The following is a 70722-nucleotide window of genomic DNA, read 5'->3' on the forward strand; positions in this document are numbered from 1 at the left end:
GACACGGGGAGAACATGCAAACTCCGCACAGAAAGGCCCTCGCCGGCCCCGGGGCTCGAACCCAGGACCTTCTTGCTGTGAGGCGACAGCGCTAACCACTACACCACCGTGCCGCCCACACAATAGTAAAATTCATGAGGTAAAGCATCAAATAATGTGCTGTTGTATTTCTTTGAGTGAAACATAGGTCAAAGATGATTTACAAATCATTGTTTTCAGTTTAAATTTCAATTTCAATATTTTCAAATTTTGTAAATAAAATTATCAAAATAATGCAAGAGTCAAAATAATTGTTTGTTCAATACTTTCAAGGAATATATCACATGACATTACAATCTTTGGACTGTACTCTTGGGACATAAAAAGTCAGTCATAAATCAGTGTGGAGCAAGGGTCTATTGTTGGGTCAATCATAAACTAGGAAATTGGGAGCCAAAAGCTAATTATTTTCATGGGTTCAGTGTGAAGCACATCAAGAAAGCTATTGAGACAATAAAATGACACAATGGTTTCAATCTCATTCCAGCCCAGAAATATGTTATGAATAAAAAAGCCAGCAATTTATTTAAAAATAAATACATTTGATATCGAAGCCTAGCCACGTACTTTAATTGTCAATCTTAACTGCAGGCCTGTCATTAGCAGCCGGTATAGTATCTGATCTACAGATGATCTTTCAGCACTGCATATGCTTAATCATAAAGCAACAATAACCATAATACATTACCCAGATAACCTTGATGTTTATAATTGTAAAGTTACTGAATAATCTGTACCAGGATTGGCTAATGTGCAACCAAAACAACAACACAAGCAGGTTTCCAGCATGCAGCTTTTCCAGCATGGAAGAGCACAAGAAATGTTTTACCAGTGTTTCATTTATACGCTCATAATCATTTCAGCATAAAAGTTTGAAAAGCAAACACTGTTGGTTAAAGTGTTTCATGGAAGCCTATTTCTTCTTTTGGCTTAATTTAGCTATAATTTAGGTTGATTACATAGAGTATAAAAGACTGTGGTATACTACAGTTTTATAGAAACCTAGCTTGACTCAATGATCTTGACCTATTGAGCTAGCAGGCCACTTGATGCTACATGCTACCTCCGGTAAGAGCAGAGGCGGTGGTCTAGCTGCCCACTGCTCTGGGTATGTGTGTGTGTGCGCTCATTGCTCACCTGTATGTACGTGTGTTCACTGCTTCAGATGGCTTAAATGCAGAGGAGACATTTCACTGCGTTTGTCTCTGCTTGAGTGTACGTGTGATAAATAAAGGCTTCTTGTCTTGTCTATATAAGAAGTTACTATTCTGGATGACGGAGCGTGATGAACATCTCATCTCATCTCTCATCCCATTATCTGTAGCCGCTTTATCCTGTTCTACAGGGTCGCAGGCAAGCTGGAGCCTATCCCAGCTGACTACGGGCGAAAGGCGGGGTACACCCTGGACAAGTCGCCAGGTCATCACAGGGCTGACACATAGACACAGACAACCATTCACACTCGCATTCACACCTACGGTCAATTTAGAGTCACCAGTTAACCTAACCTGCATGTCTTTGGACTGTGGAGGAAACCGGAGCACCCGGAGGAAACCCACGCGGACACGGGGAGAACATGCAAACTCCGCACAGAAAGGCCCTCGCCGGCCATGGGGCTCAAACCTGGACCTTCTTGCTGTGAGGCGACAGCGCTAACCACTACACCACCGTGCCGCCCCGTGATGAACATGTTTAAATATTTATTTCACCTCACATAATATGTGGTATTTTACAAGGAATAGATTACCATATTATACAGTCTGGGGCGGCACGGTGGTGTAGTGGTTAGCACTGTTGCCTCACAGCAAGAAGGTCCTGGGTTCGACCCCCAGCGGCTGGCAGGGGCCTTTCTGTGTGGAGTTTGCATGTTCTCCCTGTGTCTGCGTGGGTTTCCTCCGGGTGCTCCGGTTTCCCCCACAGTCCAAAGACATGCAGGTTAGGTGAACTGGTGGCTCTAAATTGACTGTAGGTGTGAATGTGAGTGTGAATGGTTGTTTGTTTCTGTGTCAGCCCTGTGATGACCTGGCGACTTGTCCAGGGTGTACCCCGCCTCTCGCCCATAGTCAGCTGGGATAGGCTCCAGCTTGCCTGCGACCCTGTAGAACAGGATAAAGCGGCTACAGATAATGGATGGATTATGCAGTCTGTTATTGTTTGAGAGCTTCAAATTAACACACCACATCATTACACTTCTGATCAATAATCCACAGAGCTGTTAGACTGTTAAACTTTTCTTTGTTAATTGCTCAACTTTTCTCTGGTAAACTGTTAAACTTTTCTTTTTTTTCCTACATTGGTATTCACTACTCAATGTGCTATATTTTTCCTATCCTTATCCCTATAATAACATTTTCAGAATGTGTAGATATTGCATTAACATCATGTTTCATGTTGTTTTGGTCAGCCTCTTGTTTCTAATATCAAAGAACGCTGGTAATGAGGTACATGCTGACTCACAGCTCTAGATCCTGAGCTTGAGTTACTGTCTGTGTGGAGTTTTCCTCGTTCTCCACATGTTTGTATGGAATTCTTGGTTTCCTCCTACCTCCCATTAGCAGGTGGGTTGGTGAATCTAAATTGTCCTAGGGATGGGAACTGAAAAGAGTTTATTGATACCGATGCCATTATCGATTCTGCTTACTGGTCAGATTCTTTTTCTATTCCCTGGTCAACTTTCTGTGTGGAAAATAGTAATCCTACACAGGTTTTCAACATCCATGCAGTTATTTTGTTATCACTGTGTAGAATGTCTGCCTACGCTCTCAGAAAATAAAGTACATCATTGTACCTTCAGGAATACAATGGCTTGTCACTGTGACAGTACCCTCTAAGGTACTTATTTGTACCATTTATATACTGCTTGGGAATGTATATGTACCTTTTTGGCCCTAAAAAGGTAAACATAGTTACCTTGAAGTCCAATAATGAGCTCTAGGGGGTACATTAGTGTAGATTGTACCTTGGGGTACAGAAATGGACTCCTACTCTACCCCTATTTCTGACAGTATAATAACATTTGAACATGTTAAATTATAATGCTCCTTTTCAAATATGAATAAGCTTGAACCAAATATAAAACTGGCACATAAACTGAACAATTCTTCTGCAGAAAAAGAGCATGTCTGCTTTCTCTGGGAGGATCTGCTAAATCTGCTAAGTAAGCCTGTCTGTATGACGCTAATGTTATTATACCTTAGGATATTTACCCTCTGTAATGGCTGTGCTGCTCACTTGGGAAGCAGTGGCACTCATGTGTAGTATGTCAAAAGATATTTCAAAAAAAAAATTGCTGGCGTTTCCATCCTTACTTGAAATGATCATTTTGCAGACATTGTAAGTAATACAGTTGTCATCTTTCTTCATGAAATGAAGCAACTCTTTGGACTGCTTTTTCTTCTCTGGCAATTACCAGCAGCATAGATACAGAATTTGACGTCAGACGCAGAGTTTGATAAAAAGAATCAATAACCTCAGATGCATACAGTTCTGATGGATTGGACAATTTGGAACTGGTTCTCAACTGGAACCGGTTCTCGATTCCTATCCCTAGGTGGGAGTACATGGTGTGTGTACATGGTTCCCTGTGATGGACTTGAATCCCATCCAAGGTGTATTCCCACCTTGTGTACAGTGCTCCCAGGAGAGATTGTGATGTAGACCCCCATATACTTGACCAGGATAAATTGGTTACTGAAGATGAATGAATGAAAAAAGATATATTGCACAGTCTCTGTATCGTATGACCTTCAGAACAGCACAGCAAAGACAATGGCTCTCACTGCTACAGCCTACTGGAAAATGTCGAATCATTTTCTGCTTACGCTGAAAGATCTAATCCCCCTCAAAATGTGACATTTCCAATGACGTCTTCAGTTCTGCTGGTTTCACTACTGGTACAAACAAATGCTAACGTACATGTTTTATTTTTTGTTTACTTTAAAACTGCAGATGACCACACAATTTCACTCAAAGGTAAAGAAAAAATTGCATTTCGCAGCACATTCGTCCAGGTCACGTTACTTTCACATCGTTATATTATACCAAAGCAATGCTGCAGTGCATGAACAATAAGAGTACATTTGCTGAAGTGGTTTGTAAAGATAATTCTTAAATTACGCTTTTGAATACTTTCTTTCTCACTAGATCTTGTGTATAAGGAGGGAACTCACTCTGCACATTCCACCTTCTCAAAGACATTTGGTTACAATAAATTTGGAAAAATATAAATAATGTTAAAAAAACTGAAAAATATTAACTATGGCGGTACGGTGGCGTAGTGGTTAGCACTGTCGCCTCACAGCAAGAAGGTTCTGGGTTCGAGCCCAGTGGCCGATGGGGGCCTTTCTGTGTGGAGTTTGCATGTTCTCCCCATGTCTGCGTGGGTTTCCTCCAGGTGCTCCGGTTTCCCCCACAGTCCAAAGACATGCAGGTTAGGTTAACTGGTGACTCTAAATTGACCGTAGGTGTGAATGGTTGTTTGTCTCTGTCTGTCAGCCCTGCAATGATTTGGCGACTTGTCCAGGGTGTGCCCTGCCTCTCGCCCATAGTCAGCTGGGATAGGCTCCAGTTTGCCCGCGACCCTGCACAGGATAAGCGGTTATGGATGATGGATGGATGGAATATTAAATATGTAAATAGTGGGCAAATATTGCTTGCAAACACAGCGCCATCATCATCTGCAGAAGCAAGCACATCTCACCATGGAACAACATGGGATCTCTTATTTAAATGACAACAAGGGTTTTATTTGGTGCCAAATAAAAGGCTTGTTGTCAAATAAATCCGGAGATTCCATGCGTGTAACAGTTTTAGTGAACTGAATCGGAAAAACAAACAAAGGTATTTCAAAAGTGAAATTTAATTTCATCACATTTTGGCATTATTTTAAAGAAAGAAAGAAAAGATCTGTTTCTGCTGTCTGACCTGTAAGTAGGATTACATTTTTGTTGTTGGGAAGGGATTTCTTTAGATAAGACACTGCCAATTAAAGGGGTGAAAAATATCCAGAATCTGGCTGAACCTGTTTTTGTTTTTCATGAAAAATAACAGTGACCAAAAATAACAGATTGAAACCAATGGAAAGTTGTGCAGTGTGTAGAAATACATTTTAAAATGTGCACACGCAAAAATAATAAACAAAAATACTTTGCAAATGAATGCATTGTTGCCTTATATTGCACATTCATGTTGTATTCACTGTGTGCCTCTGATCTAATAATCAGTGAAGCATCTAACACTGTTTATCAAGAATAATTAACACATTCATGCTCTATTAAAGTGCACTAATCATCCTCCAAGCATAAGACCACAGTGATGCAGCACTCGAATGTCAGCCACACAGGAAGAACATTTCAACATTTCTCAGAAAACAAGCTCAAATGTAAACATCCAATTTCAGCTTCCACAGCTTTAAATACACACAAAACGTGACAGCAGGCCCTGGACTGGAGTCAATCCTCAAGGTCTATAGCAGTTAAACCTTTAGAAAAATAATGAAATCTGTGGAACATTGACAAGTGTTATGAGTGTTCAAGGAGGCAATAGTGGTAGTTTGGGGGTGCTGGGATTTGAACAAACGTCTCATCAGCAGCCAAAAGACTTAACCACTTGTCCTCCACCAATACGATCTATGTATAACCATGTGTTCCTTATCAAAGAGGGTTCCAAGAGAAACCTTATTAAGAAGCAAAGAATCTTTCAAGAACCTTTTTTTTTGTATGAGTGTAGCCTACTTTTACAAGCAGTCATTACATCTGAGCACACAACATTCTTACAAAAGAAGCCCTGGCTGAATGTAAATAAAGACAAGTAAAGACATGCCTCAATGTGTGTGTTTTCATTATAAATCTAAGACAGACTTTGGTCATGATTCCTCAATCAGCGTGTCAGGGAATGCCTCATTCTCATCTCATCTCATCTCATTATCTCTAGCCACTTTATCCTGTTCCACAGGGTCGCAGGCAAGCTGGAGCCTATCCCAGCTGACTACGGGCGAAAGGCGGGGTACACCCTGGACAAGTCGCCAGGTCATCACAGGGCTGACACATAGGCTACATCCACACGACAACGGCAACGAGATGTTATTTAAAAATATATCGCGTCCAAATGGGCAACGATCAGTAAAATATCAGGTCCATATGGCAATGCAACGCTTGCTGAAAACGATGCAATACACATGCCACACCTCTAGGGGCACTGTAAGACAGTCCCTTCGGAGACACCAGAACAGTAGAAGAAGTAAGGACGCATGCGCATAAACTATTATGCGCGAGACTTCATATTAGCCACAAAGTCAGGAAAATCTGTTTGTAAAATTACATTATAATGACCAAATACAATGAAAAGTATTTTTCCAGTCTCACCTGTGAAAGGTAATCCCATGTGATCTTGTTTGGACGGTAAACCTGTTGGTACAGTTAAACGCAGCACATGAATCTTTATTCTCCGCTTTGACCTATCCAATATGGCGGCGAGGATGACGTATGATTCTACGCGGAAGGCGGCGTCTTTAATGGTCCGGAATAAATTGAATGCTACACGTTGATGGATTAATTTGTTGTTTCTCACCTGTGAAAGGTAATCCCATGTGATCTCGTTTGGACGGTAAACCTGTTGGTACAGTTAAACGCAGCACATGAATCTTTATTCTCCGCTTTGACCTATCCAATATGGCGGCGAGGACGACGTATGATTCTACGCGGAAGGCGGCGTCTTTAATGGTCCGGAATAAATTGAATGCTACACATTGATGGATTAATTTGCTCTTCTACGCCCTTTTTGAGGATTGTATTGTAGGAGTTAAATCAACATCTGAAGAGGTGAGATCGCTCCTTTTTTTCCCTATTTTTGCTGGCGGGATTGACTCTGCCCTAAGGGCAGAGTCTCTCTCTCTCTCTCTCTCTCTCTCTCTCACTTTGCACCATTACACAATAAATATTCATAGTGAAAATATTTTGTAAGCGCGTTTCATGAACCAAGTTATAGGATTTGTTGACAACTCGCATCGAGTTCGTTACACTTCTACCCGGCGTGAAGCACTCACAGTCATGTGGTTGTGACGTCATCGTAAACAAATCCGTTCTACTCATCCAGACGACTTCACAACGGCAACGTTGCCAGATCTTTCCACTCTGGAACCCGTTCTCAAAAAGATTGCATTTTGGGCACCCAAAACACCGGTGCTGTGTGGACGCCAGGCCTAAACGATAAGCAATTGTATCGGAGTCACCTGAATCCGTTGCCATGTGGACAGGGCCATAGACACAGACAACCATTCACACTCACACCTACAGTCAATTTAGAGTCACCAGTTAACCTAACCTGCATGTCTTTGGACTGTGGGGGAAACCGGAGCACCCGGAGGAAACCCACACGGACAACATGCAAACTCCGCACAGAAAGGCCCTCGCCAGCTACGGGGCTCGAACCTGGATCTTCTTGCTGTGAGGCGACAGTGCTAACCACTACACCACCGTGCCGCTCAGGGAATGCCTGTTAATCATTTTGCAGTCTCACTGTCCTTCAAATTATGAGACACGTGATCGCCTTTCAAGTTCAAAACAAGGTCATGCAAATGAAGCAATGGCAAGGGTTCTCAAACTTTTTGCACGTAGGGGCTGTTTTAACTATAAAATAAATTCAAATTTAAAATAAAAACAGACCCCTCAGGATAAACTGATTTTGTTAATTTTATCTAAAAGTGCAGAATATTTTTTCTTTTTGTTCATTTTATTTTATGCTCTTAATCATTGCTGAATTATTAAATATAATTATTAACTGGAGCTAGAAAAATAACCATGTTATAATTCAGGTCAGACCACACAAAATTTGTAAATCAGTGTTAAAACCATGTTAAAACGCTGTTAGTTTCTCATAAAATAAAGTAGATTAAATAAACCCTTTTCCACATCTAATCACTTATGACCGAGATGATCTCATCAGCTGTGTTTCGACTCTCATTACGTGAGAAACGTAGTAGTAGTAGCAGTAACAACAATAATAATAATACTCCGCCATAGTACACTCAGAGTCATGCAACGCACACCTTTACCAGCAACCTATCAGAAGCGAGTGCGGCAGTGACGTAATTAAGCCGGATGTGTAATAGTGCACGTCCCCAGGAAGACGTGCACGACGTGACTCGCCAGTGTGAGTGGGCGGGGCGTGCAGGGATTATTCAATTTACACACTAGCTCTCCGAGTTCATCGGAGCGATTTTAAAGGCCTGCTTAGCCTTAGTAATCTGTCTTTTATGCTTTGTGCTTTTATCTACAATAAAACACAGAATAATAATTAGTAGTAGTAGTATTGTTGTTGTCATATTTGACATTTTGGGAGTTTTACGAGGAGGAGGAAGAAGAATATAACTACATTATTTTATATAGAATTTATAAAGTAATTATAATATTATTAAATATATTACAACATAATGTTAAATTATATTTTATTATATTAAATCTGTAATTTACTTCTTGACCTACTTTACTAAGTTTACTTATTTTTACCTTTATAGTAATAAAAATAATGATTATTATTATTATTATTAGTAGTAGTAGTAGTAGTAGTATTGTTGTTGTTGTCATATTTGACATTTTGGGAGTTTTACGAGGAGAAGGAAGACTATAACTACATTATTTTATATAGAATTTATAAAGTAATTATAATATTATTAAATATATTACAACATAATGTTAAATTATATTTCAATACATTAAATCTGTAATTTACTTCTTTACCTACTTTACTAAGTTTAGTTATTTTTACCTTTGTAGTAATAAAAATAATAATGATGATCTCATCTCATTATCTCTAGCCGCTTTATCCTGTTCTACACGGTCGCAGGCAAGCTGGAGCCTATCCCAGCTGACTACGGGCGAAAGGCGGGGTACACCCTGGACAAGTCGCCAGGTCATCACAGGGCTGACACATAGACACAGACAACCATTCACACTCACATTCACACCTACGCTCAATTTAGAGTCACCAGTTAACCTAACCTGCATGTCTTTGGACTGTGGGGGAAACCAGAGCACCCGGAGGAAACCCACGCGGACAACATGCAAACTCCACACAGAAAGGCCCTCGCCGGCCACGGGGCTCAAACCCGGGCCTTCTTGCTGTGAGTCAACAGCACTAACTACTACACCACCATGCCGCCTGATGATGATTATTATTACTAGTAGTATTGTTGTTTTTGTCATATTTGACATTTTGGGAGTTTTACGAGGAGGAGAAGGAAGAATATAACTACATTATTTTATGTAGAATTTATAAAGTAATTATGAGTAAATATATTACAACATAATGCTAAATTACATTTCAATACATTAAATCTGTAATTTACTTCTTTACCTACTTTACTAAGTTTACTTATGTTTAGTAATAATAATAATAGTTTTTTTTCTATCCAGTACTTAACAGAAACAAAATTAACTTAAAATATTTATTTACAAAGTTAATTTAACAAAACAACTATGTCTTCAGAGCCCTGTGTCCTTTCATGTGTCTTAGATAAACACAAAATAAACTCACCAACCTAGACAATGAAATCAAACTCATATGCCTGAACTTGTCTGAAACAAGCCGGGAGTTTTCACAACACTGTAAGAGATGGCCAGCTTCCCAGTGTGCTGCTGATTGCTTGCAAGTTTGCTGAGACACAATACAGCTGTGTTAACATCAGCCTGAGACATTTCCCTCAGAGAAGACGTGCAGAACTGAACAAGCTCAGTGAGCTCATTCTTTATGTGCAGTTTGAAAATCTGAGTCACATAGCTTCAATTTTTTTTGAAGGCTTTATATGAGTAATAAGGGGAAAAAATCTGATTGCATGTGATTTTATCACTGTACATGTTAGTGTGGGCCTGATCACTGTGGATGTTAGCTTTGACTACAAGAAACAAATGTAAGAAACGTCTTTCTTCTGGTCATTGACACTGAATTCTTACTGTTACAGTCACATGAACTGTTAGCTAGTCACATAACTGAAGCCATGCCAGGTTGACTCCTACTGGGAGTGAGTGGATGTCTCACAATCTAGTTTGACCATCAGTAATCCTACAAAGCACAGGAATGTTGTAGGCTGTAGTTGTGAATGCTGATGTTGGCCAGTTTAGTGCTGACACACATATCCTGATCAAAACTGCAATAGCAGTAACTGCTGCATGTCAAGGATTTACTTTCCTGACTCTTTGAACAGTACAAACGTTTCACCTGTTACCACTGAAATACTATCCAGTGTGCACTGCCTGTGTTTACGGACACCTACCAAGCTTTGCTACAATCTTTAATAATAGTTAAATCCAAAATGAAAAGAGCCTGGAAATTTCCATACAGATTATATATTTCTGATATTGTAATTACACCCACAATAAATCAAAAGAACAGTAAACAATATCCCATAAACATGAAACAGTATATCGATCAAATGCTTCATAGAGAACATCATGGAGTCATTTATCATGTCTAATCCATCTACAAATAATACTGTATTACCTATTTATCCCTACATATTACTCAAATATGAGGACAATTGAGTCGTACTAAAATAATACAACTGAGTAAATGTCTTAATTGTTATTATAAAAGCTGTTCTATTCTTGTAAAATGCATGTGCATCAATGGGAATGGGGATGAGAGTGTAGTGAAGATGCAAGGAGTCGACGTAAAGAAAGTTGGTGAATTCAAGTACCTGGAGTCAACTGTGCAGGAAAATGAGGGCTGCGATAGTGAGGTGAGAAAGAGCAGTCATTTGTAATAGGAAAGTCCCAACAAAAGTGAAAGGTAAGATGTATAAGACAGTAGCGAGACCAGCTGTGATGTATGGATTGGAGACGGTACTCTTAACGAAGAGACAGGAGGCAAAGTTGGAGGTGGCGGAGTTGAGGTTTGCGATGGGAGTGACGAGGTTGGACAGGATAAGGAACGAGCACATCAGAGGGACAGCACATGTGGAGAGCTTGGGAATGAAGCTAAGAGAGATGAGACTGAGATGGTATGGGCACATCCTGAGAAGAGATGCAGAGCATGTGGGAAGGAGAATGTTGAGGATGGAGCTGCCAGGCGCACAAAAACGAGGAAGGCCAAAGAGGAGATACATGGATGTGGTGAGAGAGGACATGAAAGTGGCAGGTGTGGTAGGGAAGGATGTGGAAGACAGGGAGTAATGGAGACGAAAGAACCGCTGTGGCGTCCCCTAATCGGGAGCAGCCAAAAGAAGAAGAAGAAGGTTCTATTCTTGTAAAATGTTAATGTTCTATTTTTAGATTGTGATTGTACTATATATAGGTGTATTATTAATCATTGTGGTAGTATTAGTAATGTTAGTAGTAGTGGATTAACTCTGGAGAACAGTATACAACAGGCCAAAATAATGTACAAGTACATGAATACACAATACACGTTTCTACATGTTAGAATATAAATTCTCACACTTTTCTTGTTGCATTATTTATTGCTAGTTGTGTATTATCATACTTATGCTAGTTGTATCGACTACTTTACTGGCGCCACATTTAAATCTTAATTGTGATTATTCAAATATGAAGCCTTGTGCTTCTTTACCGATTACTGCCATCTAGCGGCCAAATAAAATAAAGCAGGTTATTGTTAAAGATGAGACTCATTTGAAGGCTTTTCGCAGCTTTTCGCGCTCAATGAGTCTTCATCGCTGTGTTAATGGCCTATTAACATACAATCTACACTTGTTTGTCCTACAAAACTTTGAAATATATAGGCCTATAGAGACAGATAGACCCGTCACGCAAGCAGTTTTAGGGTTCTAAAAGTATCCTCTCAAAGAGGGAGAAAAATCTTTTAAATTCACCTCACAGTTACAGCACAAAACACTCCGCTGTGTTGAAAACAAACAACCATCAGTTGCTGATTAATCCTGGTGATATATGGTGAGCTGTTTTCATGGACCTTATCAAAGACATGAGATGGCTATCCAAAAATATTCAAGTAACACACACAAAAAATAAAAAATAACTGTGGTAATCCAAAATCAAAAATATTCTCAGAAAGAAAGAAATAAATTCTAAACTAAAGTTAACCAAGCAAATTAAGCTAAATTAAAGGCTTAATCAAAGTTTAAAAAGGGGGAAAATATGAACTAGTAATGTTTTTCGTATTTCGAAAGGCATATATATATATTGTCTTTCGAAATACGAAAAACTGTGTGTGTGTGTGTGTGTGTGTCTTTCGAAATACGAATACACGGTATGTATTACAAAACACACACACGGCAAGAAAAAAATACACACTTTTTTTCGTATTTCAAAAAAAAAAAAAAATATATATATATATATATATATATATATATATATATATACACACACACACACACATTATATATATTTTTTTCGTATTTCGAAAGACACACACACACACACACACGTGTTCATATATATATATATATATATATATATATATATATATATATATATATATATATATATATTCGTATTTCAAAACACACACACACACACGTGTGTGTTTTGAAATACTATATATATATATATATATATGTGTGTGTGTGTGTGTGTGTGTGTGTGTGTGTGTGTGTGTGTGTGTGTATTTTTTTTGAAATACGAAAAAAGTGTGTATTTTTTTCTTGCTTATATTTTATATAGGATAGCTATTCAGCCATGTATTATATATATATATATATATATATATATATATATATATATATATATATATATATATATATATGGCTGAATAGCTATCCTCATTCAATCAAAGTGCAACAAGTTTCATTGTGAGAATTGAGCACTTCCTGTATGAGAGCTCGAGCCTGCAGTGAGTTCAGGCTGATCATAAGGAAAGTGTGCTGGTGCATACAGCAGTGTAGGATGCAGCTCGGGAGGGAAATAATCCATCCTCTGTACAGGCTTCCTCCAGCCGGCCTCCTCTGATCTGTACATGGAACACAAGCCATGCTGTCGGTTCTGTTGCTCTAAACATGCAAGTGAACCTGCGGTCGCTGTTTTGTTGTAAAACTGATCTGAGAAGCAGAGGTTAGTGTTGAGGGCAGTCTGAGTCGGAGCTGCGACCCTCACCTGAGGGACGTGAGCCTTCTTTAACAGCGACTCTATTGAGAAAGGGCCGGTAAATTTGATCGGACGATCCTCCATCTTGACGGGACAGACTGGTGCAGAGGGCACAGGAGCAGGTGAAGGAGGAGGAGGAGGAGGTGGAGCTGGTGGAGTTATTGGTTTTCTGGCCAGTGCAGGAGGCAATCCGGGGAAAAGCTCAGCCATATCACTGAAATGACGCCGCAGCATCTTGGGAGTGATGCTGCTTTCATCCACTTTCCAAAAGTTCCTCTTGGCATTTGGGTATTCAGGGTCAATGGGAATCTGTGATTACATCAGGGAATCAGTGTTGATAATATTTACAAAACCTAAAAGTTAAAAAAAAAAGGTCATGCCAAAACACCAACTCACCTTTACAAAGCACTTGTTGGATGACAGACAGACTCTGATATTGTTTTCGAGACCTTTCTTATCCCCAGTGATAAACACGGCCAATTTGATCATAATCTTTAAATAGATCAATCAATCAATCAATCAATCAATCAATCAATCAATCAATCAATCAATCAATCAATCAATAACCCACAATGTTGATTATAATGCTTGCACTTAAAAATGTATAACAGCATTTCTCTGTTATACTAATTGTATTTATATTAATTGTAGCCATTATCCTACCTGTTTGAAGGTCAGCATCTTGTTGGGAGAATCTTGGATGATATATGCAATAAGTCCAATGTATGTTCCCTTCGTATGTCTTTTATATCTTCGGCTCTTTCTCGGTTCAGGCCCAAAACCTCCATCCACAGTTTTAGCCATGGCTAAAAAGTCAAAGGCTGACTTGCAAGGTCGGACTGGATTCAGAAAATGATTGCCCCCAAGTTTATAAGCCTCCCAGCATACAGGGGAACAATATGTGTGCAATCCATCCTGATAGCAGCTATTACTGCATCTAACGAGGTGTTAATATGTGGGCGGCACCTAAAACACTCAGCCCAGACACCTGGTTGTCTATTTGCAGCTGAACCGACAAGGAGCCGAAATTCATTTCAAACATTTTCTTAATATCATTTGGTACTTTGTTACTTTTCAACAAACAAGCAAACAAATAATAAAACTCAGGGGAAAAGTCACTTAAGTTTGATTTAAGGTACACAATTGGACCTTTAAGGCCACTCTTGTGAAGCTTTTATATGTTAAAGTTATACATTATACACCTTTCCACGTAAAATATACATTAAAGATATAGTGGATGTACTCATAATGTACCACCCAAGTATATATTTTTTCTCAGCGTGTAAATAAATAGCTATATATACACACACATGGAATCAATACGCAGTGCTATGAAAATGTATTTGTCCCCTTTTGAATTCCACAGTTTTTGAATGATTATTTCATTTATTTAAAGAAAAGTTTTTCTAACACCTATATCACCCATGTGTAGTTACTGCCCCCACTCAAAATTAATAGCCCCCTTTAGCAGCATCAGCTGTAACCAAATGCTTCCAATAACTGTACACCTTTTACATCACATTGTAGAAATTTTGGCCCACTCTTTGCAGAATAGTTATGGTTATAAATTTAATGATGATATCAGAAAAAGTTAGAACAGACAGACAGACAGACAGACAGACAGACTTTTTTTAAGAGAGAGAGAGACCCCAAAAGCTGGTCAGAGGAGATTGGAGATAGTTCCTGTTACAAGTTATTACTCTAATACAAGTTATTAGAGAATATTTATATCTCATTCAGGATGAGCTCATATTTTCCCCACAATTACTATATTAGCATAGGCTACTATATTTAATTAAAATTAAATGTGTATGATCTGGACACCACTCTCCCCTTGAGTGTATTCAAGGGAAGAATTTCGATCTGATGAGCTGCTACTATATTTAATCAAAAATGTATTTGTTTTCTTCATTTTGTCCTAAGTAGGCTAATTATAGATTCTAATAACAAATAGACCTAGGCATACATTCTGCTGCTCTCAGTGGGATGACGACCACAGTTTTCATTTTTCATATTTAGTATACAACTACAGTATATATTGATAATAAGTATATAATAGGTCTTGTTCATTTTTATCTCACACACACACACACACACACACACACACAATAATAATAATAATAATAATAATAATAATAATAATAATAATAATAATTATTATTATTATTATTATTATTATTATTATTAAGACAATAACATTCAGTAATAGGGGGCCGACCTATAGTTTTTAGCTGTCAGGTGGTTTTTAGTAAATTATAAATTTGGATTTCATTCCAAAGACAAGCAACCAATAAACATTTATAAATAGGCAGCTGACCGATGAATGGCCTTAGTATTCTTTTTGGTACATTTTTTTGTAAAATAATTTTTAAAAAGTTGTAAATAAATCTGGCAAACATAGTTTAAAAATATTGAGCCCACCAGAAGGATTTATTACTGATACTGTCTTGTACATCTCATGTTGTACAAATCCTTCCTGGCTGAAGATAATTCAACCTCAATTTACATGAAGTGCTTCTCTTTTGCGCTGTGTGGTGTATATGTATGTGACCATTTATCCAGATGCTACAGTTGTCACCTTTCCAAGGCGATTATCGCAGCTTTGTTCATTTAACATGCAGATGAAGCCTGAGATGTGGCAGCTATTACACCCCGGTACTCAAAGATCATTCTGTGTTTCCTTACGGACTTGTAAAATGTAACACGCTACTAAACTTCAGTAAAGGAAGAGAGAGAGAAAAGATTAACAATTTCAGCGCTTTAAAATTATGGCATGATAACTGGTTATGGAAGAAATAATTAGATTTTAAGTGAATTTATTTTATCTATACATAGATATGTATGAACCCGGTGTTTTTTCAGAATACACAGCTATCACTCCGCCAAGATCGGACTGTGTTTACACGAGCTGTTATTGGTAGGACCGGATGTTTATTCATTTGTTTTAATTACGCAGTTGGTAGTTTAGAGGAATGTATTAGTAAATTATTTTGTGTGTGTTTTATTATAATTATACAAAGAATGAGTTTAACTTTCAGGCAGAGGGTTGAAATAGACATGGCATATGTTTAGAAAATCAGCAATTTAACCACCATAACCCTTTGAAAAACTCTCTAAATATCAGCTAAAACTATCAAAGTTCTTAAATAATATTTAGGATGGCTATTGTTTTGCTGTTTTGTGGATTTTAGCATACATTTCTGTGGCTTGTGGCAATAATATAGAATTGTACATGATCAAAGTTGATTTTAGCTTGGGTTTTACATTATAAGAAAGAAAGACTGACAGTGACATATTAGGTTGGTTACAAATTGGTTCAACTTATTCACATCTGTAAAATACAGGCCTAGGTGATATCTCTGGGAGTGGTTTTGATGTATTACATGTTGCTTTATTTTTGCATGGTGAGGTTGACATTTACATGGAATTGCCCATAATATTGGTGAATAAGGTCTTTAAAAAAAACAATAGATATAACAGTCTTTGTGAGTTGATTTGCACATTGCTGCCCTTTTTGCTGCTACGTCCAATCATTGCTTTAATTTTGTATTACACTACCTATTTTGCACTACATTTACCTTTATTTTGTACTATACTGGGTGGTTTTTGTTTTTATTTTGCACTATATCCTCCTGGGAACCAATAAAAAAATGTCTCTCTCAATTTCTCTTTTGTTGTGATTTCCTTACTAGGAATTTCCCAGCAACCCTCCTAGCCACATGATATATCATTGGAAAGCCCAGGGTGTGCTCTTTACAACACACCAGGATTCAAGTGAAGAGCTTGAAAGAGTAAGAGGGTGTGCACGTAAAACAAATGTCAACTACAAAGGACACAAGTCTATGGGTTGGTTCTCAGGAGGATATTGCCTTTATTTTGTATTATTTCTTCCGCCTATTTATTTATTTGTAATTGGCATTCATGGTGGACAGCAAACTAAGAATTTCAGAATCTCTTTATTAATCCCCGGAGGGAAATTCAAATTTGCAACCAAGCTCCTGAATTAAAGAAATAAACGTGTAAAAATAGAAGATAAAATAGTCTTTTAAAAATAGAATAAATTTAAATAAGTTCAATAACTTAAGTAAAAGCAAAATGGAGTGATTTTGTATACAATGATTCCTATATACATATATTGCACCTGAGGTAAGGATACAGCATACATGGTAAGACAGTGTATTGTACAGCTTGACAGCAACAGTTGTGGAGCGTAGAAGAATCAGCCGTTTACTGAACGTGCTCCTGTGGCTGATCAGCTCCTCATGTAGAGGGTGGGAAGGACAGTCTAAGATTGTTTTTATTTTGGACAGTGTCCTCTTCTCCAACACCACTGTCAGAGAGTCCAGTTCCACGCCTGCATCATGGCCGGCCTTCCTGATGATCTTATTGAGTCTGTTAGTGTCCTTCACCCTCAAGCCGCTTTCATTGTGCAAGAGGCCATGTCCTTACTGTGCATATAACGACAAACACTTTGAATCTTGATAAGTGTATTTGTTTATATGAGGCTTTATCTAATTCAGTACTTGCATACCTAATTAAACCAAATATCTGGTCTTTAGGTGATGTTAGAATTAATATATTAATTTCACTATCTCACACTTTTTAGAAAAACTTTTACAGAACAGTTTGTTGGAATGACATTTATATATTGTTGAATCACTATTGCCCTTCTTTAAAGCTTCCAGGTAGATTATACAAATCTCAAAGACTGCAAAATTCTAACATTTATTGTCTTTCTAGAAATAAAAGCAAGAAATGTGGTACTCGTCAAGGTTCCAGGAAATACATGATACTTTAAGGAAGATAAGTTTGCGTCTGCATGTGTTTTGTCCTTTTAAAATGAACTTTCTTCTGCAGTGAAGAGAATGTGTGGACATTATGCGAGTATGTCCAGGCTCAGGAGATGTGTCCACTGGATGAAGTGTATGCAGTCTTCATATCAAATGAAAATAAAATGGTGGGTCAAGTTTAATGAAAAAGTAGAAATTAGCACAATGTATTAATCATGGTGTGTTAATCATCCTGTGTCATGCAGGTCCCTATTTGGAAACAGAAATCTGGCAGAGGGAGTGATCCTGTGATATGGGTACGCAGATCTCATCACAACAATAAAGGAGGAAAAAGCACACAAATTTAGCTTCATCGTGTTGTCTGATGTGTTTTAGGATTACCATGTTGTGTTACTGCACTTCAATCCCCAAGCACAGAGTTTTGTGTACGATCTGGACACCACTCTGCCCTTCCCATGTCCTTCTCACGTGTATTCAAGGGAAGCATTTCGATCTGATTACCTGCTAAAAGCAGAATTTCAAAGGCAAGTTAAAGCTGAAGTTGTTTTTGGAGAAACTTTCATCTTTTTATATTTTGGTTAAAATGTCAAGTTTAAAAAATGTTGGATCAAATTGATATGCACTATTTTCAGGAAAATGCGAGTCATACCAGCTGTCGCCTACTTAAAGAAGTTTGCTTCAGATCGATCTCACATGAAGCACTCTAACGGGACATGGCGTATGCCACCACCACCATATCCTTGTATAGAAACAACAGGTAAATCCTTTTTCCTCTCGCATTCTTTCTTTTCTCTCTGCTGTCTCTTCTCTCTAACAGCTTGTGAATCTGATTTTTAGAGTCCAAAATGAACCTGGATGACTTTATCAGCATGGATCCGAATGTGGGTGTAGGAACAGTTTATAAGCTTCCTGAATTTGTGCAACATTTTGGAGCTAAATGATGACTTTTGGAAGCAGTAAGTGAACTGTCTGAAAGTCCTGCTGAAATGTAGAAGACGAGTTGGGCTTGTCTGGATACAGGATAGCAACTAACCAAACAAATCAATGGACAATACATGAACTTTTCTACTGTGTCTCAATCCCCGATGTTCACAATCTGAATCAGTTGTTTGTTATGCAAATTGTTTCATTAGAAAAGAAAAAAAAACAACAACCTGAAGCCACTGGAGACTGCTGGGTTGGTTTTTTTTTTTCATATCTTAGGAATTGTTTAGTGTTTTCCTGTATTCATCAATACTGATTTATAATTTTGAGTAAAATTGCTCTTTATTTTTAAATTTTGTGGTTGTTGCATTGAAAAAGCACTCTGACGTGAAACCATCTGCTGTGATGTGGCTATTGGTGAGTAAACTGCTGCATACAGGTGTTTGTTATTATTAGGCCATTACAGAGCCGTTCATCATCACAACTGCGGTCATTGTTTTGCGAATGTGCCGTTGCTTGCTGTAGTTTTTTTTTTTTCTCAAGCAAATCAGCAATTTAGAGTGAGTCGTAACATTTATTGATGGTCTCTGTTCTTGTACAAAGGAGAGGAGTAGATATACAAATAAAAGATCCTGTTATTCAGAATTATCTTGAGGGGTTTTTTTAACAATGGAAAAAACAAGCACATAAAACATTATCGCTGCAGGTTTTTATGCAATTGCTGCCAGATAATCCTTCACTTCAGCAGGTGAAAGTCTACGAAATCCAGCTTCATTACAGATGCCCACTTCAATGTTATCTTCTGTCATTTGTCCCTCAAAACTTTCCTGTTGAAACATTACACACATGTGAGAATGAATGCTTTAAGTAATTCTTAATAGCCTACATTACTACGTTTGCTACTAGAAGGGTCTCCTAGTTGAGCTTTCCGTCTTTCAAGATCTTGAAACTAACCCTGAATCATAAACTGCTCTTGAATGTTACATTCACTGATGTTAGATAAAGGTCACGTTTTTCTGAATGGTCTAACTAGCCAAATGTTACATAAACCTACAGTACGTTTGGTCAGTGATTTATCACAACAGCAAATCAGTTTGTGAAGCTGTAACACACCTTCAAGGTCAAGATAGCTGTGTGTATGGCATCTTCAAGTTCCAGGTCTTCATTGTATCTGGAATTAAGGAAACAGGAACAGTTATTCATGTGGCATTTTTGGACAAGATTTTTCTATTTTAAGTTGTTTTCAGCACCAACTGAAGGTTTGAGTGACCGTTTTGATTTGGCTCATAAATGTAGCATGTAGACTATTATAAGTACAATCATTTGCAGTCTTGCTTTTTTACTCTGAAGCGTCTTGAGGATGACCATTTTTAAGAAACGTCGGATTCTACAGAACTAACAAAGCACTGCTACACAAACTAATGAGTTTTGGGTTTAGCTTCTCACTTATCAATACCCTGTAGAAATTATGTTGAACATTGTGTCTCCTGATTGTGATATTACAATGCAAGTAATCTGAGAAATTTAAGGGAGCAGTTTGGAAATGTTTCAGTCATAATTTTAAACCAAGTAGCAGGAAAAAGTCAAATAACTAATATCTCAATGCCCTGTTTACATTTTTCAGGGTTAAACTTAGCTCTGCCCTTGACAGAACAGAAGGGGGGGGGAGATCTTGTCAGTGCTCCCTTGCAAGTAATCGAGAGCTTTAATTCCACACAAAGATTTTTTTTTTAAATAGGAAAAACACTCAGACTCAATGTCCCCCGCCTCCCTCGGAAGCTGGGAAAAGCTCTCCCGGAGGTGGGAGTTAAAGACCTCCCCAACAGAGTGCTCGGCCAGACGTTCCCAGCAGACCCTCACCATACGTTTGGGCCTGCCAGGTCTGTCCAGCTTCCTCCTCCGCCAGCGGATCCAACTCACCACCAGGTGGTGATCAGTTGACAACTCAGCCCCTCTCTTCACCCGAGTGTCCAAGACATAGGGTCGGAGATCAGATGACACGACTACAAAGTCGATCATCGACCTCCGACCTAAGGTGTCCTGGTGCCACGTGCACTTATGGACACCCCTATGCTCGAACATGGTGTTCGTTATGGACAAACTGTGACTAGCACAGAAGTCCAATAACAAAACACCACTCGGGTTCAGATCGGGGAGGCCGTTCCTCCCAACCACGCCCCTCCAGGTGTCACTGTCATCGCCCACGTGAGCATTGAAGTCCCCCAGTAGCACAATGGAGTCCCCAGTCTGAGCACCCCTCAGTACCTCTCCCAGGGACTCCAAGAAGGCCGGATACTCTATACTGCTATTTGGCCCGTAGGCACAAACAACAGCAAGAGCCCTCTCCCCAATCCGAAGGCGCAGAGAGGCGACCCTCTCGTTCACTGGGGTAAACTCCAACACATGGCGGCTGAGCTGGGGAGCTATAAGGAAGCCCACACCAGCCCGCCGCCGCTCACCATGGGCGACTCCAGAGAAGTGGAAAGTCCAGCCCCTCTCGAGGAGCTGGGTTCCAGAGCCCAAGCTGTGCGTGGAGGTGAGCCCGACTATCTCTAGCCGGTACCTCTCAACCTCCCGCACAAGCTCAGGCTCCTTCCCCCCCAGCGAAGTGACATTCCATGTCCCAACAGCCAGCCGCTGTGTCCGGGGGTCAGGTCGTCGAGGCCCCTGCCTTCGACTGCCACCCAATCCACACTGCACCAAACCCCTACTGCTACCTCTGTGGGTGGTGAACCCACAGGAGGTCGGGCCCACGTCGCCTCTTCGGGCTGAGCCCGGCCGGGCCCCATGGGCAAAGGCCCGACCACCAAGCGCTCGCATACGAGCCCCAACCCCGGGCCTGGCTCCAGGGTGGGGCCCCGGCTGCGTCCTACCGGGCGACGTCACGGTCCTGGATTTTTTCTCCATAGGGGTTTTTTGGTGAACTGCTCTTGGTCTGGCCTGTCACCTAGGACCTGTCTGCCTTGGGAAACCCTAACAGGGGCATAATGCCCCCGACAACATAGCTCCTAGGATCATTCAAGCACACAAACCCCTCCACCACAATAAGGTGGCAGTTCTAGAACTATAGTTCTGGTTCCAACAGCTGACTTTTTTTTAGTTATGAAAACCAAAATGTGGTTAACTGGTCTCACTTACCTTTTTTCAAGGAACGTTTTGCCATTCACATAGTTCTTTCCCATCGCAGTGGCTTTCCAGGCGAAATATGCACCCTGAGTTATGCAGCAGAGATAAGTTACACACTTTTGAAATCTTTAGCATTGATTGATATACCACATAACAGGAAGAAGAAAAAAAAATTACAACAAAGTGTATGTGTGTTTTACCGAAGGATCTGACTGAAAGAGATAGGGTCTGTCCTCATCCCAACCAGCGATGAGCAGTGACACTCCGAATGGACGTACCCCTCTACAAAGAATATAAAAAGATATTAAAAAGTAGATGTACATTTTCACCAATTCTAGTCTTATCGTTTTCAATTTTTATAATGTAGCAGCACTGATCCAAAATGGATCTCACAGAACTGAGATCCACACCCCATGCATAAAATGTGGCTAATTCGAAGCAGCTGGGTGAACCTACCCTGACTGTGTGTATTCCTGCATGACCGAGGCCACTCTCTGTACTAGCTGGCCTGTAGGAATGGGCTCTTGATAAACAAGGAAGTATTGCTGAGCCAGTTTCCTGGCTCTCCTGACCAGGACCCTGTCAGGAAAACATCACAACATGAGCGTTTCTATGCTGGATGTGTGTGATTTTGGGGCAACTGATTAAAAATGCATTCTTTTTTTCAAGGGTTAATCATGTGATTTGTGTTTAATAAACAGAGAAATGTGATTAATGTATACCTGTAGTCAGGACCCATACCACTGTACACCATGCCAATGTTTTTAGTTATTGGTTCGACTTTGTGAACGCTCTGCTCATCATAAAGTATGGATTTTTGCTTCTTCTCTGTTGCCAACACCACACCATTGGAGGCTAAATAGCAGGAAAAAGGTGAACATCAGCATCCAATATGTTTTGGTTTTTTTAAGCCATAAGCGTATTATCCTGGTCAGGCTGGCAGTGGGGCTGGAGCCTATACCAGGAGCACTGGTTGCGATACCCTGGGGCTACATCCACACGACAACGAGATTTTAAAAAAATATATATATCGCGTCCACATGGGCAACGGATCAGTAAAATATCAGGTACATATGGCAATACAACGCTTGCTGAAAACGATGCAATACACATGCCACACCTCTAGGTGCGCTGTAAGACGGTCCCATCGGAGACACTAGAATAATAGAAGTAGTAAGGACGCATGCGCATAAACTATTATGCGCGAGACTTCATATTAGCCACAGTCAGAAAAATCTGTTCGTAAAATTACGTTATAATGACCAAATACAATGAAAAGTATTTTTCCAGTCTCACTTGTGAAAGGTAATCCCATGTGATCTCGTTTGGACGGCAAACCTGTTGGTACAGTTAAACGCAGCACATGAATGAGGCATCTTTATTCTCCGCTTTGACCTATCCAATATGGCGGCGAGGATGACGTATGATTCTACGCGGAAGGCGGCGTCTTTAATGGTCCGGAATAAATTGAATGCTACACATTGATGGATTAATTTGTTCTTCTACGCCCTTTTTGAGGAATGTATTGTAGGACTTAAACCAACATCTGAAGAGGTGAGATCGCTCCTTTTTTTTCCCCTATTTTTGCTGGCGGGATTGACTCTGCCCTGAGGGCTATTCTCTCTCTCTCTCACTTTGCACCATTACACAATAAATATTCACAGTGAAAATATTTTGTAAGCACGTTTCATGAACCAAGTTCTAGGATTTGTTGACAGCTTGCATCGAGTTCATTACACTTCTACCCGGCGTGAAGCACGTGGTTGTGACGTCATCGTAAACAAATCCATTCTACTCATCCAGACGACTTCGCAACGGCGCCGTTGCCAGATCTTTCCACTCTGGAACCCGTTCTCAAAAGATTTCGTTTTGGGGCACCCAAAACGCCGGTGCCGTGTGGACGCCAGGCCGAAACGATAAACAATTTTATCAGATTCACCTGAATCCGTTGCCGTGTGGACAGGGCCTGGATGGGACACCAGTCCACAGATGGGCCACTGAAGTAAACGTTAAAATGATGACTTACCTTTGATTCCTACAGAAGGTGCACCAGCTGCCACAGCCGCCAAAGCATATTCAATCTGCACCAGTTTCCCAGAAGGACTGTGAAGAGAAAAGCAGTTTCCACATAATCAGTCAGAAATCCTCTGAATTAAGAAGCAGCAGCAGCCTTTGTTTGTCACACGTCCACTTAAGCACAGACTTGAAGCATATACGCAGAGCCACAGCCTCACTTTCGTTTATAAATGCCTTGAGACCTCAAGAATGGCACAGGAATAGTTTTAAGCGCTAACAATAAAACCGGTTCCCGCAGTGACGTCACGCACTCAGACATGGCTGGCTTAGCGGGGCAGCTCAAATGCCAACTTTGCAGTCGATTTTAACTCTCAAAAATCTATATTTTTTAATTCCCATTTATGCAGCATACAAGAGTCAAGGATGGAGATACTATCCACTCAGAAATTTATTTAAAAATAAAGGCTCTGCGTATCTGCTTTAAAGTGCACATCACGGGTACATTCAGGAGCAAGCTCAATGTAATTCTATTTTATATTAAACTTTGGTCAAATATCTGTCACATTTTGCACAATTTTTTTTACCTTGCGCAATACTAGAAAACTTCAGTTGAAATCAAGCCATTTGAGGCGAATTGGTCCGCCTCTGAAAAAACTTGGCATTTGGATTTCCCGGGAAACACTGATTTTCGTGACGTCGCGTGCGGGACGCCTCCTTCTGAATCCTACGTCAGCGCTGGTTTGTTTATGAGAAAACCACCTGGTGGTTTTCTGCAAATTTCTTCAACGTTATCGTGTAATTATTAAAATGGTTAACAGATGTATTGTAGGAGGGTGTAGCAACACCAATCTTGATGGGATTAGTACTCATCGTTTCCCAACAGACCGGACAATGAGAGAGAAATGGGAGCGCTTGGTCTACACAGGCTGTGCACTGAAACCGTGCAAAGCTCGCGCAGCCTGCTGGCGCTTCCGCAGGTGACGTCACGAATCTGGCTCCAGACTCCCTTGGGATTTTTCCAGACGCATTTTGTTATTTTATTTTTTTCTGCTGTAGACAGATGGCCTTGTGCAAAATTACCCTTCTGGATAAGTGCGTAAAGGGACATACTTTTGTATTTAAAAAAAAAAAAAAACAATTTGGTCCAGGATATGCACTTTAAGCACAGTGAAATGTCTCGTCTGCATTTAACCCATCTGAAGCAGTAAACACACACACATCCAGAGCAGTGGGCAGCTATACTACAGCACCCAAGGAGCAGTTGGGGGTTAGGTGCCTTGCTCAAGGGCACTTCAGGCCAACCTCAGGCCATGGCTGCCCCATGTTAAACTAACCGCATGTCTTTGGACTGTGGGGGGAAACCCACGAAGAGAACATGCAAACTCCACACATCGGCCCCTGGGCTTGATCCCAGAACCTTCTTGCTGTGAGGTGACGGTGTTAACCACTGCACCACAACCCTGGTCCTGGGGTCCCTGTATGGCAAATGGTGTTGAATGGTGTCCTTGTACTAACACGTTATTTAAGTAAACAGATAATCAACAGCCCATCCTGAGCTGAAGTGGATGACTTGGAGCAGGAAAACACTAATAATATGTAGGTCCAGGGTTGGACACCTGTGCTGCAAGGAAAAGCTATTATTAATGATGGTGATTGATTGATATAGAGATACTTTTGACTTTGCTAATTTTTTTTCTATTTTAACTGTTCAAGCACCAAAGCAACTTCCTTGTAATAAACTTGATTCTGATGGTTTCCTCTGTAGTCCTCAATCAGCCATAACAAATAAACGGTAACTAAATAGATAAAATATTTAATTTATCCCCAATTCAACTGATAAAACTCACACATAAGCAGGTGTTTAAGGCTTTCAGGTTACAGCCCCTAGTGTGCTGACTGTTTAGCGTGACAAAGCAGCTTTCACTCATTCCCAGATAAACACAACACACATCTGGGACACAGCTCTGAACCTCACTGTGACTTACAACACTTACTCCACTATCAACAGGCACAAAACGTAATTCAATCAACACTTTACCTAAAAGTAGTCAAAGAGAAACTATATCCGCGCTCCGCCATTTTTTAATTTCCTCCAGCGTGAGGACTTCACTGACAACTTCCGGGTAAAGTTCCTACTTCCGGCAAAATAAATAAACCCACACAGCGTCTCTGATAAAGCTTTCCTACTTGTGCCAGTTTTATCCTTGTCTGTATTTTCTTTTAGTTTGTTGTAATTAAATTTCACTAGTGTAAATTAAAAAGGGTGGCATTTCCACACACAAAAATCATACAGAACAATCACAATACATAATTGTCCTGGATGTATTTTTTTGTTTAAGAACCTGTCTATAGGAATATTATATTTAACATTTACAATTTAATCACCTTTACATTTCATATATATACAGCACCAGTCAAAAGTTTGGAAACACCTTCAAATTCGATGTTTTTTCTTTATTTAAGACACTTCGTGTCTTAAAGTACTGACTGTTATTTCTCTTTACTTAGTTGAGTGGTTCTTGACATAATATGGATTACTACAGTTGTCGAACAGGGCTATTTACTGTATTTTTATTATTTACTCTTTACTGGTTGATGGTGTCAAATGCATTAAGAAGGCAAGAAATTCCATTTTTGAAAAGACACACCTGTTAATTGAGAAGCATTCCAGGTGACAGGTAAATAGTGACGACTTTGAAGAATCTAAAAGATGAAACATGTTTTTTTAACACTTTTTTATTTACCATATAATTCCATTTGTTCCATATGTTATTTCATAGTTTTGATGAGTTCAGTATTGTTCTACAATGTAGGAAAAAAAATAAAAACATCGAATTTGAAGGTGTTTCCAAACTTTTGACTGGTACTGTGTGTATATATATATATATATATATATAAATATATATACCTCAGCCAAGGAGGTTATGTTTTCAGTAGCGTTTGTTTGTTGGTTGGTTTGTCTGTTAGCAACATTACAGAAAAAGTAATGAACGGATTGCTCTGAAATTTTTTCCAGAGGCGTGACTGGGCACAAGTAACAATCCATTAAATTTTGGCGGTGATCCGGATCACCTTCTGGATCCCGGATTTTTTTAAAGGATAAATTTCTCCCCATTGAAATGAATGGGCGCGCGACGCAAAAAAACAGATTTTTCCTTCTGTTCTGTAGGCCAAACCGTAATGTGTAAAGTCATCAAACTTGGTACACTGATGGAGGAGTGGACCCTGATTGAGTTCATCAACTTTCGTGTTGGTACGTCTCACGCTGTAGCGCCACCAACTGATCAGTCTTACATGCGTTCATGCACGTAACTTTTGATCCGTATGTCCGATTCTCATAAGTCTGGTGCTGTTGGAATCCTTGGAGCTAGACGATTCCAACGCACCCTATGACGTCATTCTCCGCCTAATTAGATTTTCCGCCATTTTGAATTTTGTCCAAAGTGAAGGTAGAGTGACCCTGGCCGCATGTTTTGTCCGCTCATCACGAAACTTGGCACACGTGATCTCCAGTCCATGCCTAATGAATGATATTCGTTTCGCTCTCATACGTCGAAGCGTTCGCCCGTAGCAGCCAATCAAAATCGATGGCGAAGCCACCAAACAGGAAGTGAGCTCATATCACGGAAACGCTTTGACGTATCAAGACCATATTTAGTGGCATGACTTTGGACACCATCCAAACCATAGATGATCCAAACTACCCTCATCAAATATGGTGTCATTTGGCCACTAGGGGGCGTCACAATTAGCAAAAACATATTTTGGCTCATATCTCAGACACGCTTTGACGTATCAAGACTGTATTTGTTGAGATGACTTTCGGCACCAGGGGCGGCACAGTGGTGTAGTGGTTAGTGCTGTCACCTCACAGCAAGAAGGTCCGGGTTCGAGCCCCGTGGCCGGCGAGGGCCTTTCTGTGCGGAGTTTGCATGTTCTCCCCGTGTCCGCATGGGTTTCCTCCGGGTGCTCCGGTTTCCCCCACAGTCCAAAGACATGCAGGTTAGGTTAACTGGTGACTCTAAATTGAGCGTAGGTGTGAATGTGAGTGTGAATGGTTGTCTATGTGTCAGCCCTGTGATGACCTGGCGACTTGTCCAGGGTGTACCCCGCCTTTCGCCCGTAGTCAGCTGGGATAGGCTCCAGCTTGCCTGCGACCCTGTAAAACAGGATAAAGCGGCTAGAGATAATGAGATGAGATGAGATGAGATGAGACTTTCGGCACCAGTTCATGTACCCTCTTCTACATTTGGTGTCATTTGGCCACTAGGGGATGCCACAATGAGCAAAAATGTGTTTTGGGTCATATCTCTTTATGGATTTAGAATTACATCTACATTTTCATGTTAGTGATGCTCTGGGATGTCCCTGTAAAGAAGCTTGCCAGCTTGTCATCTCCGTATGAGAATCCGCCTTGGGTCTTGGCCAAACTTTCGCGTGTTGACACAAAACTTGTCGTGTGGGTGTGCGGTCGCCTCTCTTGCCGGGTCACCATGGCGGCGCACCTGAGCAAGCACACTTTCGCATTCTCTCTGGAAATGCATTCTAGTTATTATTATTACCTCCGCCAAGGAGGTTATGTTTTCGGTAGCGTTGGTTTGTTTGTTTGTCTCTTAGCAACATTACGGAAAAAGTAATGAACGGATTGCTCTGAAATTTTTTCCAGAGGTGTGACTGAGCACAAGTAACAATCCATTAAATTTTGGCGGTGATCCGGATCACCTTCTGGATCCTGGATTTTTTTAAAGGATTCTTGGTGGAGGTCTGCGCTCTCCGAGTGCTTTCCTAGTTTCGTTTGTTTACATATCGCAACTGTTGGTTACTAAGGAGACATGATTCTCATTTTTACCTCTGCCAAGGAGATTATGTTTTCGGTAGCGTTGGTTTGTTGGTTGGTTTGTTACCTCTGCCATGGAGGTTATGTTTTCTGTAGCGTTTGTTTGTTGGTTTGTTACCTCCGCCATGGAGGTTATGTTTTCTGTAGCATTTGTTTGTTGGTTTGTTTGTTTGTTGGTTTGTTACCTCCGCCAAGGAGATTATGTTTTCTGTAGCATTTGTTTGTTGGTTTGTTTGTTGGTTTGTTATACCTCCGCCATGGAGGTTATGTTTTCTGTAGTGTTTGTTTGTTGGTTTGTTACCTCCGCCATGGAGGTTATGTTTTCTGTAGCATTTGTTTGTTGGTTTGTTTGTTGGTTTGTTACCTCCGCCATGGAGGTTATGTTTTCTGTAGCGTTTGTTTGTTGGTTTGTTACCTCCGCCATGGAGGTTATGTTTTCTGTAGCATTTGTTTGTTTGTTTGTGTGTTTGTTTTTGGTTTGTTACCTCCGCCAAGGAGATTGTTTTCTGTAGCGTTTGTTTGTTGGTTTGTTACCTCCGCCATGGAGGTTGTTTTCTGTAGCATTTGTTTGTTGGTTTGTTACCTCCGCCATGGAGGTTATGTTTTCTGTAGCATTTGTTTGTTGGTTTGTGTGTTTGTTTTTGGTTTGTTACCTCCGCCAAGGAGATTGTTTTCTGTAGCGTTTGTTTGTTGGTTTGTTACCTCCGCCATGGAGGTTGTTTTCTGTAGCATTTGTTTGTTGGTTTGTTACCTCCGCCATGGAGGTTATGTTTTCTGTAGCATTTGTTTGTTGGTTTGTTTGTTTGTTGGTTTGTTACCTCCGCCAAGATGGTTTTGTTTTCTGTAGCGTTTGTTTGTTGGTTTGTTACCTCCGCCATGGAGGTTATGTTTTCTGTAGCATTTGTTTGTTTGTTTGTTTGTTGATTTGTTACCTCCGCCAAGGAGGTTATGTTTTCTGTAGCGTTTGTTTGTTGGTTTGTTACCTCCGCCAAGGAGGTTATGTTTTCTGTAGCATTTGTTTGTTTGTTTGTTGATTTGTTACCTCCGCCAAGGAGGTTATGTTTTCTGTAGCGTTTGTTTGTTGGTTTGTTTGTTTGTTGGTTTGTTTGTTGGTTTGTTATACCTCCGCCATGGAGGTTATGTTTTCTGTAGTGTTTGTTTGTTGGTTTGTTACCTCCGCCATGGAGGTTATGTTTTCTGTAGCATTTGTTTGTTGGTTTGTTTGTTGGTTTGTTACCTCCGCCATGGAGGTTATGTTTTCTGTAGCGTTTGTTTGTTGGTTTGTTACCTCCGCCATGGAGGTTATGTTTTCTGTAGCATTTGTTTGTTGGTTTGTTTGTTTGTTGGTTTGTTACCTCCGCCAAGGAGATTATGTTTTCTGTAGCATTTGTTTGTTGGTTTGTTACCTCCGCCATGGAGGTTGTTTTCTGTAGCATTTGTTTGTTGGTTTGTTACCTCCGCCATGGAGGTTATGTTTTCTGTAGCATTTGTTTGTTGGTTTGTGTGTTTGTTTTTGGTTTGTTACCTCCGCCAAGGAGATTGTTTTCTGTAGCGTTTGTTTGTTGGTTTGTTACCTCCGCCATGGAGGTTGTTTTCTGTAGCATTTGTTTGTTGGTTTGTTACCTCCGCCATGGAGGTTATGTTTTCTGTAGCATTTGTTTGTTGGTTTGTTTGTTTGTTGGTTTGTTACCTCCGCCAAGATGGTTTTGTTTTCTGTAGCGTTTGTTTGTTGGTTTGTTACCTCCGCCATGGAGGTTATGTTTTCTGTAGCATTTGTTTGTTTGTTTGTTTGTTGATTTGTTACCTCCGCCAAGGAGGTTATGTTTTCTGTAGCGTTTGTTTGTTGGTTTGTTACCTCCGCCAAGGAGGTTATGTTTTCTGTAGCATTTGTTTGTTTGTTTGTTGATTTGTTACCTCCGCCAAGGAGGTTATGTTTTCTGTAGCGTTTGTTTGTTGGTTTGTTTGTTTGTTGGTTTGTTACCTCCGCCAAGATGGTTTTGTTTTCTGTAGCGTTTGTTTGTTGGTTTGTTACCTCCGCCATGGAGGTTATGTTTTCTGTAGCATTTGTTTGTTTGTTTGTTTGTTGATTTGTTACCTCCGCCAAGGAGGTTATGTTTTCTGTAGCGTTTGTTTGTTGGTTTGTTACCTCCGCCAAGGAGGTTATGTTTTCGGTAGCGTTTGTTGGTTTGTCTGTTAGCAACATTATGGAAAAAGTTATGAACGGATTGCTCTGAAATTTTTTCCAGAGGTGTGACTGGGCACAAGTAACAATCCATTACATTTTGGCGGTGATCCGGATCACCTTCTGGATCCCGGATTTTTTTTAAAGGATTCTTGGCGGAGGTCTGCGCTCTCCGAGTGCTTTCCTAGTTTTATTTTATTTTTTATTTTAGTGCACTAAAGACAAGCAGTCAGAGACTTTTATTGTGTCGGACTCCTGAGCGGAAGTCGGGTGTTTGTTTTCCGCTCTCCTCGTCCTCGTCGTTCCTTCGACAGGCTCGCCTTCTGACTCGCCAAGGTATTGTTTTTAAAACGGGTTTTAAAATCAGTATTTCATTCCGTAATGTATCTGCTCTGATAGTATGTCATTGTACTCGTATATTTGTGGTGTAGTTTGTGCGGTATTTATGGAGAGTGATGTGATAAAATGAAGTGAAGCAGGCGGGATGGTGGTAATGTCGGCCGGGGAGGAAAGATGGCTAACAGTTAGCTGAAGAGTTTGCTATGCTAACGTTATAAACGGCTTAACAGGGCGGCCAGGCAGTTAGATAACACCCAGGATGAGGATTATCCATCCACAGCAAGGTCCTGGCTGTTAGGAGGCTGTTTAAGTAGATTTAGTAAATATTTCTGTGGGTGGTCTGGTTTTCTGAAATCTGGTTGTCGTCTCTGTGCTTTGGTTGAACAGCAGCAGAGCGCCGCAGCGGCTTCTTTTTATAGGGTTAAAATGTCTGACTTTATTTTTTAAACCTCTACAGCATAATCCAACTAGAACAATATTCTTGATATTTAATGATTTCTTTAATTCCTGAACCTTCCACCAACCCATGAGTCCACGCTGACGTTATTTTAAAAAGTTACTTGTTTTTGAGAAACAGTCAGCTCATTTATTATTATTATTATTATTAAATAACTACAAAGCTCAGTGTGTGAGTGAGTTTCTTCCTACTATTGTAATAAAATAAAATCCATATGGTGGAAGACCTCACCTTGAAAAGAAACACATTTTTCAGTTGTTAAAGATGATAAATTGTTTTAATTTAAAAAAAAATAGTAATTCAGACAGACTGGAGCTCTCCTAGATTGATTGATTGATTGATTGATTGATTTTCTTTGTCATTGCACATTATTATACAACGAAACACTGAGGGCTCAGATCACAGCAGCATATCAATAATTAATAAATAAATAAATATACAGAATCTTTTAAAAAGCAGCATAATGTCATATAAGCAACAATATAAATTGTAGTATGTAATTATTTAACATAGCCAAACACAGTAAGGTAGAGTGTGAGTCCAAGTCCGGATCAGACCTCCAGCAGAGCTTTTACTATTTTGGTGTCTTGCTGTTTGTGACTTTATGACCCTAAGCCTGCCAGAGAGAAGGTTGACAATATCTTTTTGACTGGGGTGAGTGCAGTCAGTCCTAATCTTTGTGGCTCTGTTTCTCAGCCTGGCAGAGTAGATCTGTTCCAGGGATTGGAGAGGGGTACCAGTGATCTTAGATGCAGTCCTGATGATCCGCTGCAGATCTTTCCTCTCCTCTGAGGTGCAGCTGGAGAACCACACTATGCATCCATAGCTCAAACACTTTGTATGGTGCACTGGTAGAAGTTGGTGAGGAGCTTCCAGTTTTCCTCAGGGATTGCAGGAAGAAGAGTCTTTGCTGGACCGCCTTCACCACCTCTCTGGTGTTCACTTCCCATGTCAGGTCCTCTGAGCAGTGAACACCGAGGTACTTGAAGCTCCCCACCTGTTCCACCTCCTCTCCAGAGATCACCAGGCTGGCATTTGTTCTATGTAGTTTGATTGAGGATCTTGGGTCACTTCCTCCGTGAAGATGAACACTTGGCTTAAATGTGGCTAGCTGATGTAACACTGCTGATTAATACTAATAAATTGTCCCAGTAGTGTGGAGAGCTTCAGTTTCCTGTGCCATTGTGTCTCATACTAACATGTCACTGACTGTTAAAAATTTTCACCAGTTGTTTTACATTTCACTTTTGTTCCTTCTTTTATTTAAAATCTGTTTTTATGCACCAAAAACTTTACAATTAGCCATTCATCAGGATTCATCCATCACTGATTTTAAACTATAAGTTTACTTTTAGCGTTTAACTACTGATTGATAATACTGTAATAGTTGTGCTATTATTCCATTTTTATGCACTTTCTAGCCAATTTTATTTTCTTTCCATCACTGCTATCATTGATTTCATTATTTAATCTTTTCTGTGCTTATCTATGCTTTCTTGGTGGCTTTTTTTTTTAAACAACACACATCACACTGTAAAGGACTTTGTGCTGCATATCAGCTAAAGTATTAAAAATTATAGCTTCTTTTAAAATATTCTATTTTGTTGGGACAAAGGTCAGCAAAATGTATTCATATGAATGCATGTTGGGTTATTAATCCTCTTGCAATATATGAATCATAATATACTCACTGGTCACTTTAATAGGAACTTGTTCTTGAGTCCAAGATTCCTGTTCTTGGCTGGCAGGAGTGGAACCCAATGTGGTCTTCTGCTGTTGCATGCTGAGATGCTTTTCTGCTCACCATGATTGTAAAGAGTGATTGTGAGTTACTATATTCTTCCTGGCAGCTCAGACCACTCTGGCCATTTTCCTCTGACCTCTCATCAGCAAGGCATTTTCACCCACAGAACTGTCGCCCACTCAGTGTTTTTTCGCACCTTTCTGTGTAAACTCTCGAGACTGGTGTGTGAAACCCCCAGGAGATCAGCAGTTTCTGAAATACTGAAACCAGTCCATCTGGCACCAACACCCATGCCACAGCGAAAGTCACCGAGATCACAAATTTTTCCCTTTCTGATGTTTGAAGTGAACATTAACTGAAGCTCTTGATTTGTATCTGCATGGTTTAATGCATTGTGCTGCGGTCAAGGGATCGGCTGATTTAGGTAACTGCATAAAACGGCAGGGGTATGGGTGTTCCTAATAAAGTGGCCAGTGAGTGTTTTATCATGTGTTGGGTAATGTTAACATTTTTATGAGGCTTTTTTTTTTTTCCCTATATAAGCCTATGCATTCATACAAAATCTAATTTGAGTATTGATTCAGGGAGAATTGTGATGCAGTTAAAAATAGTTTCCCTGCTCAGAATTGGAGTGACTTGTTTCTGGCTTGCTGTTCTTGTGTGCTGTTTAGCTTCTGTTGTTATTCTGCGTTAACTAGATCTGGTGTTTACAGGCAAAGGCAATGGCTCGCGGGCAGCAGAAGATTCAGTCACAGCAGAAGAACGCCAAAAAGGCAGCAGAGAAGAAAAAGTCACAGGGAGCAGATCAGAAAACAGCTGCTAAAGCAGCACTCATCCACACATGTCCTGTCTGCAGGGTGGGTCAATACACTTGTACTGATAGCTCTCACACAGTAAACATGTTGTTTTTTTATTTTTGCTTGCTTAACGTGCTGTGTAATGGTGTATGACTACTTGTCCTGAACAGACACAGATGCCAGACCCCAAGACTTTCAAGCAGCATTTTGAGAGTAAACACCCTAAGTCTCCTATGCCCCCTGAGCTGGTAGATGTGCAGGCGTAAACGACACTCAGAGCTACCAGTATCTGCATCTAGAGTAAGGCAACAGTGGATCACATTACATATGTAGTTCAATCGTAAACATGCCATGTGTTTTGTGTGTTGTCATTGCTTCTCATTGTATATGATGTCGTTTACAGACCCTGGGGAGAAATCATGAGATTCAGCTTGGCCAACTGATTCAACTCCTAGAAACAGACTCTTGATTTGATGTGACAGGAGACTTAATGATGGACTAAAGCACACCAGCACCCTTTGATTTTATATTTTTATATGTATTACCCTTCATTTGGGCATACCATCAGTTTAGTGTGCCGTAACAGCCTCGTTATTGCCTTCTGTCAAAACTGCCAGTGTTTATCCACCGATTAATATTTTTCCCCCTCTCTTATTGTGCATTTTCACTTTAAAATTCATATTATTCCAGATGCATAAGCGTTCTTTGGTGCATACAACTCAGTAATGCTCTGTAAACATGAGCCATAATAGGAATTGCTTCACTGTGTGAATTAACAATATTGGCCAGGATTGTGATTGGATTAGATGAAAAGCTCACCAAATGCTCTTGTAAAGTACTTTGGGTGTTGAATAGAGCCTCTGAAATTGCTTGTGTGCTTAATTTTCAATTTTTTGCTAAGGTTTTCAATAAATGTGTAAGCATATTATAACTGTTTTAGTGTGATCATCCAAGAGCTGTACAGTGGTGTGTTGGGAATAACTTGATTAGGGAAATTAATTAGAGCTGCTCCACCTACAAGCATGTAAAGCGGTTTTGACTTTACGTTAAATGGTTGGAGGAAGATGGAAAAAGTTTCACTCATCACCAAACCATCTGCGTGAAACTGATGATTAATGCTGATCTTTTGTTCATGTGCTTTATGACACGAGTTGTACTTACCTCCACCAGACTTACTGTGTCCATGTAAATGTTTAAAAAAAACTGGTCGTCCTTTATCAGGCTGGATTCTTTAGTATTTCAGTTTCCGGAGACTCATTCAGTCATGATTGATTGGCCTTGGAATAATGTCCTAAGGTTCTTTTCTTTTCTAATAATTAAAACATGGTGCTGTTTAACAAAGAAAATGCTATTGTCGATATGGTGAAGCTTTCTGTAAGATGTTCAATATTTATAGAAGGAATATTTATCTGCACTGTTGACCATCATGGGAGAGTCTTCAGGACTTTGCTGCACTATGACAAGCTCCCCCCCCCCCCCCTTTTCTTTTTTTTTTTAAAAAGGGGGAAAAAAAGGCTGGTGAGGGGATGGTTACTTATTGAGGTATTTCACCTGACGTCACAGGGTCACGTGACGCCCCATTGTCCGCCATTTTGGACGGCAAGCTAGCTAATGTCAACAACAGTAGCTAGTATGTTACTGTAGCAATGTTTACGTTCAGTCATTTGGATGACTGTTAAAACCTTTCAGTCTCAAGTTTTTCCTTTACTGGATTTACTAGTTTACTGAGCCAGCGAGCCCCGGAGCGCTAGCTAGCCGGCCAGCGAGCCCCGGAGCGCTAGCTAGCCGGCCAGCGAGCCCCGGAGCGCGCTCAGTAAACTAGTAAATACAGTAAAGGAAAAACTTATAACGGGCCATGTCTCAACAGACTAAGAAGTTATTTCAATGACATTTAATAACATTTTGTTTATCCTGAGGACCGAAAGTAAATGAAAATGTGAACAAACCTTAGCTGTCAGTGAACAATCCTGGTGGAAGCAGGTAAACGTCGTTCTCTAAGCCTGCTAACCTCAATTTTTGCAAATACCTCTCCCTCTGCTCGCCCTGTAAATGCCCTACGTCGCTGGATAGTGAAGGTGTTTTCTGCATCTCGCTCCTTTTTCTTTTATGTTTTTCATTTGTCGCCTTCCTCACATTCAAACTGATTCGAGACGTGACGTCCAAAATGGCAGCATCACATGACTTGGTCACGTGAGTGAAATACCTCAATAGCTGTAAGAACAGGAACTAACGATTTGTGGATATTTCACAACTATAAAAGTGTTCTTTATAAAACAGCTTTTCACAAGTGAGTTCACGGTTACAGCTCATTTGTTCAAGTTTCTATGTACAAGACCTACCATAAGAAAGGACATGTCTCTTAAATAATATTGACCCCTTAATGGTGCTTTGATCGATGGTCCTTATGGGGTAACAGTTATCCAGGGAACCCTTAAACACTTTTCTTTAAGAGCATACCTAAGTCCATAAATTATACAAGGGCTTAAAAAAAAGTTATATACTGAATTTGTTAAATTGCCAGAGTAGTCAGTGTGTGGGTTTTTTTTTTTTGTAAAGTCTTAAGTGATCATATGTCATGCATATATTTAACAACAAGGTCAGCTCATTAAGCTGTGTGACATAAGACACACGGGATGGGTTTCTGAACATGAACCCAAGATCCTGTCGACGAAGAATTTATTTATTCATTCATTCCCCAGTGGCAGTGTAATTTAGTCTAGACAAGAACACAAGCATAATCTGTATCTAGTAAACTGGCCTCACATTATTGAACAATTTCCTGGTACAGCACAGGAGAACAACAAAAGAACACACATCTCCCTGATGATGCACAGCCCAGTAAAGTGAAACAAACCATCATGAAGAGCAGAATTCAAGAAAGATGTTTTATTGCTCATTCACTGCAATGTAATCTGAAAACAGGTGGCAGTCTGAGACAATGTTCACAACCTCTTAATGCTCTGATGAAGAGTTAACACACTGATACTAATTATTTACAATGAGAGATTTGTTTGTTTTTTCTTTAAAACGATATTTTTCACATTTTCTGTGGGGCACTGATGACATCCAAGGAAAGGAAGGAATCATTAGCGAGGGCAATAGAAAGTACAATGCTGTAAACATCGCAATCATGAATTGTTCTCAAAGTATGCTTTAAAGAATAACTTCTGCTTCTTATAAAGAATAAGTTGTGGTTTAGTTTAGCACACAGTCCAAAATATCAGAACAGTTAGACTTTATAATTGGACATTAGTTAAGATATTTTTGAAGAAAAAAAAAAGTTTACTGGCTCTGTTCTGTCCATGTGAGTTGCACATTATATTATTATAAAACTCATTTTATTCCATCAACAATACAAAATACACCACAGACACACTGATCATCTCACTCACCCGAGATATTCCACACTATTAAATATACTTATATTACTGTTACCTGTATGCTTTCTGATGGTAATGACTGGTTACATAGTGTTAGAATGAGGAACCCATAATCTCTAACATTACATCACGTCTGTATTCATTAAAGTGGAACTCCTGATTATTTTCTAAATTATTACAAACCAACCACAATGACTGGATGTTGCAGCTTTTTTTAATAGCTTATTTTTACACCAGGAGAAACAAATGGATCCATTTGAAACAATAATTTTGTTTGTTAGAAATAGTGCAGTAGGGGACAGTGGCAGACTGGCACCACTAAATATGACAGAGGCACGTGTTTATAGGCAGCCGCAAGTCTTCACCACCATGTTTCGATGTTTCTTGAGTATTACGTTGTTGTTGTCATCATAGAATAGCACAGAGATGGGGCTGAGTTTGGTTGGTGCACAGCAGGCCTTGGGGACTTCGTCAGGTTTTATTAGGTGAACCTGCCAATGACAAGGAGTCACTTTATCTTTAATTCAGTTAGCTACAGTAGCAGTCAAAAGTTTGGACACCTCAACTCGTTCGTAAGTTTTTCTCTATTTTGATTATTTTCTACATTGTAGAACAATACTGAAGGCATCAAAACTATGAAATGACATCTGGAACACGTATGGACTTACATGGTTAAAAAAAATGTTAAAAAACAAAAAATGTGTTTCCATCCATCCATAGCCACTTATCCCGTCCTACAGGGTCACAGGCAAGCTGGAGCCTATCCCAGCTGACTATGGGCGAAAGGCGGGGTACACCCTGGACAAGTTGCCAGGTCATCACAGGGCTGACACATAGACACAGACAACCATTCACATTCACACCTACAGTCAATTTAGAGCCACCGATTAGCCTAACCTGCATGTCTTTGGACTGTGGAGGAAACCCACGCGGACACAGGGAGAACATGCAAACTCCACACAGAAAGGCCCTCGCCGGCCACTGGGCTCAAACCCAGAACCGTCTTGCTGTGAGGTGACCGTGCTAACCACTACACCATCATGCCGCCCAAAACGTGTTTCATATTTTAGATTCTTCAAAGTAGCCAGCATTTATCTTGGTGACACTTTGCACACTATTGGCATTATCTTAACCAGCTTCATGAGGTCGTCACCTGGAATGCTTTTCAGTAATTAGTGCAATTTCATGCCTTCTTAATGCCTTCGAGATCAAACAGTGAATAATAATAATAATAATAATAATAATACAGTAAACAGCCCTATTCCACAACTGAATTAGAAGGTGTGGCCAAGCTTTCAACTGGTGCTGTATACAGTACTAATATTTCTGATTCATTTTTAGGGGAAGCCATGGCCTAATGGTTAGAGAAACAGTTTTGGACCAAAAGGTTGCTGGTTCTATTCCCTAACCCATCAGGATTGGCTCAAGTGGCAGTTGATTGAGTTGATGAGTCAGAATGTTCAAACTCCTAAAAACATATAATGAAACACCACTCGATGTTACAGTTCCAACTCCATTTGGGCAGAAATCTAAAATCCCTCTTCACCAGGAGGTGGTGATATGATATCATGCAAACATGATGCTTTCACACTTTGTGACAGTAGTATTATAAGGTTCTGTCCAAGTGTAGAGCTGTTTTGAGACATGGGACATCAAAGTTTTGACATCGCAGCAAACAAAAATGTGAAGGTCAGTAAGGTCTACACTTTAAAGGTTGCTTCAAATTTTTTCTTCTTCCAGCTGCTCCCATTAGGGGTTGCCACAGAGGCTCATCATGCTCTGCATATTTGATTTGCCATAGGTTTTTTACACCAGATGCCCTTCCTGACACAACCCTCCTCAATCTATCCAGGTTTAGGGCCAGCACCAAATATCAGTACATATTTGACCTAATGGTTAGAGAAACAGTTTTGGACCAAAAGGTTGCTGGTTACAACCCCAGTGGCTGCTTCAAATTTATATTACTGACTTGTAAAACATCCATCCATTATCCATAACCGCTTATCCTGTGCAGGGTCGCAGGCAAGCTGGAGCCTATCCCAGCTGACTACGGGCGAAAGGCGGGGTACACCCTGGACAAGTCGCCAGATCATTGCAGGGCTGACACATTGAGAGAACCAACCATTCACACTCACATTCACACCTACGGTCAATTTAGAGTCACCAGTTAACCTAACCTGCATGTCTTTGGACTGTGGGGGAAACCGGAGCACCCGGAGGAAACCCACGCGGACACGGGGAGAACATGCAAACTCCGCACAGAAAGGCCCCCGTTGGCTGCTGGGGCTCAAACCCAGAACCTTCTTGCTGTGAGGCAACAGCGCTAACCACTACACCACCTTATTATAAAACATTTATAAAGTAATTTTTTTTTAACAGTAGGCAAATATAGACCAAACATTATTATTCTGTATGCTCAAATACTTGTGCTTTTATAATGTTCTGTCTGGCTGTTTCTTATTTATATTATTATTCTTCCTAACTAAGAAATGGTAATCCACTTGGCAGAGGAAGACATTTTGAACCTATTATGACACATTATTAATATATTAGCTTTTCAGTTAATGTTATTTTTCTGGATACTGTATATTCTGCAAGAGCCAAAACACAGTTAAGTTTTACATTGTACAGTGTTGTATGGGTTAGGGGTCAGGCTTAGATTTGAGGGATTAGGTTTATCGGAGGAGTTGGATCAGGTCCAGCTCAATCCACTGGACTTGTGGTTCTGTAGCAAGGCCTATCTTTTTTTTTTTTGGTAGTCAGCAAATATAAGGAGATTTATGAAAGGAAAATATTTCAGTACCAACCTTCCAATGTTGCAATCAAAAGTTTGGCTGTTTGGGACATTTATCAGTATGCAGCGTGCCACCTTTATTTAATCTTTATTACTGACAATAAATCTAATCTAGACAGCAACCCTGGCTAGTTAATTATCTGATACTAGCTACGACTGGTAGGAATGTTGCTATGGTAACAGTGTGTGCATCACTGAGCTGTTTTTCGTACATCAGCACCAAAAGGCAAGTGTGAAAGCACCCTAATGCAGGATCCAATGCTGTTTCCTATTTCATCGATCACTACTAATCTGGGAAACTAACGTGTGTCCTCTAAGATACATGAAACCACCATATCTTGTGGAACTGCTCATTAAGTAACGTTGTCGTGTAGCAGAAAAAGCTTAGGAAAAAGACAATTGCCCGATTCTATCGACATGAGATAATAGACTTTGTTGAGTGTGACTCAGGAGAAAGAGGAATGCCATCTCTGCCAGGCAAGGAGCTGGGTTATTATACTCTGACATATTATTATACAAACTCGGGATCTCCTGATGATAGGGTGAACACTGAGACAGTTGCGCCAGATCTAAAGACAAAGTCCATCATTGGTTCAAATTTCCTGGGTCCATGCTTGCAGAGACAGGTATGTGATCATCTGTGTTAGTCACATCACCTTTACTGGAAAATAGCATTCTCTTATTAGCCTGGAAAGCCTTAGAAAATGACATCATTACAAACAGAGGATGCCATTGCTGACCAACTGCATCACTTCCTGTTATTGCTGTATTTTTCAGGTGCTTCCTACCCTTGATTTATTGATGGAAAAAGTAAATGTAACCAGTCACAGGACTCAGTAGAAAGAGGCTTGATGTTAAAATTACTAACCACAAGCTGGATCAAGGCATGATTAGTAGCGTTCATACAGGAACCAAGAGGATAGTCACATTCCCCATCACAATAATATGCTGAGTAACCTGGAGGAGCCAAAACCCAATCCTGAGAAAAACAAGGAGAAAAAAAACAAAGAAAAAAACCCCAGAATTTAGAAGAAGCCACTATAATAGTAACATTTACTTGTGCCCACTGTAGCCTCATTTACATTTATAGCACGTGGCAGACTTATCCAGAGCAACTTACAGAAGTGAAAGTTACATTTTACATTCATACAACTGAAGAGGTTGGGTGTTAAGGGCCTTGCTCAAGGACCCAACAGTGTTGGGATTTGAACTCTCAACCATCAGTAGTCCGATACCCTACCTGTGGCATGGGTGTTGGTACCAGACCAGCTGACTCAAGTATTTTAGAAACTACCAATCTCCAGGGATCTTCTGGGATTTTAACACACAACTGTTTACACAGAATGATGTGAAAAACAAGTTTCAGATTTGAACAGGAGTGGAACCCAGTGTGGGCCGCCTTCTATCTCAAGGTTCAACATGCTCTGCTTTCCGAGATGCATTTTTGCTCACTACATTTGTAAAGAGTGACTATTTGAGTTGCCTTGAGTGGCCTTCACATAAGTTCAACACCAGTCTGTCCACCTCCGACAGCTCAAGAAATTCAGAGTGAAACCTCATCTCCTGGTCCGTTTCTACACAGCCATTGTTGAAAGCATTCTCACCTCATCCATCACAGTCTGGTTCAGTAGTCTTGACACACTCTCCCGGAAGAAATTGCAGCACATAATCAATAGAGCCTCAAAAATCATTGGCTCTCCCCTTCCATCCTTGGAATCACTACATTACAAAAGAACAGTATGCAGAGCCCACAAAATCGTCTCAGACCCCACTCACCCTGCACACTATGCATTTCAGCTTCTGCCCTCTGGAAGGCGCTACAGGTCAATTGCCACCAAAACAACACGCTTCAAAAATAGTTTTATCCCTACTGCCATACAACTTCTGAACTCTTGCAGATAAACATTGATCATGGACTGAAAATTGTTTGATGTTGGAATTGTCTGTGTCTATCTGTATGTATATATGTGTCTTATATATGTTTTAGTTTGTGTCCCTAGTCTTTATTTATTGTAATGCACAAGAGAAAATTCATATTGATACTTGCGCAATATAAATTAATAAAATTATTATTATTATTATTATTATTATTATTTATGTTATATGTTGGAACCTGTACCATGCCATACTGAAAAAAAATTCCACCTGCTTGCAGTGTGGTCATTAAAGAATCATTCATTCATTCATTCTCATCTGATCTCTCTCATCAACGAAGCATTTCTAGCCATGGAACTACTGCTCACGAGATGTCTTTTGCACCATTCTGTGTAACCTGTTGTGCGTGAAAATCCCAGGAGATCAATTCAACCCAATCCGTCAGGCACCAACAACCCACACTACAGTGAAAGTACAGTCCAAGGTCCAGTCAAACGAGATCACAGTTTTCTCCTTTCTGATGTTTGATGTCTTAACCTGCATCTGTGTGAGTTTACGTATTGTACTTATGCCACATGATTGGCTGATTAGATACAGTAATTGCATAAATTATCAGGGGTACAGGTGAACATTCCTAAAAGTGTATATTAAACATAGCTCTCAAATAGATAGATAGATAGATAGATAGATAGATAGATAGATAGATAGATAGATAGATAGATAGATAGATAGATAGATAGATAGAGTATGCAAGATATTCTAATAACTACTGAAACTAATGTTGTATAACTTTTCAAAAGCAATGATATTGTTGACAGGGATACTGCAAATATACATTTTTATAGCATATTTTTATAGCAATTTAGGGGACATGTATAGTAAGGCTTTACCTTCCAACCCAGGTCACTGAAGCTGACATATAACTCATGCTTCATACAGGCCTGTCGGCCATTACTCACAGGAGTTTGGTCTGAAATGGGGGGGAAAGACAACAATTTGAGTAAGTTGCAGTGACACTGACTCGGTATATATTGGTTTCCTCGTTATTACTGTTCTTCACTGTTGCTGTGCTGATGGTACTTCAGTGCAAGATACCATATAATCTTGGAAGATGTGCTTCTATTTTGAAAACAGAGTGCACACTCTTCTAATTCAGTCATACTTTATTAAAATATCATCCTGAATGCAGAGTCAGAAACTCTAGAGAAACAAGGTAAATTAAGCCAATTATCTATTCGGCTTTAATGCGAAATACTAAACAAAAACAGCAAAATGTAACTAAATCCATCCTATTTCTGACAGCAATAGATTTCTCCGACAGAAAATTCTAAAATTTAATGCATTTCAACTCATCGGTTATTAAATGTGTGTCAGACCTACACACTATACCTGAAACATATTCAGCTGCCCTTACCAAATAAACCTGGTCTGTTTGGGTGAGGCAGATCATTTTTGTGTTTTTTCCTGCGCTGTGTGTTGTGTCTGAGAGCACGAGGTGGGCGGCAGGGGGCCTGGCTGGCTCTGAAGAACGTCACCATGAAAGGCTGTTTGGAACGCGGCCCTCTGCGGCCCACCAAACCCACCCAGCCAGCAGATAATGAGCGGTCTGAAAGAGGAAAAGAGCACAGTGAAGATATAAACAGATATCACTCTTCTAAACTACCATTTAACACGAATACAATCAGCTGAGAGACAGTCACACATCTAAATAAAACTTTTATTATTTGAATTTTTTTTAATCAGTGACTGATGAGATGCTCACCATCCTCCGTTTCCACGTATAGTCGGATGCCCAGGTTGCTTCGTGGTTGCAGGAGCCAGTGGTTGCTGGCAGATGTTACATCAAAGGCCAGCCAGCCCTCCTGCCCTGCTGGAACTGACTGCATGTCCAACAAGACGAGCTCAGGTTCCCTAAAATTACAACGGCAAAATCAGGTTTTTTGAAGATCAAGTTTAAAAAATAAAAAAAAAATGTATGTAAACAGTAACTTTCCACAATTTTCAGTATAATATAAAAGATTCTAAGTCTTTCCTTAATATTGTGTAAGAAGTATTACAACAAGGTTGGAGAAAAAAAAATGCTCTTTTGAATATTTTTATTTATTTATTTTTAAATTAAGTAAAAGCTTCTGTCCAGCACCATGAAGCTTTCTTCATTTTGTCCCTCTGGCAGAAACGTTCAAGGTTCTATGTAGAAAAAGGAAGTTTCTTTTGATAACATGAACCCTTTTACAGAGTGAAAATCATCAAACATTCACAGAATATTAACCATTAAGAAATTTGTTTCTTTGTGACACATTCAGATTTCAAATGTTTCATTGAGATTATTTAAGAAGTATTTTGAGAAGCGCATTATTTGAATAAAAATTCATCTAGAACTCTAAGAATTATTCAGTTAGCCCCTGTTAGGGAACCTTTAAAGGTTTGATGTAAAACCCTAAAACAAACGCTTTCCCCATTCACAAAAGGGAGAGTAGCCAATCCACCTGCAAGCATATTTTTGGGAGATGGGAAGAACCCAGAGAACTACGAGCAAAACCCATGTGGACACATGGAGAACACGCAAAACCCATTCAGGCTCAGGATCAAACTGCGGACCCTGGAGCTGTCTGGTGGCAACGTTACTCACTGCACCACCATCCAAGTCACCCTGAATAACCCTTTTCTCTAAGAACGGAACATTTCATTGAAAGATATGAAATTATATATTTTTTAAAAAGTTACAAATAAGAAAACGACACTGCTTAAAAGGAGAAGAAAACGCTGCTGAAATTCTCTGGCTTCTGGCAATATTTAGAGCATTCTATAAAGAACAAAAGCAAATTCATAATTTTGAAAACTATTGGATAGTTAGGGCGGCACGGTGGTGTAGTGGTTAGCGCTGTCGCCTCACAGCAAGAAGGTCCGTGTTCGAGCCCCGTGGCCGGCGAGGGCCTTTCTGTGTGGAGTTTGCATGTTCTCCCCGTGTCCGCGTGGGTTTCCTCCGGGTGCTCCGGTTTTCCCCACAGTCCAAAGACATGCAGGTTAGGTTAACTGGTGACTCTAAATTGACCGTAGGTGTGAATGTGAGTGTGAATGGTTGTCTGTGTCTATGTGTCAGCCCTGTGATGACCTGGCGACTTGTCCAGGGTGTACCCCGCCTTTCACCTGTAGTCAGCTGGGATAGGCTCCAGCTTGCCTGCGACCCTGTAGAACAGGATAAAGCGGCTACAGATAATGAGATGAGATTGGATAGTTCCAGATCCTGAGGTTTTTTTTTTGTTTGTTTTTTATGAAATCACATGCACTGTGAAAGAGATTAGAGTGTGACCTGTATCTTCTTTCCCTCTGGATCTCGTAGACGGAGATGTGGAGGGTACGGTTAGCTCTCTGACCCATAGTCAGGGTTTTATAGATGCGGAACTCTGCAGCAGTGACCGTCTCTCCTTGAGGAAGTGGTGTCAGATCAAAACGAAACTCCTTCCAGTAGGGCCGCGGTTGGAGTAGATCTCTCTCATGCTCCACTGAAGGACAGAGAGAGCAAGATGAGAGGAGTTACTGAGAGCTCAGAAGATCCTGGCTATCTATAACCTGATCTGGAGGATGATGGTGCAGAAAGAAAGACTGAGATATGATGTGATGTGAAGGAGGGAGGCTGAGGGAGAGTTCCACACAAACTGAGCTCTAGGTGAGAGAGAGAGAGTAAATGAGATTACTATCCAAAGGAGAAGAGAAAGGTCATGAGTTGTAGAGATTGTCTAGAAGGAAATGAAGGCAGAGATGTTAGAAGAGTGAGGGTCCTTCATGAAGGAGTGTATGGGATGATGAGAGGATAGAGAGGGAACAAGATGAACATTTGTCCTTGTAGAGGCCTGTGGACCAGACTAACACCCATGGCCATGACTGCACTATAGGGTAATTAGAGGCTCTGTGGGGCCGGCTGCTACTCAACACACAACCACTAATTACAGCCCTGGAGTGTATTTTTAGAGGAGTGCCTGACATTATTTTCATTTTCCTCTCCCTCCTTCTCTTTCTGCCTAGCAATGGAGCCTGTAATTCTGCACAGCTGTGCGGATTCAGCGTCATCGAATGCCTCCTGGCCTTCGCTCGAACTGTACACAAGATCCCAATCACTGTTTTTGCTTTATGTGTTCACACTCATCAGAGTCCCTTTCAGTCCTGACAGGTTAACACAGAAGAGCTCCGGTAATAGCTGCAAATTTACTGCTGAACAAATGCTGCAGGCTCTCAACGGCAGCGCTGACCAGATTAAGAGAACACGGATATCCTCCCATGAAGAAGACACAGGAGAGAGATAAAGGGAGGAGGCCACTGAGAACAGCAGAGCTCATTTGCAATTTTGCAACAGATAAGCATCGTCTCGCCGACGAGACAGGAAGAGATATCGCAATGATGATGTGGTTCTCTCAGTCAATTAAAACACCAATCCGAGTTCTCACGATGGTGAGTTGCGTTTCTTGTCCCGACGCCAGTCTACCACACTGTTACACTGCATTGCATTTATTTATCTTGAAAAACATAATGACGTACAGTACGTTTATACTAATGCTGTAATGAGGAAATGCAAGACATGTATATAAAAAAAAAAGACAACCAAGAAAAACACCAATGATGATGGAACGTCACCATCAATCTAAAATCGAGTCATCTCACCCTTACATTCAAGGATGGAGTCAAGCCTGTAGTCCCTAAACTGCCTTTGAAATCAAGTTTAATTCAAGTCCTTAATGGAGATGTAGCTGAACGATATTGCAATTTTGAATCCAAGTCAAAGTTCAAGTCAGGAAATTGTATCATCGTTTACAAATATTCCAGCGTTTTCAATCTAACGCATCTGTAGTGTTTGGCTGATGACCACAAACAAGAATTTCAACACATTTCCCTGTGCTGAATAAAGAGCAGAAAGTAGTAAGGGTAGTTCCACTACACGTGAGGAAATTGGTTTTCCACCCGATTCCCAGTACGGGGAAATGCGTTGAAATTATTGCCAGTGGTAATTACCCATACACTCCTAGAATAGTGCTCTTTGAATAGCTAAGGTTCAGTAATAGTTCTCAGCTTTCTAAAATGGTTCTACTTTGAATCCTTGCTCACAGTGGAGCCCTCTGTTCTGTATAGACCCTGTAGGTGTTTCCCCTCCAACAGATAAGCCTTTCGGGTTGATGTAACTTTTTTCTAAGAGTGCAGTGGGATGGAAAACAGGTTGAAAAATCATAGAAGGTTCCTGCAAGTCAGACTTTTAATCCAAGTCTAGAACTCTGACTACAGTTACATCACACCTTGCCAGGACTATTAGTTTTGAAATCACTCATCATGCTGGGTTTAAGCAAGTGTGTGGAGCGCTGTACTGAAACATCTTTCCCTGGTCAGAGTGTTGCTGATGAGTTGATTTGGTATTACTGTATGTGCAACGCAGCAGAACTGAAGCTGAAGAGTCAAGAAGAGGTTTATACATATTTAGAGGTTACTGGTACTTATCTACGGCCAGGCTTGTTTAGTATTTATGGAGTAAACCAAAGCATTTCATCTATCACTCACCCAGGTTGACAAAGCTCATGACGGTGTCTGCCTCACTGACCACCGTGCCAAGTGGTGGTGTGTGTGTGCTTAGGGTGGGCAACGCAGCATGATTGACACTCTCAGAGATGAAGCCCACACCTAGGCCCTCGTCCCCCTCGGCTGACACGGCATGGTACAGGTCCAGCATGAAGAGTGGAGCAGATGAAGGAGGACGCAGAGGCGGGTGTGGACGAGGCCGTCCCGGGAGTCCCAGGATGGACAAAATCTCCTTTTGCATCTCCTTCTTCTCACGGCCACTTAGCCTGCGGAAGCTGGAGTGCATCATCCCCTCCTTTTGCCCACAGACACACACAAACATGCATATCGGGAGAACGATGGTCAATATCGAGAGCCATCGTCCACCTGCGATTCTGTTCCCACAGCTAGCAGTCCTCCTTCTGCCATGCTGTGGGGACACATGGTGGACTAGAAGATCCCATCTTTCTGCAACAACACTGTCCTGGATAACAGCCTGGTCATCCATTGGTGGAGATGTTTCCCTCCTGCCAAAATTTAGACTCTTGAAAACGCTTGAACGTCCTTTATTTTAGACAGCTTCAGCCCACACGGCTGTTTAAACGTCTCAGCAAGACAAGCCGTCCTTGAATTCATTCACCTGTGTGTTCCAGTGCAACGGTCCTCCTGTGAGTTCTCAAAGTTACTGCCCCCCCGTCAGCTTATCTTTTCTACCCTCTTGTCTGTGTGTCGTTTCTCTCGACTGTTATCTCCAGAATAAACCGGTGTTCCTCTCCGTCTCATGTAATATCTTCTGTTTACTTATGGAGCGGGACGGTGAAACACACCACAGCAGGAGCAATAAGTTCTGGCAGCGTAGAAGCAGCTTAAAGGAAACCAAGCAGTTTCTTAAGACTTTCCATTCCTTTGAAGCACGACTTTGGAAGAGACAGAATAAAGCAAAGTAAAGAGCAGGTGCTGAGTAAAGACTGAGGTTAATGGGAAGTTAATGTCTAAGGGTACAGTAAATAAATAAAGCAGTTCTAATGACGCACCAGAAAGTCTTCAAAGAGTCCACAGTGAAACGCAACACCTGCCCTTTCTCCTGACGGATTACAGCTCGATCCAATGAACTCCAAAGAAAGAAATCAGACCCAAGAAATCAGAAAATTTTCAGAGATGGGCAAGTTCTCACCAGCTTTTCATTGCCTTTGGGTTGTAATCCATAGTAAAAATGGTCCATGCCATGCTTCCTGAAGATAAATTTACCTTTGCATTAAAAAAAAAAATCCCTTTCACCAAAGCCACACCTGCACACACCGACTCTAAGCAGAAGTACAGCAACAGCAGCCTCTGGCCTTTTGCACTGACTATGTATTCTGAATATGAGACTTCCTTCTCCTTGCAAGATGTAGTGAGGGAGTGTCCTGAATGACTGAATCCTCCTCCTTCTCTCTGCCACTACAGTGCTTCCTCCATTGACTATATCATCTGTTTCATCTTCCACACACCCAAAATTTGTCCAGTCACGCGAGGACGCAAAAATTCTGCAAGTCCGTCTGTATACAGGGACGTTGATATTACCGTATATCCAAACTAGATTTAGATTTCAGAGAGTATATTTCCAATAATCTGTCCAAAAATAAAATAGATGCATGATTTCATGAGATGTTTCGTGGTTCTCTCTGTTTAAAGGCAGTTCTACTTGAAAACTTTTCCAAAAGCAAAACTGCTTTGTTTCAGGATTATCCAAGCAGCCAAACCCAGGAACAAACTTCCAGCTGATTTAAGAGACATGAAAACCATTGGCTTATTCTGGGAAAAAAAAAAAATATATATATATATATGCAGTTGCTTGAAAGTCAAGACACCAACCATGTTTAGTTATATAACATTTTAAACATTGTTCACATAAATTGGCTCATATCGTGGGCTGTGTTAGGAGTTTTAATGCATCTGGGGCTTTGTGTATAACCAAGTTCTTCTGTTCCCCCCCCCCATCCTTTCCCACCTGTTCTTTATCTCCTATTTATTTATTTATTTATTTATTATTTTTTAAATTTACATCTATGTGCCCAGGGACAGTCGATGAAAATTAGCCAATTGACTAAATCTGACATTCAAATCATGAATACTGATGCCGATTAATGTATATTCATTCATTTAGTAGATTATCCTCAACAGGATGATGGGGGATCTGGAGTCCATCCTGGTAACACTGGGCATGAATCAGGAACACACCCTGGAGCCCATCACAGGGCATCATGTCCACACACAATCACACCCAGGATTTGGCAATGTGTCTTGGCCAGTCCTCCGACTGCGTGTTTTTAGGAAGTGGGAGAAAACTAGAGAACCTGAAGGAAACCCATGAATACACAGGGAGCGCATGCACTGAAAACTAACTTACTTACTGCTGCAGTGGGCCGCGCCCACATAGCACCAACACAAAGGATCGCCATTGCTTCCTGTCCTGTGCTGCCGCCACTGCCTCCTCAAACAAGATACCCGACTCCTGTAAGTCTCTTGAGACCGCATCGCTCCATCGCATGCGTTGCCTGCTTGGACGCCGCCGCCCTGATGGTAACCAATGGAGCAGTATAAGCATGCGTACGACGTGGCCGAGCCATGATAGCCGTTTGTCGCAGGATATTAATTAAGGGAGCCTGACCAGTTCTTTCAAAGATCTCTGCATTTGAGAGGTGGTCTCTCCAAGACACACCAAGAACTCTGCGAAGGCATCTAGTATGAAAAGCTGCTAAGCGCTTCTCTTCTTGTAGGGTGGTATTCCAAGCTTCAGTGCCATATAGTAAGGTTGAGATCACTACGGCTTGATATATTGCCATTTTTGTTCGCAGTCGGATGGATTTATGATGCATAATACAGTAGGTAGAAGTTTATTGAACGCATTCGCTGCCTTTCCAATGCGGTTGTTAAGTTCAGGAGTGAGATCACTTGTGTTATTGTACTTCCCCAGGTAAATGAACTTCTCCACGTTCTCCAACGTGTCCTGGTTGTTCATGGTAATCTCGCACTTTTCCTTCAAGACTGCCATAACTTTAGACTTGGCAGAGTTAACAGATGGCCCTGCTTTGCTTCCCCCTGTGAGGTGGCACACTGTAACCTTTGTTCTGTTTCGTCAATCAAGGCTATGTCGTCTGCAAAGTCAAGATCGGATAGTCTTTGCTGCTGATATCGGGAACTTCTTCGCCGTTCAAGTACAATTCCAGTGTCATTCTTGTCCAGGGTGTGCTTCAACACCCAATCGATCAATATGCTAAACAACAGTGGGGACCATAGCCACATGAAAACTTAGCCATGGTCTAATGGTTAGAGAAGCAGCTTTGTTCAAATCCCTGGTCCAGCAGGAATGGCTGAAGTGCCCTTGAGCAAGGAACCTAACCTCCAACCTGTTCTCCAGGCCGGTCCGGGTACGTTGTACATCGCTCTGGATAAGAGTGTCTACTAAATGCCGTTAATGTAATGTAACCTGAGCTCAGACTCAAACCCTAGAGCTATGAGGCTGAAATACAGTATTACCTGCTTTGCCACTGTGCCATGTGTATTGCTCCTGTTACATAGAGTGCACAAAAGGGAGTTTTTATTATTATTATTATTGCATATGAATGTGTTTGACTTATCATTATACATGCTGCATTGCTTTCTTTCCTCATTTTTAAACAGAAACACAACTTAGTCACTTTAAAGCCCTTCACTTTCTAGAACGCTGTCCATCACGTGCAGAAGTGCATTCCCTGCTGTGGTGTTTGGTACGCCACAGGAACGGGGGACTTCTGAAGACGTGACTGAGGTGAAGTAGTGCAACATGCCACAGGAGCTGCTCTGGGTGCTGAGGAGACTGTTTGGAGGGAAAGGATGTGAGTGGGTTTAAATATTTGTACATAACCCCAGACACACAGCTGCAGTGTGTGTAGCATGAAGCGCCACCCCTCCCTAACCCCATCCGCTTCGTCCAACCACCAAACCTATACACAGTCCAATACAAACAGAGAGACACGCATGCCAAAGGCTTACACACATCAGAAACAAAGGTTCTTTATGTTCTGTATTGTGGAGCTCCTTTGAAACCGGTTAGTAATTGCATGGATACGATGTACATAAACCCATCCTGTTTGAAGGTTTAATTGGCCGTCTTTATCTCTTTGGAAAGGTAATTACTCCCTGCTTATAATTATCATGAAATTTCCTGTGGCATGTCGGGGTCTGCGCGCACACGTTTTTAGTTTCGGAAATAAAAGCTGCAGTTTTTCTTGAAGAGCAGTTTATCTCATGCAGACCAGCCAAATGTTCCCACAAGGTCAAACCCATCAGATATTTCTGTAATTGTGAAGATATTTGGTCCCCACCAAAAACCTGCACCACACAATAAACACAACTCGAATGAGAGATTTACTGCAAGCATAATTTTAATACAAAAAAAAGAACAAAAAAAAAGATTTTATAATCTTAACTTTTCACTTGTACACAACCGCACCCGTTCCAATCTCTTCATCATACTGAGAGAGTTGCACAGACTCGAAAGGTGAATCCGTTTCATAGCCCTTACCCCCCTCCCCTCCCTTAGACACAATAAATAAATAAAAATTACCTTCCCATTTCAACTTTCATTAGATATTCATATGCTTCAACTTGTCAAAGACAAGGCTAAGTGTACAGTCGTTTCATGGGGCGTGTGGTCAAAGCCCCGCGATCCGACTTTCTACACGAGCTTCCAACAACAAATTGGGAAGCAATTTTCGACATGATCTAGAGGCTGTAATCGCTGGCAAAAAGGCCACCAGTGAAATCAGTCAGCTTCGTGGTCCATTATATCAGTAATGACCATTATCAGAAAAATCATTAGAACAAAGGCAAAAAACACAAAGCACAAAATCGTTAGACATAATGTAATACTAGAGTTTCCCAGAATGTGATATTATACCGTAATGAAAAATAAATACACTTTTTTTTTTACACTAGAAAAGAAACCAGCAAAACAAAAATACATTAGGATTATAAATTAAGCATGAAACATTCACAATTTCTTGAAGGGTTTCTCATAACGTGAAGCAACTAAAAGATCTCTGTAACATGATATGTGTAACTAATCATGGTTAAAACACAGGTGAGTGTGCCCGATTTTATTAGCATCAGGTTTAAAAGGAAAATGTCAGTGCATGCGTGAAATTCTGCTGTACGAGTCACTGAAGAAGTGCTCTCAGGATTTTATGACTTTCTACGTTCGTTGGACGTAGAAACAAACAAATGGCCATCAGATGGATATCAAATGCCATCAGGAGTGTTTTAGTGGACTCTTTGTTGAGACAAGAAGGGACGTTGTGGTTACATGACCAAACTTCTGGTTCCCTAACAAGGATGAGATGATTAATCGCTCACCACTTCCTTGAACTGTTGTTCAGTTTGTCCACCATGAAAATTAATTAGCACACAAGCCACACACACACACACACACACACCACATGATCTAGGTGCAGAATACTTTGAGGTTTGCGAGTCGTTTCAGAATAAAATCTGCTAAACCACAAGTAGCTTTGCATACAGTTGAGAAAAGGTCAGACTCATTACCACTGTTTTTTGTTTCACAGAAATTCTAAAGAAATGTGTGCCTATGAGAGTCAGTATTGGAATCGTGGCCGTGCCATCTCTCCCAGTCTCAGCGCTAAAGAGTGGCTCGCCATTGCATATTAACTTGGGCTAAGGTTAAATCCCAGTTCCAGTGGTCGTACCACTCACTCCACGTGTTAGTTGCCTTCCTGCTCAGTCACATGTTCAAGAAACTAAGTCGTCAGTCAAATTGTGACACAAATAAGGCAGCACTGTTATGGTTGTTATCGGGGGCGGTTCTGGGGTCAGCAGCGTCCAGGTGTTTTTAGTACAGCTGGAGGAGCGAAAGATGTTCCAGTTCTCTAATCTCATTAATCCTACACGCCTGTGCTGGTGGTCAGGTAGGTTGAGTGGCACGCACTACGGAGAGAAAAAAAAAAAAAAGTGGTGCAGCATCAACATCAGCGCCTTTGTGCTCCTGTCCCCCATCTCCACCTGTTCATGGAGAAAACGCGCTACTTCTTAGTCGTTGGTGTTTTGGAACTGGGGGTCTTCTTGGAGATGGTTGGGATTTTGGAGGGTTTCGCGCCTGGGCGGCGCGGTGTGTCTGAAGTGTCGGAGCAGGCTGAGCGCGTCTCCATCAGCTCAGAAGCGTCGGAGGCGTCGCTGCCCCTGCGGCTGCTGGCTCTGCTCCCTGCGCGGCTCCCTGCACGACTCGCAGGTCCGCTGGCTGAGGACGTAGTGCGCTTGGTGTCTGAGGAGAAAGACAGACACCGCAAAGTTCAGCATCATGAAATCGGCCAGTTTAAGGAAGCTTCATGAAGACAGGATTAAATGAGTAAAGAAAGTAAAACCAACATGCTGTACAAGATGGTACCAAGGCTGGTTTCACATGGACGCTTTGGTGTCCAAGATGCAGCTCTTTGAACCAATTCATTTATCTACTGTGACCACGTTATTTTGGGCAGTGGCCCCGGAGACCATCACAAGAAAACAAAGAACAGGAAGCCAGGGTACTCTTCACAGCTTAATTTAGCAGGTCCAAGGTCAGATTGGGGACCCTGGAGCTGTGAAGTGGCAACGGTCTTTCCATCCATTTCAGCAAAAACACCACGTACAAAGACAACGCACACCAATACATTAAATAAATGCTCCATCGCTTGTAGAAAAGTTATTCACAGTTAAAAACATGAACAAACTCTCATCTAACCACACGTCAGCTTAATCCTTTACTCTAACCGCAGCTGTACAGGACCAACTGACTGCGAGCCTCAGCTCCTCACACTGCCAGTGTGTTCACAGGTTTACACACACACACACACACACACACACACACACACACACACACACACACCCTTAATAAGGCAGATTAAAGCTGATGTAATAACAGCACTACTAAGCTGTGATGAAATGCTAAAATAATATGCTATAGGACTTTATTTTGGACATGTGCTGCAATTTTGTGTTTGCCTAGTTATTAAAGTAGTCAAATTAACTGGATTTAAGGATCGTATAAAGAGGCGAGCTCAGATAGCAGTGCGTTAGTTACAGTGCATACTTTAGGGCTGTACTTCAGGGTGAATGCTTTTTCTTTTTATTTCTGTACATTGCAGCACTTTGAGAGGAAAAAAAAACAACAACAATGCAGTATAACTGTAATAATTCTTTTGGATATTTCCAGACAGACTTACTCACTTGAACGTGTTCATTCAACATGCTCAACTCTCAAAAAAATATAGAGTAAAAAAATGACTGATCTCAAAAACACACCCAAAATAAAATCAGCAAAACACATGAATGTTTTTGTAGCTAGATAACAAAACGTCCCTGTGAAAACAGCAGCAATAATAATCTCATCTCATTATCTGTAGCCGCTTTATCCTGTTCTACAGGGTGGCAGGCAAGCTGGAGCCTATCCCAGCTGACTACGGGTGAAAGGCGGGGTACACCCTGGACAAGTCGCCAGGTCATCACAGGGCTGACACATAGACACAGACAACCATTCACACTCACATTCACACCTACGGTCAATTTAGAGTCACCAGTTAACCTAACCTGCATGTCTTTGGACTGTGGGGGAAACCGGAGCACCCGGAGGAAACCCACGCGGACACGGGGAGAACATGCAAACTCCACACAGAAAGGCCCTCGCCGGCCACGGGACTCGAACCCAGGACCTTCTTGCTGTGAGGCGACAGCGCTAACCACTACACCACCGTGCCGCCCCAATAATAATAATAATAATAATAATAATAATAATAATAGACCGCTCTGTATTTCTGTAATTTCCTGAAAAATTCTGCACGCAGTCGGGGTTAGAAACCCTTCATTCTGTGTGCGGTTCCTCACCAGAGCGCGCCGGTTTAGCAGCAGGTGTGGTTCCACCATTTTCACCCGTCAGAGATCCACGGCTGGAATGGAAAGGTGGCCTTTTAAGCTTGGATGAGGAGCCTCCCTGCAATTAGAGAAATCCAGAAATTGACCTGATGCAATGCAGCCTTTATGATGTCTAATCCCTGAAGGATTCATGTTCTAGCACGGTTCTAAATGAAGACGACACTTTGCATAGATTAATGTTTGGCTAAAAACATGCTGACTTTAAACGCTACAAATGACACAATTTGTTTTCTAATTCAGTATTCTAAAGTCACGCAAATTGGAGTTAATCTGACTGAAGCTTTGTGGATCTGCTGCTTTGACATTTCTATTTGCTAAAATAACACAGACCCTTTTCCTCTTCAAGCTCTTTTCTGTTAGTGTGTTAGGGCTTTTGGGGGAGGGGAGGCAGTGTGTTACCTCGTGCCCAGGGGTGTGGCCGTGCTCTGGGCAGGACTGGCACTTGGATGGAGTTGGAGTTTTACTGTGTGCCAGCCAGGGCTTGGCATAGCCCCGCGTTTGAGATTGGGAGGACTGGGAAATGAGCAGGCAGGGAGGAGGAGGATAAGGAGGTGTAGAAGGAAGAAAGTGAGGGTGGGGGGAAAGCATTTGGAGGGAGGGAAGGAAGGGAGAAGGGGAGGGCAGGGGAGGGATCGGGCAGCGAGCGAGTACCACGGCACAGCATAGTGCAGTGTATCGGGCAGGTGGCGATGAATACAAACACAGGGTGAAATTGTGGAGGAGGGAAAAGTTTAAAGCAAGGAAGGGAAGGAGGACCAAAAAAAAAAGGACAAGAGACAAAACCCCAGAGATGACCAAGTGATTTTGACATGCAGAAACAACAATAAACACAATAACCCAACGTGAACCAGTGAAAATGGGAACATAAGGAACAATAACAACATGATGGACAAGAAAAGACACGAACCTTTGTAATGGAAGATAAACAGACTATAGACATATAGCAGGGCTGTCCAAACTTATCAGCAAGGTTTACATTCCAACCAATCAGGAACCACATGTGATGTGTATGTATATATATATATATATATATATATATATATATATATATATATATAGTCCTTCAATCGACTACCCTGATTGGCTGGAATGAAAACCTACCGACACACCAGCTTTTTGGGGATAAGACGGACAACCCCGATATATCGGATTATCATATTTGCGTAATTATTTTCAATAGAGAATAAATGCATATGAACACGAACACCACCAAGAGACAGAAGAGTCAATCTAACAACTAGTGATCTAAAAGAAGACGACTGAGAGTCTAACACACGCGACTGTGCTGTGTGTGCAGATGTGGAGCTTACCCTTGAGGAGGCAGTGGGCGTAGCAGGGGCAGAGGGCACTGAGGCACAGCTCTGCGCACTCTGCGAGGCTGAGGAGGAGGAGCGCGTTGGAGAGGCCGTGCGTGATGAAGGCTTGGAGCGTCGGCCACGGGAGCGGAAGGCTGCCATACCTTGTGAGGCTCCTTCGGGAAGAATGAACTTCTCGCGCAGCTCCAGGTTGGTACGTCCACGTGCTGCATTGAGACGGAGGGACAAGAAGGGACGACAAAAGTAAAAGCGTTAACTAGTTCGAATCAAACAGGACCATTAGGCAGTGAGCAGCCCGAGAGGAAAAAAAAAAATAAAAAATCACTGCTCCGGGTCAACGGACGCGTCAGTAAATCCACGTTAACAGTAAGTGGCGGACACAGTGCAGGAGTTTAATAAGGGATATGAGCAGTAGGGCAAGCATCCTCACTCTGAGGGTTGCGCTCAGTCAGTGCCAGACACAGATGCCACTCCAAAAGCATAGCCTTTAATCTCAGAGAATCCACCACTGTGCACTTTGGAGTGCTCAGTGCTAGTAGTGGGCTTTGATAGAAAACCAAGAGGCGTGGCTGGTTACGGTTCAGGCACACAAAAACACTAGATGCCGACACAAGCCTCTGGTCCAGAGAGACAGGAAGAAGGATTCTACAAAAAACAGATACCAAACGCTGCAGGCCTAGCACACAACACACAGCCCAGAGCAGCCAACCACAGACAGAGGCAGGCAGAGAGACTGGAGAGAAGAGAGAGAGAGAGAAAATGAGAGGAAAAGGGCAGAGGGGGAGAGGGCTGTGCGCAATAGCAGTGGTGCATTATAGACGTGGTCACTAGCCATCCTAAAGACTGCAACACAACCCCATTTTCCATGGACTCGAGCAACAGCAGGGCAGCTGTTAATTGGCGGCACACCATATAATTTCTTCTCCATAAGCCAGGTATAGTCTGTAATTCATTCCCCATGAGCAAACCCTTTTAAGAGCTGTTTGGTGCAATATTAGAAACCCAGTATTGCCACACCCAGTTCTTGCTTTTTTGATTTTGTGATGCTCATCAGGGATACGCACAGAAAAAGCGCAAAGACCAGGCCCGGCTGAATGAGAATGAGAAGCGTGACGCTAGCTGGCATGAGACTGAGACGTCCCCACACACATACCCACACACCAAAGCACCAACACACACCCACACGTAAAAGGACAAAAGCAGTGAGGAGATGGATCTGACTTTGGTCAATGGATTTAGAGTATGAGTATTGACAGGGTGGAGGGATGAGGTCAGACTGAAAGAGTGAGAGACAGCCAGAGAGGAAGAGAGAGTAGGAGTGAGGTACCTCTGCAGCAGAAATAGCCAGGAGTGACTGCCACTGAGAGACATAAGAGACAACATGAAGTAAACTCAAACACACATTTCACCCCACTCATACAACTTGGAAGAAAGAAAGCTTTCATACCCTCTCACATATACACAAACTAGAGATATATTATATGGCCATTAAGTCCATGTGCTCAGTTTACACCGTCATCGTGTCATTTAAATGAGGACTCTGGAACGTGTGATCCAGCCCTCGATGCTGTAAAATGCATAGCCATAATACGAACACACAGCCGGGAGAGGACAGTTAGTTTAGTGCTACAATCAGCCAAGCACAGCACAGCACAGCACAGCAACTGAAGATGATCTGAGTAAAAGCAGGAGAGACAAAAAAAAAAAAAAACTAAGAGGAAGTCAGACAGAGAGAAAGACCCAACCTATACGAGATGATATGGAGCAGCTGGAGTCGGAGCGAAGGATTTTAAGTCCTGGGTGTTGCACTGGGGAGAGAGAGAGAGAGAGAGAGAGAGAGAGGGAGGGCAGGAAAGGGAAGGGAAGGGGGATAGGGGAGGAGAGACCCAAGGAACATGCATCATGCACTATGATTCAAAAAGTGTGAGCGAGTGAGACAGAGAAAGAGAAATATATAAATCATGCATGTAAAAAATTAAGAAAAAGACATGGCAGATGATCAGAGGTCTGAAAGTTCCAAAGATGTTTCAGAGACATCCACAGCAGAAAAAAAGTGTCAAAATGGGTGATTGAGTGATTACATAAATAACTGATAGACCTCACAGTGCCTTGAACTGAAATGGACTTGATTGGAATTACGTCACAAAGCTACACAAAACACCCTGTAATATTGGGTTGGGATGAAAAATCAATACAAGTTTGCAAAACTATTTACAAATTAAAAGATAAACAAACAAAAATTGTAATGGAGCAAAATGTGTAGAAAGGTTCTCTGGTCTGATGAGACCAAAACTGAACTTTTTGATCTTGGCAAAGAGTGTGTTACACTTGGCAGAAACCCAATTCACCTCATCACCCTGTGCACATAATCCCTAAAGTGAAGCATGGTGGTGGTAGTGCATGCTGTGGGGGGGTACTTTTTTTTTTTAATATAAGCAGGGACTGGGAAACTAGTCAGGGTTGAGGGTAAGATGGGTGGAGTCAAATGCAGGGCAATCCTAGAGAAAAACCTGTTCCAGGGCCCGTTTACACGAGGACGCTGTCGGGTAAAAACGCCTAAATATTTTATCGGAAGTGCCTTTCGTCTACACGGGGACGGCGTTTCCGAGGCTGAAAAACGGAAAAAAATTGAAAACGCCTTCCAGAGTGGATAAGTTAAAAACAGCCCCCGTTGCATATCCGTCTAAACTACCCAATACGCGAAACTCTGCTCGGATCTGCTCACGTCAGGTACGCGTTTACGTCATACATATGTCATATACTGTACATGCCAGCCCGGGAAGTAAGAAAGTAAGTAAAAAAGTAAGAGCATGTCTGATTACATCGATCCAACGGACCTTCAAGCTGCTCTGGCAGCTTTAATAAACGTCCAGGAGTCCTTCGAACATCTATACCGAATCTGCACATATACCGTTAATGAACAGAGGCGGGTATAGTATGCTCTTACTTTTTTACTTACTTTCTTACTTACCATAGCCAGAGTAGTCAAAGTTTTCACGGCGCAGATGTGCAGATCAGACAAGACGGAAGACGTTGCGCATGCGTGCAGACATAGCGGAGGTCTTTCACAGCACCACCTAGCCGCCTGGCATGCACATCCAATTGAATTCCACACATTTATGCGTCACCGTATAGACGCAGATTTCCTCCTTGAAAACGGTCGTGTAGACGCGGAAAAAAGTGAGAACGAAAACGGACTTCTGCGTTTTTGTTTCAGACCGTCCCTGTGTAAAGTGGGCCCCAGTCTGCATGACACTGGGGCAGATTCACTTTCCAACAAGGCAATGATCCTATGCATACTGCTAGTGGTTCAAAAAGAGAGGCCCAAAATATGCTAGAAGAATCCAGGGCAAACTGCTGTTCACCAAATGATCTCCATCCGAACTGACAAAGCAATTTGGCCAAGAAGAATGGGCAAAAACGTCAGGCTCCAGATGTTTAAACGCTAATAGGGACATATCCCAGAACACCTGCAGCTCGAACTGCAGCCAAAGATGGTTCTACCCATGGGGGTGAATAATTATGCCACCAACAAATGTCTGCTTTTTTTTGTTTAGTTAACCTTTTTGTTACAATGAAAAAAATATTTTGTACTGTTAAAGCTCATCAGGGGAGGCTCATCTCAATGGGCTAGTAGGACTACGCCCCCTGTCTTTCAAAGGTAAAAGAAAAATCAATACAAGGTTTCATATATTGGGCATCCACATCTGATCTGCGGTTAATGAATATTTTAAAGAGAGGATTATGAGAGATTTTTTAAAAAACAGACTGTTACATCACCACTTGCAGTCATACAAAAAAAAAAAAAAACCCCAACCCACACAGAATGGTATGAAGCGAGGCTGTGGGTTCACTGTAACAAGCCCAGAGCTGGAGGCAGAGATGCTCTCTGCTGTAGGTTCATGCAGCCAATCAGCAGTCATGTGACTACACAGCGCGACACGCCCACCTAGTTCTGCGCTCCAGTGGGCTAATGTATTCAAGCCCATTTTGGTGACGTTTCCGTAATACATCAGTAGGTGTGTTACAGACTCAGTCACAGGTGTAATGAACAAAGTGGATTATTCACTCCGTCATTACCATTCTGCTAAAAATATGCTTGGACGAGTAACTGAAAGTTGCTAGACTGAGCACACGTCTAAAAAGTACACAAAAGGACAGACTACAAAACCGCAAGTTTAGTGTTTTTTTTTGGTTTGAACAAAAGGGTTACAACTTTTCTGTGTACTGTTTGTTATTCAGATGAGAAACAGTTCGGATTCAAATGGCAAACATTACATCTAAACTTTTAAATCATATTATTTCAACTGTACGCAACCCCCCCCCCCCAAAAAAAAGAGAGAAAATTACCACCAGCAGCCACTGAATGTTAGAAATACTGCATAAAACAAATTTTTTAAAAATCCTAATCGTGTCAATTTGAATTTGCAGCACTAGAAAGTCCAACAGGGGATGAATACTTATCCAAGGCACTGTACATCATAAAAGAGAGAACAAGTGAGCAAGGGTGTGTCATTGTGACTGTAAGGGGTTCAGATCCTGTACAGATGTCTGGAACATGTCCTACCCAATCCAACACATGAGCTTCCTTGTACACAGCTGCTCCTGATGTTTGGGTGTATGAGTGCGTGCTTGTGTAAATAAGTCTTACCTCTGCAAGGGTCGTTCTTGACCAGGAACTCGTCCAGCGCCATCCAGCCCCCTCCCACACGAACCATGACTGTACTGCGCAGGATCCGCACCAGACGCAGCTGCTGAGAATCCCCAAACTGAGGGAGTGGGAGAGAGACAAAGTGCAGGAAGGAAGAAAAGAAAAAAAAAATGCAATAGAAGAAGAGATAAAGGAATCGTATTAGAATCATTTGATGAGTTGAGATTCTTCAAACCTTACAAATAAGAAAAATAAATAAATAAATAAATAAATAAATAAATATATATATATATATATATATATATATATATATATATATATATATAAACACAGAAAAAAAATAATTACATCATGCAAAAGAACATGCATAACTAGAGTGTAGATGATTCAGGATCAAGCTCAGCCCAATATTCCATAGTGCTCCAAAAACTCTAAAAATTTTACCATAGTATTTTAAAAGCAAATGTGTTCAAAATAATAAAACATTGTGATAAATTACAAATACTTAAGTTGGACTTAATACGATGATTATTCAGCTGCACATTACAATCGCTATATGCCTTGCAATTTATATGAATTACACAACTTATTTAAAATTTTTAATTAAATACCTAGATGCATTTCTATTTGCTCTCGAAATGATTTTTTTTTTTTTAAAGCAACAGATCTGTTTAAAGTGTGAATTTCGCAAAGCTAATCAGCGGATTTGAAAATGGACATTCAGACCTGTTCCCGCTGCTTTAAAAGCAACTGTATGGGCACAATGCATCAAGCATCACTTTACACTACCGTTCAAAAGTTTGGGGTCACTTTGAAATGTCCTTATTTTTGAAAGAAAAGCACTGTTCTTTTCAATGAAGATCACTTTAAACTAATCAGAAATCCACTCTATACATTGCTAATGTGGTAAATGACTATTCTAGCTGCAAATGTCTGGTTTTTGGTGCAATAGGTGTATAGAGGCCCATTTCCAGCAACTCTCACTCCAGTGTTCTAATGGTACAATGTGTTTGCTCATTGCCTCAGAAGGCTAATGGATGATTAGAAAACCCTTGTACAATCATGTTAGCACAGCTGAAAACAGTTGAGCTCTTTAGAGAAGCTATAAAACTGACCTTCCTTTGAGCAGATTGAGTTTCTGGAGCATCACATTTGTGGGGTCGATTAAATGCTCAAAATGGCCAGAAAACTATATTTTCTATTCATTTTACAACTTACAGTGGTAAATAAAAGTGTGACTTTTCATGGAAGACACAAAATTGTCTGGGTGACCCCAAACTTTTGAACGGTAGTGTGTAATTGCACAAATCACGTCCTAAAATGTTCCCACCCCTCATAAATACTATGGCAAAAATATTTTTACCAAGTCAGAAAATCTCAAGAACCTTTGACAGATTGCTCCTCCACCAAAGAAATCTGAGGACATTTTACGACAATCAAACCTTCCCAGAATGATTAAAATACTATTTTAACGTTCACCATTACAGAAATACAACACACTGACAGGGCCTGTGATATCTGTTCCAGAGTTGGAAACGTGCACATTCCCAGCATATTTGGGTAATGGCTATGTAACCATGCAAACCAGACAGGAAATGCCCAGTAACTGTGGTCCAAAGAGGTTCAAACAAATATTTGTACTATATTCAATAGCGTGTAGTGTGGACTGGCTCTCTGTGCCGTGGTCAGCACAGAGGCTGCCTGGTCATTCGGATTCAGGGTCACAATCCCTAACCAAATCTAGAACAGATTTCAGAGGGCACATCACAAACACGCCAGTCACTTTACCTGGTTCCCAAGGAAGAACTACAAAAAATCCAGCAGACACGGAGAAGGAAGAACACAAGGAAAAGAAAGAAGACAGAGTATGAAATAACATGTACATACACAAATGTTGAAAACAATTAATTAACTACCTTTAATTTCCGTTCTAAGTTAAGAAAAAAATCTAATTCAATCATGACTCAGGATTAACATTACTGTAACTACAGATAGAGGAGGATAAAAATGCATTTCAAATGTATTAGAGTGCTTGCGAATGGCAGAATTAGAAGAACTGGTGAGAGATGACAGAAGGATGAAGGCAACAGACACAAACAGAGACACACACACAGCTCAGTCAGTAAGTGTGATGGACTTCAGGCACGTGAAGTCCAATGAGTGAGTCTTGCTCTAAGCATCATTATCTCCAGTGAATAATGATGGAGGGAGTGAACATGAAAAACAATGCAGCTCCTTCATTCACTGGAAACATGAGATGGACATTAGTTTGGTGGTGAGCAGCACACACTGCATACACTGTTGTGTAGTGATGCAGCAGTAGTACAGTGAGGCAGTTCAGTCCTGTAGCAGACTCGTATATACAGCAATGCACTTTTAACCCAAAAATGGCACGAGATCAATATGTTAAGATGGTTGTGATGGTTAGAACCATAAACGCGTGAGAGTGTGACACTGTAGCATCATGGATTATTGCGTAAACATCATTATTATAATACATTAGTACACCTGCAACAAGCTGAAGGTTATTTCTAGTCATCAAAACACACCATTAGTTTTCCTGACTCCTAACTCACCCTGTATTTGTTCTCCCCAATCTGCTCAACCTGGAACCTCTTCGCACACTTGCACTGGGCCACTTGTCTGGTGACCTACATGGAGAAAAGATCAGAAATAGGACCTTGTAAAGAGTCACAAAGGGAAGCTGGGAATACGAAGGGATTTGATAAGTTGATCTTGCCTCGTCTTCAATCTTGTCTGCATCTGTAGTAGGTCGATAAGCATCTTTATTCGGGTGCAGAGCTGCCACAAACTCGTAGTAATCAATGTAACCGTCACCATCACGGTCAAAGATATCAGCCACTGCGGTCATCTCGAGCTTGCTGGTGGGGAATTCTGTAATTACATGAACATGCACAGCTCTAAAACACAAACTCATTGTTTTTCAAAGGCAATTTCAGTCACCAGATGGAAATCCTCCTGAATATGTATGGTCTGAATTGAAAAGTCACATGCACACACTTACGAATATACATGCTTGGCATGGAAGAGCACTCAAGATCTCGTACAATTATCTCCACCATTCTTAAAGCATTATAGTAAAAGGTTCAGTGGTGATATTTGGGCAAATATTAGTGGTGGGTTGCTGATCATTTTTACCAGCGTATCCCGAAAACATTTACGACTTCAGAAGGCTTTTCTTATAGACCCTTCCCACGTGACGTCACGACAAACGCGGCCGCCATTTTGGACATGAACTACCAGTAGTCTACCACAGCCAACAACGAGGAACGACGGCGAAGCATCGAAAGGAATATAGCCATCAAAGAAAGTTTTTACTTTCAGCAAGACTTCCATCATGCCATTATATTGTTGTGCACCTGGATGTAGTAACCATCAACACACAAGGCAAGATTTATCATTTTATCGGATCCCGACAGATGCTGACCGACGGAGAAGATGGATGGTCTCTAAAATATTGGCAAAATGATGTTTATTGACATAGCAATCGTGTGTAACGGGAAGCATTTGCATATCCGAAGTGTTGTGTTTACATCAAAGATAAAATAAACCGATATGATGACTGCTGCTGCCAGGTTGGGGACACAAACTAGTAGAAAGGAAGTGTGCCAACAGTGCCAACAGTCTTCCTTTGTGGTCGATTCTGCTTTAAGGTAAGATGCATTTAATTATTCGTCTGCTGTGGGTTTGGAATCGGTAGCCTGACCGATTCGTTCATGTTTGTGGTGCCATTTGTTTGTTGACGCGTGTTGAAATGGAAGATTGGTTGTTGACATGATTTCCAGTGATGCTTTGGTGCTGCTGTGGATCAGATGTGCTGAGTAGCCTGACTGTTGTTTTTTGAACATGCCAACGCGGACACGATTTCCCCTGATGAGTTATGACTTCAGACGCGATGTGTGTGTGGAGGTGTGGAGTCCGCGTGATATGTGCGTAAGATAGGCTTCTCATGTGTTTGGAGATCCGCGCTCTGAGACAAGCGCAAGCACCCCCCCCAAGGGGAAAAAAAGGGACCCCCCGAAAATATCGGCATAGTTTGAACACTGGGTTGGAGAAAGTAATGGCAAATAGTGAGTGCACAAACCATAGAAGGTAAAGTGTACACAGCGCCAGGGCAGTGTGATGGTATGTCTACTTTTAGATTGTGTTAGCTCATCAATGAACACACTCGTCACTCGACGAGTTTCACGTCTTTAGGACGGATACTTAAATGTGTGTTAGGTATTATTGTTGCAGTCTAAGCAGTCATTGTAGCAGCTAGATGAGCGAGAACCGAAAGGGTCTGTGCCATAAACCGTTATTTCTTCATGTCCAAAATGGCGGTCGCGTTTACGAAGGTCACGTGAGTGAAAAGGGTCTATAGGATAGTGTGTTAAAATAACATTATACCAGGGCCCTTATTACTTATTCTGTGTTATTTATTTTTTAAAATCCATGTTAATTTTCATGTAGGGTACCAAGAAATCTGGATTTGACTAATTACTGTAAACTAACCCCATGTCCGAAATCGCTTCCTACTCACTATATAGTGTGGTCGCCATTTTGTAGTCCTGTCTGAAACGATAGTAAGGATTATTACACCCTACATAGTGCACTCAAAGTATCCCACAGTGCACCATGAAAAGTAGTGAACAACTGATGATCACTAACCAAGCAATATATCCCATCATGCATTGTGGTCGCGCTGAAAGAAATCAAATTAAAAATTAAGAGAGTCTCAAATGATTTAATAAAAGGTAGTGGCAAAGAAGAAAGTATTCAGCCTTGACTTAAAAGAACTGAAAGGTTCAGGTACGTTGTACTGATTAATGTGGGAAATACGCTCAGTATAATATGTATTTATCACAAAAATACATGCATGTATTTATTTTGAAAACCCATCAGCCGGCCGATCTGGCACGTTTTAATTGTGTGACAGTAATGACATAAATACCAGCGAGACGGACTAGCGTCTGAAAGCATTTTTTTTTTTTCATTTTACAAATGAGCTCACGATATAGTCCTCTATATAGTAATTCCCTATATAGGGAGTAGGGAGTAGTGAACAAGTGAGTGATTTCGGACACAGGGTAAGACTTTTCAAAAGGCATCACTTCTTATGCACTTGTACTTATTTATATCAATATATATAGACATACTTGAAGCCAGGATGCCATCGATAAATTCCTGCCGAGTGATTTTGCCATCTTGGTCCTTGTCTATGCGCCGGAAAAAGTCCATGACGCGAGACTTCTTATGATTCATCCAGCGCATGTACTTCTTCCTCCATACATCAAAGTCAAAGTTGGCAAATTCTTTCAGCTGCAACATGAGTCACACACAAACAAAAATAAGATCACTGAGGTTTAAAAGAAAAAAAAAACCCAGACTGCACGACAATAACTAATAAAACAAAAATCAAACCATGTACCATGAATAATGCTTGAGGTTGAAAAGGAAGCACCAAACATACATAATTATTTTTCTTCAGATTTAAAGAAACCAAAAACAAATTCTGTATCCTTATTTGATTACTTAATTGAATGACTTGATTTATTTTTCATGTGTTTGTTTTATTTGTCATTTTTCTGTTGTGAAATCCTATTGATGTCTATCACGTCTACAAGATTAAATGGTAAACAATACTGAGTTGCATTATACTGTACATCCTCTGTGTGTAATAGATATAATTATAGTTTAAAAAAATGCTGTACCTCTTCTAGCCTGTCGAGGGCATCATGGAGCTTGCGCTGGCGGTCCAGGGCCAGTAGCCAAACCTGTTGCCATCGTGAGCAGAGTTGGTTAAGGCGAGGGTTTCCTCCGGTTACCTGCATGGCAGGCTGCTGCTGCTGTTGCTGCTGCTTACCTGAGGAAGAGAAAGCAAACATATCTAGTAACAATCTGTACTCACACCACACAAATATTCAACAACACGCTGCAAGGACATTGTGCTTTGTTTATGCATGCGAATGTAAGCAGTACAGAAGCATAAGAAAGGCTACTTACGGACACCCCGTCTCTCAGCAAGACTGCTAGAAGTTTCTGATGGTTTTCTCTTGTAGGTTTTTGTCACTTTATCCACATCAGGCTGTTTACGAGTCATCTCCTCCATGAAAACCTGACAGTGGTGTACAATTACAATTTATAGGTTTAATCAATGTGATCTCAACAATACACACGTGTACACACGATATATCACACACATACACTTCTATCCACATTCACTGGATATGAGCAATCACACACTCTGACTGGCTACTCCACTACTAGGATATCAGCACATATACCGTGAGTAGAGAAGAGAGAAAAAACAAAACAAAACAGCAGAGCATGTTGCTGCACCAACCGAGGATGAAATAAACTCTACTCGAAAACAAAACCCCAAAAATGATCAAGTATTTAAAAGAAACAGAAATGGCTAAAAGAATATAGTCCCCCCCCCCAAAAAAAAATCTCCTGTTGCACACTCCAGCCCAGTCATTGGCGGTAACGCACCTTTAAGTTGGCTTGCCAAAAAAACAAAAGAAAAACCCCAAAAATTAAACAAACAAAATATGGAAGAAAAGTACATGATGGTAAGAATGTTTTTTCCCCCCAAGAATTATTATTATAGCATTTTCACAAATTGCTACTGTCATTTTGCTGGTTTGTTTACATTCTAAGCAGACATTATTTTGTTGGATGTTTCGTATAAAGTTTTTATTTAAAAAAATAAAAATGCTCCATTTCTCAAAATTCATTGAACGTGGATATATATCCACGTTCACTGAATTTTGAGAAATTCATTGAACAAAATATGATTGAAATATGATACATGTTATTTACCAGCTTAAGGTCGGTCCGTATGTTGAAATACCGCGACTGAGGTCTTGAAAGTACTGAGCGAGGCCCTCTGGGCCGAGGTCAGTATTCAAGGCCGAGGTCACGGTATTTCACCATACAGACCGACCTTAAGCTGGTAAATAATATATTTATTTTTTTCTTTACCAAATTCTAACAGAAAACGAGAGCACCCGAAAGGGAAAACTGAGCCGAGCCGCCATTTTGAATCCTCATTCACGGCTGTAATGCAAATGGCTTCCTCCTCGGTATACAAGTGCACTTCCATGGCAGGAAAAAAAAAAAACAACTACATTTTGCCGCCTATGTAGTCCCCTATTTATACAAAATTGAGTCATTCAGGATTCAGCCATGTTTTTGCTCGGTGTTAGCAACAGTTACAGGTTTTTAGCTTTCTCCTGAAATGTTTTATTTCTTCTTCCTCAGGGTAGTAAAACTCGCTTTCGCTGCGAACACTGTCGTTATCGCTATCCATGCTGTAAAATTAATGCTATTCTCCCGAGAAATGCTGGCAAAAATTTGAGATTTTTGATAATCTTATAAATAAATCTTATTTAAAAAAAAAAGATAAATGTTGACAAAAACGCTACTGTGTTGTTTGTTGTTGTGAACGAGCGAGCCACCAGAAGTCCATATTGTAGGATACGGACCCGCTTGCCAGCCAATCAGAGCGCATGATTTGATGGAAACCGGACCGTGAAAAAAATTAAAAACAGTTATTCCACTCAATCTATTTGTAAATGGCTATATAACAACGTTCACTCGTGAAATATGTTCACTTGAGGATAAACTTCATAGCTTCACACCACCATGAAGCTATGAAGTTTATCCTCAAGTGAACATATTTCACAAGTGAACGTTGCAAACGAGTGAAATATTTTCAAACACAAGAAAATAAACTTCAGATCGTCGCGCCACTATGTAATGCTCTTTTTATTGTATGGATATCCACAAAAAAAAAAAAAAAACAAGCCAATCAAAAGAATTTTAATTTTGAACCAGTTTACCATTTTGACAGCATGTGTCAAGTCAGTGGGAAAACACTGGAAGTGACATCATCGATATCTTCATGAGTGAAGATATTGCAAAATATGTTACTCAGGTCCGGGATATAGTTCGTTTGAAAAATACGATTTTGTCAACACAAAAAAATAACTTGATATCTTCAAGACAATGGCTAATTTATTATATCGACACAAACAAAAACTATGCAAGCTAATCAAAACAATTCATCAATTTTCTCATGAGTGAAGATATTGGAAAATATGGTTAGTTAATGTCCCAAATGTAGTTTGTATTTAAAAAAAAAAAAAAAAAAAAAAAAAAAAAGGAGTGGCGCATTTCCCAGTAAAACATATCTATATATCCCTTCCCATTTCATGGACCAGTGTAGCCCCACTCACCTGGTGCTCTGTGATCAGCGTTTTAAGCTGAGTGATGTCCTGGGGGAGGGGCTCAGTGTCACGTTGCACTAATGTCGTTTCCGCCCACTGTAGCCATGACAACAGGTCTTCCAACAGCGCTGCATTGTTGAGTAGTTCTGAGAGTGCTGCCTCCAGCCGCTGCTCATGCTGCTTCGCCCATGTTAAAACCTGGACAACGCACAAGAGCATTCAGTTTGGTGCATTTCTGATAACAACAAGACAGACTTCGGAAGTGGGATTTCAATGATGGAGAGATGAGGAGAGGGAAAATACTTTGTACAAGCGAAGATACAGTCTCACGATGGACAAACTGCGGCATCATGCGTTGCTTGTATTTGAAGTACTGCACTCACGGTTCAATCGAATCCAAATTTGAGCTTTTTTCGCTGACATTTTAAAGCACAACCACCGAAATAAAGTGCTGTGTGGGGGACATGGCACGAAGAGAAGTGATTCTCACCCACATGTACCAGTGTATTTAGCACAATTCTAAACGCTTTCCATGACAATGGCACAAAAAACAAACAAACCTGATGTCAGCTGTGAGACAGGGTTATCAGATAGCAATGATATATGTTTACACTTTTTTGCGCTGAATTAGGATGCAGTGCTGCAAAACCGAAGCCAAAGAAACTTCTCGCTAATCCACAGTGATGACAT

The 70722-nt window shown here is 40.9% G+C and overlaps 5 protein-coding genes across 17 annotated transcripts in view; 2 read left to right on the plus strand and 3 right to left on the minus strand.

The window, feature by feature from the left end:
- Positions 1-15788: 15788 nt before the first annotated feature.
- On the plus strand, positions 15789-19450 carry ntaq1 (N-terminal glutamine amidase 1). 2 transcript variants are annotated; one of them, XM_060942787.1, is made up of 6 exons: positions 15789-16008; positions 17949-18048; positions 18127-18177; positions 18257-18405; positions 18514-18638; positions 18719-19450. In XM_060942787.1, the coding sequence occupies exons 1-6, from the start codon at positions 15929-15931 to the stop codon at positions 18820-18822; spliced, it is 609 nt and encodes a 202-aa protein (XP_060798770.1). In that variant the 5' UTR covers positions 15789-15928; the 3' UTR covers positions 18823-19450. The 2 variants fall into 2 exon arrangements, with proteins under 2 accessions (XP_060798770.1, XP_060798771.1); XM_060942788.1 differs by lacking the exon at positions 15789-16008 and adding an exon at positions 16382-17485.
- Positions 19360-26069, minus strand: psma2b (proteasome 20S subunit alpha 2b). The gene is made up of 8 exons (XM_060942786.1): positions 25986-26069; positions 23958-24034; positions 22654-22786; positions 22388-22510; positions 22132-22213; positions 21944-22017; positions 19919-19976; positions 19360-19632 (listed from the first exon to the last, which is right to left on the minus strand). Exons 1-8 carry the CDS (start codon positions 26024-26026, stop codon positions 19516-19518), a joined length of 705 nt encoding a protein of 234 aa, XP_060798769.1. The 5' UTR covers positions 26027-26069; the 3' UTR covers positions 19360-19515.
- Positions 26070-31215: 5146 nt separating this feature from the next.
- On the plus strand, positions 31216-35234 carry zgc:91910 (Zinc finger protein 706-like). Of its 3 annotated transcripts, XM_060942789.1 has the most exons (5): positions 31221-31302; positions 32459-32555; positions 34220-34363; positions 34474-34603; positions 34707-35234. In XM_060942789.1, the coding sequence occupies exons 2-4, from the start codon at positions 32523-32525 to the stop codon at positions 34567-34569; spliced, it is 273 nt and encodes a 90-aa protein (XP_060798772.1). In that variant the 5' UTR covers positions 31221-31302; positions 32459-32522; the 3' UTR covers positions 34570-34603; positions 34707-35234. The 3 variants fall into 3 exon arrangements, with proteins under 3 accessions (XP_060798774.1, XP_060798772.1, XP_060798773.1); XM_060942791.1 differs by lacking the exon at positions 32459-32555 and having other exon boundaries at positions 31216-31302; XM_060942790.1 differs by lacking the exon at positions 31221-31302 and having other exon boundaries at positions 32465-32741.
- A 1993-nt stretch (positions 35235-37227) lies between these two features.
- bmp8a (bone morphogenetic protein 8a) lies at positions 37228-49230 on the minus strand. Its single transcript, XM_060942792.1, has 7 exons — positions 47894-49230; positions 45663-45855; positions 44115-44263; positions 43767-43958; positions 43243-43322; positions 41346-41456; positions 37228-38174 (listed from the first exon to the last, which is right to left on the minus strand). The coding sequence occupies exons 1-7, from the start codon at positions 48396-48398 to the stop codon at positions 38025-38027; spliced, it is 1380 nt and encodes a 459-aa protein (XP_060798775.1). The 5' UTR covers positions 48399-49230; the 3' UTR covers positions 37228-38024.
- Positions 49231-52278: 3048 nt separating this feature from the next.
- The window catches only part of macf1a (microtubule actin crosslinking factor 1a), a 413795-nt gene continuing 395351 nt past the window's right edge, over positions 52279-70722 (minus strand). For 6 of the 10 annotated variants that reach the window (XM_060942802.1, XM_060942793.1, XM_060942799.1 and 3 more), the window contains 13 exons: positions 70042-70230; positions 67805-67916; positions 67513-67664; positions 66958-67120; positions 64539-64693; positions 64375-64449; positions 63587-63604; positions 61799-61916; positions 58893-58955; positions 57142-57353; positions 56231-56344; positions 55784-55889; positions 52279-54188 (listed from right to left, as the gene is read on the minus strand). In XM_060942802.1, coding sequence (XP_060798785.1) covers positions 53950-54188; positions 55784-55889; positions 56231-56344; positions 57142-57353; positions 58893-58955; positions 61799-61916; positions 63587-63604; positions 64375-64449; positions 64539-64693; positions 66958-67120; positions 67513-67664; positions 67805-67916; positions 70042-70230 — 1716 coding nt within the window. In that variant the 3' untranslated portion in view covers positions 52279-53949. The remainder of the gene's footprint in view (positions 54189-55783; positions 55890-56230; positions 56345-57141; positions 57354-58892; positions 58956-61798; positions 61917-63586; positions 63605-64374; positions 64450-64538; positions 64694-66957; positions 67121-67512; positions 67665-67804; positions 67917-70041; positions 70231-70722) is intronic. The other 4 variants (XM_060942794.1, XM_060942795.1, XM_060942798.1 and 1 more) reach the window with 4 other exon arrangements.

This window comes from Neoarius graeffei, chromosome 16 (genome assembly GCF_027579695.1).
Source record: "Neoarius graeffei isolate fNeoGra1 chromosome 16, fNeoGra1.pri, whole genome shotgun sequence".
NCBI classification, from domain to species: Eukaryota; Metazoa; Chordata; class Actinopteri; order Siluriformes; family Ariidae; genus Neoarius; species Neoarius graeffei.

Excerpts from the sequence above, each read along its gene's own strand:
- ntaq1 (XM_060942787.1), top strand. The coding sequence starts at position 15,929 with ATGTATGAACCCGGTGTTTTTTCAGAATACACAGCTATCACTCCGCCA. Across the intron at positions 18,049-18,126 it reads TATCAAATGAAAATAAAATG|GTCCCTATTTGGAAACAGAA; the intron begins GTGGGTCAAGTT and ends TGTGTCATGCAG. Across the intron at positions 18,639-18,718 it reads TCCTTGTATAGAAACAACAG|AGTCCAAAATGAACCTGGAT; the intron begins GTAAATCCTTTT and ends TCTGATTTTTAG.
- zgc:91910 (XM_060942789.1), top strand. The coding sequence starts at position 32,523 with ATGATCCGCTGCAGATCTTTCCTCTCCTCTGAG. Across the intron at positions 32,556-34,219 it reads GATCTTTCCTCTCCTCTGAG|GCAAAGGCAATGGCTCGCGG; the intron begins GTGCAGCTGGAG and ends TGGTGTTTACAG. Across the intron at positions 34,364-34,473 it reads ACACATGTCCTGTCTGCAGG|ACACAGATGCCAGACCCCAA; the intron begins GTGGGTCAATAC and ends TGTCCTGAACAG.
- psma2b (XM_060942786.1), bottom strand. The coding sequence starts at position 26,026 with ATGGCGGAGCGCGGATATAGTTTCTCTTTGACTACTTTTAG. Across the intron at positions 22,214-22,387 it reads CAGGAATACACACAGTCAGG|AGGGGTACGTCCATTCGGAG; the intron begins GTAGGTTCACCC and ends TATTCTTTGTAG. Across the intron at positions 19,633-19,918 it reads CAGCTATCTTGACCTTGAAG|GAAAGTTTTGAGGGACAAAT; the intron begins GTGTGTTACAGC and ends ATGTTTCAACAG.
- bmp8a (XM_060942792.1), bottom strand. The coding sequence starts at position 48,398 with ATGGATGACCAGGCTGTTATCCAGGACAGTGTTGTTGCAGAAAGATGG. Across the intron at positions 43,959-44,114 it reads ATACGTGGAAACGGAGGATG|ACCGCTCATTATCTGCTGGC; the intron begins GTGAGCATCTCA and ends TTCCTCTTTCAG. Across the intron at positions 41,457-43,242 it reads TCAGTGACCTGGGTTGGAAG|GATTGGGTTTTGGCTCCTCC; the intron begins GTAAAGCCTTAC and ends TGTTTTTCTCAG.